At 40.0% G+C, this 72,089-nt stretch overlaps 1 protein-coding gene across 1 annotated transcript; it reads left to right on the top strand.

Annotated features, from left to right (window-relative positions):
- The first annotated feature begins 30,352 nt into the window (after nt 1–30,352).
- Nucleotides 30,353–60,207, top strand: LOC131263139 (uncharacterized). Its single transcript, XM_058265294.1, has 11 exons — nt 30,353–31,411; nt 33,644–33,793; nt 34,979–35,215; nt 39,055–40,189; nt 43,766–43,994; nt 44,155–44,251; nt 47,434–47,566; nt 48,493–48,713; nt 50,714–50,975; nt 56,772–56,847; nt 59,635–60,207. The coding sequence occupies exons 1-11, from the start codon at nt 30,353–30,355 to the stop codon at nt 59,867–59,869; spliced, it is 3,834 nt and encodes a 1,277-aa protein (XP_058121277.1). The 3' UTR covers nt 59,870–60,207.
- Nucleotides 60,208–72,089: the final 11,882 nt, after the last annotated feature.

Below are 72,089 nucleotides of genomic sequence, written 5' to 3'. Positions count from 1 at the left end.
TCTGCACACCAGTGATTAGAGCCTAAGTAAGATGATGCAAGTGCTAGCTTCTTATGTTTTTTGAGCACAAAAATATTGGTAGATTTAAGGGTCTGTTCGTTTTCCCTAGAACTTATTCCACTGAAAGAACACTATGATCTCTTGACTTTGGGCTATTCTGCAAATTATATACTTGCCTGGGCACCTCATCAGCCGGAAACGAAAAACAAAATCCATACAGATCATGAAAACGTTTATCAAACTATGACGATGTTCATCGTTGTAAATACAAACATGATGGAAAACGTTTAAACTCGTTTCATATAGAGCTCAGATCATTAAACGCACACTATAAACGGGTGGAAAAACGATTTAGGTCCTTACATTTTTCAACGCATTTCATCTCAATGATAGTAGGACTGCTTTAACGTATTGTCTGTTTTTCCATTAATGCATTTACAGACATTTGGTTCATACCTATACCATATGAGGTGAACGTTACACAATAGGGTTATCACATATCGCCATAATTTGTCCAAACTTAAAGCGCCAATATGATGCAGATCATAAAATAGCGTTATGAGTAATTTATATGAGTCATTGAAGAAATGTATGGGTGTATTTCAATGTATTATGTTACGAACCAAGGAGGAAACAAACACCTACGCCCTACTCTTCTTTGTCCATAGGTTTTTCGATCTATTTTGTGATAAAAATGTGAATGATGCATTTTACCACCTCGATTAAAATTAGATGTATCGTGCACACAAACGCCTCCTCTTATGTTTTCCTTGACCATTTAGTATAAGAGCTGTTCGTCAAAGCGACCTAGTAAGGATGATGGATAAAAGTGGGAGGAGAACGATCAATCAAACGCAGCATCAAGACTGTGAGATTCGGAAGCGTACCATGTGGTTCATATCCGTTGGGGATTGATGGTGTGAAACTCCCGGATTGAAGGCGTGAAAATGTGTGAGTGTGATGTTCGTTTACAACATGGGGGCTTTTGAAGCTAGCTTAAGTGATTGTGGCTGGTAGTTCCCATTGTTAATCGGAACAATCCGAGTGGGTTCAAGAGGTTTTAAAAGATATTTACTTAACAGTCACCGGCTTGTCCGTGTGGTTAAGTGGGACACTCCAAATCTACCGTAAAAACCTTCACAAGCATCAGTGGGAGCAGCATGGTGGTCACGTAAGCCCTGGCATTCTCGCATTCATTATACGCCTTTCTATAATCGATGTCATACTGTATGACATTGTATACTAATAAACTGTAAATTTGACCATAGAAATCAGTTGTTCTTGCTTGGTAAAAGGTATCTTCTTTCCCGATGAACTTTCATTCACCATTATTACAATTTTCAAAAGGTATTTGCCAAAATAGCATCTTAACAAAGTCAATTTCATTTGAAGTTAAATCAAGTACTAAAATCATATGAGCTCTTAAAAATTGCTAAGAGAAGAAAATAAGCTTTGTACTTTGTAAACTGATAGTCTAATATTTCTCCAACATGTTTCAACACCTTATAATCCAATCCTGTAGGTTTATCATTAATCATGCTTTCGTTTCAATCAATATCTACTCCAACAAAGTACAGACCGGAGGGAATTGCTGGCAGACATGCCCGGACAAGTCAAGAATGGACAGCTTGTTTCAAGTAACTAACGAACAGAGTTCACTTTGATAGACGAGCCGTGAGGAGTCTGATATAAAAGAGCGAGATGCTTGTCAAGATTGTTAGTGAAGAGTCCAGTCTAATTACATAGTTCATTGTTTCACAGAAAATAAGAAGATAATAACATCATATAAATTAATCCTCTTATTACAACAAAAACATCAGAAACAAGAAATGCTTTTGACGGATTACATAGTAGTTTTCCAATGAGCGAATTCTTAGAGCGGAGTTCTCTAAATGACGACAAATATTGTATTCAATACCAAAACCCGCATTACAAACCATAAACAGAAAAATTCTTCATCAGTATAAGCAATAATTATTCATTCAACAAGCATTCGACCCTTGGCTTGGCAAACCCAACGGGCAGTTTGAGTTGCAACAGGCGCGCCATGAATCATGAAATCGTTTTCCTTTCACCGTTGCCAAAACGCCAGTCAGGAAGCCAAAGGCTCAACTTTAGCTGCATGAAACTCGAATATCCTTTTTCCCTTGTCCTTGTCAGTTTCATAAGAATTTTCACAAGACAAAACGTGTTGAAAACCGAAAGCGTTGCGAAGAGCACGTCCACAATTAAAAATAGCACTTTGACCAGGGGTCCCGGTACGAATTATTTAATTCGTACAAATTTTTATATTCATATGAATGTTAAACGTAAAAATCCCTCTGATGGAGGAATATTTGTCTTTTTCCACATGGTTCACTCCTTTGAGGAAATTCGTGATAAATTGATTCTGATTTATTTATTTCGTCGTAATTTTATAGGTACTACTAGTTATTTGGGTCACTCTATTTTATTTTATTTTTCGCTTTTTTCTGCATACCCCAGAGGTATAAAAAAGTGACAAAAAATTTCAGGCTGCTAGTGAAAGCCGAACAAAAAGTCAGCCAAGTCATCTTACTGAATCGTCAAAATTGTAAGTGGGTGAAATGTTGAAAAATGACACTTCAATTTTCCTGATCCGGCTAATCCATTTTAGCAAAAGCACAGCAACGAAACATAATCGGAGAAAACCTGAATGATGATTTTAATGATAAAAAAACGACTTGCCTTGGTTTACTTACCCACATCACTGCAGTTCTTGGTAGAATTGGCGAGGCTGCGTTCCTCTGAGTTCTATGAAAGTTAGTACGATTTCTTCCTTCACTTTTGGGCCAGATGAATAATGCATGCGAGCTACGAACGTGACAGGAATGCTTTTGCAAACGTCACTATCAGTGCCTGTTTTATCGGCTCCTAGAATGGAGTAGGAGATATCTATATTTCGAGAATTATTGTTGTTCTCCGCTGGCATGATGTTCCACTAGCTTATGTCCGACGGTAAGAGTTAGATTTCGATGCGGTGTAGTACTGGTTTTGTTCACGGAACCATGAAATCCCTCTGAATAGTATTTGTTATTCGCGGTAACTGTAATTACCTCTGATTGCATTCGAAGTAGTAATTTTCCGGTGTACCGAATGTATTCGACATGTTTATTAGATTTAAGCACTGTTTACGATGGTATCCCTATTGAAGTAATTGCACCAAAACATAGAAGTATAGAGGGTGAAAGAAAGGATGAAGTTGTATAGGAAAATGATAGACATGAAAGGGAGTAGTAAGTAAGTAACATTCTATATTCTAGCAGTGATAAATTTTTCGTCAAGAATTTTATTTTCATACTTGTTTTCTTCATCTGGTCGACCTAGAGCTATTTCTAGAACTTGCAAACTTTTAAACTGATGAACAAAAGATACACATTGAGAAAACATGTTAAGAAGTTGCGAAAGTTTATAAATACGGCCACTCCAGACGGTAATTACAGTTCCAAACAAAACCATTCACGGCGATGGGAAAAGTCTTATCAAGATTAGTGTGGATAGTTCATCGCTGCTCTAAATGAGGAGAGCACTCCGTGGGTGAAAGAACTATGCAGCGGTATGGTAAAAGTAATCAGACGCAATGCATACTGGTGTCCGATGAAACCAAACAATGAAACTCACATGGTCTGATACGTTGTTTTTTTGTAACTGAAACTTTTTCCAAATGGTACGTATTTTCTTCTTTAGTCTTCCGAAACAGGAGAAGGTTGAATTCGTTACTGTCATTAGTTCAATTTGGAAAGGAAAAAAGGTTGAAGTGAAGCGCTATTATAAGGAGCGTTCGTGAAAGTTCTTTGCATTGGACACTGTCCACATTGGATGTTCTCTGTATCAATGCGGTTGAAATAGTATTGTGAATCCTGGCATCTCTTGTCCCTTTCCCTTTATCTGCTTATCTGCTGGAAAATGAAACCAAATATTTGTTCTGAGGTTTGTGGGATACCATTTATGAAATAGTAGAAATTTTATGTGAAAAATGTTTTACGTGCCAACGAGCGAGAGAGAATTGAAATTTCTTTCAACGGTAGCAGGTAGATTCATAGAATCATGCTATTGTTTGTGGTTGTTATCAACTATTAGTAGTAAATATTTGAGGTGTATTCCATACTTTAAATAATAGCATTCTTGTGATCAATGAAGCAATATCTATACAATTTAAATTAAAATGGCAGCGATGCGTAAATTTCTTGTTGCCATGGCCATTGGGATTTACATTTCAGATTCAGAAGGTGTTTGCAAGTTTAACTCGAGTTTAATATTAATATATAGTAGCGCAGTCGTTTTGTTTTTGGATTAGCAGCGAACATAATTTTTAGAAAGTTCTTAAGAAAGTATTTAATCTTTTATCGGCATGAATTTCTCAAACATTGTGCTATATAACAAATACTATTCTAAGTTCTCCCTTCCTTTATCGTGAAAAGAAAGCCAGGTTGAAGCGTGTATTTCAATGAGATATGTTTGATCAATTAAACGTAAATGATCATCACACAATGTTTGATTGAAACTCAATTGAAATACAATGTTAAACGTAATCGGAATGCGTATAGGAAAAATTCTACTTCTGTGCTGATGGTTGAGTAAAAAGAGATGCCAAAAGAGATGTACCATGCCGCAAACGCGTAAATGCTTAAAATAGAATATTTGCACTCTGCGCAATTTATATAATAAAATAAAGTCAACATATCTTTTATACACTCAATAAATATAACTGTATTTAAAGAACTAACGTTCCACTCCTCAGTCGTGAGATCAAAATGCATAAAATATTTGATATCTTCACCCTTTTCTTAGTAGGATTATTCAAAGTTCAGCTCGATGTTTACTGGCTAGCAAAGCTTCCTTTGCAGTCCTGCTGCTTAATTTCTCAACCCAAAACCAAACATTGACAAACTACCCATCGGCTGTTTTCATTCACTTGCTCCTTGCTCCATGCTACACCGCATAATAAGATTCGTATGGTTATTGGAGATAGTGTAGCACCTCCCAACGAGTTTCCTCAAGCAGTAAGCTATAATCTGCGCATCATGAGCCCTCATCAGTATTTCGTTGCCATCGTAGCCCTCGGCGTCGATTGATATTCGAGACAATCCCATCGAGAATGGTAAATATGGCAAAACTAAAACCAGCCGGGGCGGGATCGATGTAAGGATTGACCTAAAACCTTCCACCGTCAAAATATCAGCCCGTTTGTTTTGCGTCCGAGCTTGAGTTTGTAGTCGGTAAGGATGAACGTAACCCATTTCCCATCCACGTGGGTTGGTGCTTCGTACATCCTTGATGCCAGGGAGCGTCGGGATTCAGCGAGGTTTAAAGAGTGTGAAAGCGATTATTGAGAATTAGTGCGTGACTTGAAATCTGAGCCAAAAATTGGCACCCTTCGCTGAGTACCGCAAAACCTAGATTGGCTTAAATGAAATAGTGGGAGCTTACTACGCTCATACTTCAACGCCTTTTTCGCATAGATACAAAAATGTGGCGTAGACTCACTTAATAGTCTACGCTAGGTGATCTCATGTTTCAATGATGACGCCTTGATTTTGGGTATAACTTTCTAACGGCTGCTGAAGATAAGGCATAATAATCTATTTGTGGCTTTATTTTTCATCGTAAACACGTAAACAGAGAATCGTTATTTTGCGAGGAAACGTAATGAAGGTGGTTTATTGATAATAATTGAAACAATATGCTTACTTTCTACCAAAACTACATAATGGAATTCTTCAATTTACTAAAGTAGAAGGATAGGATCATAATGATGTTCAGGATAGGATTATGTTTTGTCTTCTACCAAATTTCATGTCCTTCGTCCCTGTGAATGTACTTAAAAAATATTAAAGCACAGGTTACCGAGAACAATTTTACTATACCTAGAAGTAAGCTGCCGAATATAACTTGAGTGCCGAAGTTAACCACCTTGACGGTTCAAATCCCAACCGAGACAGAACCCTCACTGGTACAAGAGGACCGACTATCCACGAACACAAACGATTGTGTTTTTTTCTGTTGTTTCTGTTGCAAGCAACACAGGGCCGAACCAAACTGTTAAGGAATAGACGAGGCTAAATAAAAAAAAATCTATTTGCAAGATCTTTAATTTTGTATAGTGTAACTTGTGTTGACTCACTTTGTCTATCCTTGACTGACATCATCGACGTCCTTCTGGAATGTTAAATAAACTTATATAAAAGAAAACATATTAAATGGGTGTTATCTGAATTATAATCTTCAACGATCAAATGATGAGCAAAAAAACATTCTTGCTGCAACACTTCATCAACTATCGTTTACAATCCTATAAAAATATATTCATTCCGGATGCTTTTGCCTTATCAGGTAGGGATTTGAAAGATTTTGAAGGCGATTCAATGGACATTTTCCTCACGGGTCTGTACTTTGCGTGTACTTCAACCTCAATCATCGAGTTCTCATGCCTAAGAACCTTCATAAAACGCTGCTACCAGATAAGATGGTAATCAAGCAGCTCTCGAGCTTAGCAGATTTTTCTCAAGTGCCTCGTTTCCCTAGGCGTTTTAATTTTTCCCTGTTCGTTTCAAGGGTTATATTTATGTTTGTATTCTTTTTCTCACCCGTGTTATTTGCCGTCACGAGAATATTTTTGGCACGTTACGTAAGTTTGCATCCGTACTAACTAAGGGAAAAGGCACTGTACTAATCCTCATTAAAAGAGGAAGATAGATTCACTAAATAGATAGCAGCTACTTACTCAATCGTTTTAAGCACCGACTTCAGCACGAGGAAGATCGAACACTTGACAAAATAACGTTATGAAATGTTAAACATTCGAAAAGGATAAATAATCTTATTTGAATCTTTTACGTAAACATTAGTGTCAGGACCTTCATGAACATTAGCGATATTGTAGGAATTTGACCTGATAATTATCAGAATTGTATCTTCACTGATTTAAATCATGTTTTTAAAACATTTCAAATGTCCAAATGAGTGAATCAGAATGTAGTTCAGGTAACAAAATGAAACAGTTTATTATTGATGTAAGCTTTTCGATTTGGATGATCTTATGAAGTACCTAATTACAGTGTAACGCCATTAAAGATAAAAACGTTATTTAGAGGACGCCTAAGTTGCTGTTAAAATCAAATTGTTATCATTATTTTGATCACTAGTGCAGGGTAGCCTTCGTGGATCAATTTTCGGCGATACGATAAAAAATAATACATTTCAATACATTGTCCTCATCTCTTCTTGAATTTTGCATTTTTGCCACATTTTTAACACCTAATGACGTGCAGTTTTTTTTCCACAAGTTTAGCTGTTAAAAAAAACAAGAAACAATAAACTGTTTCATTTAAAATGGATTTTACTTATAATGAAATCACGCCAGTATGAAAACAGCCGTTACCAGAGCTCGTTTTTCTTCCCAATAATAAATTATAAACCTTTTCAACCCCTTTTTTTCATGTCCGTTTTATAGGCCAAGTCGTGACCCACCCATTACCGTTGCTTCATCATCTATCTTGAAAAACGTCGCGAAACAGAAACCTTTCGAGTCGTTTTACAATGATCCGACGTGTTTATTTTATGTTATCTGTTTATTTTTTATCGTTTGAAAATGTCTTATCCAAAATCATAACAGATTACAGCAGTACCGACCTTTCGGGGGCGATTGGTTGGTGTGTTTTATCTAATTTTAGTAAAGGACTTTTAGTTGGTGCCACCATTGGCAGATTGTTATTTTTATTGTCGATAGTTGTGTTTTTGACTTTTCCTACAAGTTTCATGTCAAGATATTCATCCGGATCGGAGATACGATTTATTTTGTGAGCTACTACACGTATGTTTTTCGTTTGACCTTTTGGCCTTATTTGGGAAAGGACTCCTCACAGTCAAGAACACCGTTAGCAGCAACCATGAAAGATGGTCGGATTTAGCAAACTCCAGCGAAATGAAAACGGGCCTCGCACGGTACGGTAATCTTATTTTCCTAGTAATGCTAGATTGAAATTGAATTTTTCGCTTCGAGTTGTTCTTTGTTGGAAGAAAGTTGTCTCCACCAACAGCTTGCAGGGGGTTGTTCATTTTGTCATGGGAGGCTTATTTTTGCCAGGTTTGAATTCAAAATTGGTTTCATTTTAACTTTGTAAGCTACGGTACGGTGTTTCTCCACCAAATCATTTTGATGCCAAAAATATGGTATTTGGTTTATGGTGCTGTTTACACCACCTTCGTGCTTCGTGAGATCATAACTTGTTTGTAGCTGCTTCCATGTAGATTATGGTTTGCCAACTGCTTTTAATAATGATAACGGTTATGTACCCGTACGAAGATTTGAGGAACCAGTAACAGACGTATGATACGTATTTCTTGAGAATATTTTTAATCATTATTTGAATTCAATTTTTGATTTTGTTATTTATTTAAAATTACAAATTACCATAAGCTCCTTAGATTTTATAAACGACCGTCCCTATTCTGGTGTCGGTTTAAAAACTAAAACATATAGAAACTAGTTTTTCGTGTTTTGTTTGGACCTCTGAAGCACAATTGTTTTATATGTCTTAATTCTTTTTCACTCTAAATTTTACGTAACAAAATCGTGTTACTCTTGTAAAATGCTTTCATTTTTCATCACAGTCTTGTCCGAGTTCTGGTATAACGACCTAAACTGGTCTCCGAACTGACAGAATCTTCATGAAACCATCCTTTTAGACTCTGTTTAGAGTTCATTCACTTTCGTGTGGTTCATCGCACCGTTGTTTACTTCCTTGAAACTTTCTACGTTTGACCTAATTTATTAGGCAGCAAAAAGAGAAAGAAAACCAACAAACACACTCAAACACGCACACTTTAATACGCCACCGATGTACCAGTGACCTACCGTACCGGTGCCGGGTGTGGAAAACTGAATGAAAAGCTCTAGAGCTCGTCTCACGTGTTCGTGGCTTCTCCATCAGCTGGTGTTACCAACACTACCATGTATGTTACCGACATCCATTTCCCCATGGGAACTGTCCGAACAGCCGCTTTTCCCCTAAAATTAGCACGCGTTACAAACACGGAGATGCTGTCAGTTTTCGTTTGCTCGGGAAAGCAACGAGCTCGTTCGGCCCAGCATCTGACAGCATCAAACAAGCTGAGTTCGAAATCTCGAACTCTGTTGACCGGAGAGATGCCTATTTGAGGCCTACAGCTGGTCCGCGTGTTCGGAGTCGCTCCAGTTTAGCTCCAGACATCAGTGCGGATGGTGGAGCTTTGCGGTTCGGCTTTACACCCTCTCGTTTACGTACTATCAGAAAAATAGGACAAAATCTACTGAAGGTAGATTGTGTGGCAGTTCAAGGGTGTTTGTGAGTTGATTCAAAAATAAAACGTTGCGGTTTGGAGTCTGGGACACTCAAATGGTAAATTGAGCGAGAAAATCCCCTAGCTGCAGGACAGCGATAGTTGTTGCGGTACGGGAAACTATCCGGATAACATCTCGCGTGGAATGGAAACCGAATGGAACTGGAACCGGAACCGTCAGTGTAAGGTAGTGAAGATACAAGAGAGCACATTTTACGCTCTCTCGACCCTATCGCTTTGTTCGGACGATTTATTGTGGCGAAGTCAGATGGAAGTGAATAGTTGGTCGTAAAACCATGACCACACATGGCGGTACGTTAAGGAAAGGGAAGTCCCAACAGTTGCCTATCTTAACCTTGTAGGTGATATAATTTTACTCGGAACTATGGAACCTAATAGTATTCTACTATGTTCTGTAAATTGAAGAAAAACAAGTATCATTATAAGCGGGAAATGAAACACGTTTTACATAAAAATACCTGTTTCCATGCATTGTATGTTTATATCCTCGAGTTTTTCTTGCATACTGATGAAACGATCGTGCCCAAACAGGGTAGCTTAAAATATGTTTAATAGTTTGGCACAAAATTTCCATTTTCTTGGCTTCCGTGTATCCCGAGCTTAACGTGCTGACAGTGATTATGATTACACGAGCCTTTACTTCAGTCCCATTCCACTCTCCATGGTGTGATAAAGTAGCTGATAATGATTATAATGACGCAGCTGATGTTAATCTGCAGAATATTATCGTATTAATTCAGGTTACGAATTAATTCACCAACACATGTTTTTCGATAATAACGTTGTCCCGCTATTTTAAGTGCGTCGTCGTAGGCGAAGCACTTCCTCCATGAACCTCGAGGTCAATTAATTGAAACTAAAAGCAAGTATTTTGCACAGATAACGTGTAACTCATGAAATATTGGAACAAAATTTTGACTACAAACATTTAAATTTTTGACTACAAACATTGAAAATTGAGCGATATTATTTTATGTCGTTTTCCGTCTGTTTTGTTTTCTAACTATCATGGTAGTTGATGCAACTTCATTCATTCCAGTTTTTGAGGAATGAAAATCATACATATATCCACTACGAGCAGTTTCCCGAAATGGCACAAACGAAATCGTGATGAATAAAGTGTTCTATAGCTATTCTGCGAACCAAAAAAGGATGATGTCGTAAAACAGCCATCAGGAAGCTACCCTTTGCCCTTCGCGTTGGATCCTTTTAAGTGATAATAAAACAAACCAACGCTTTCGAATCCACCCAAAAGTCGGAGCGTTGCAATGCGTGTTTGGCCGATGGAAGTGTGTGTGTGTGTAATAGTGGATTGTGTGATTAAAGAGAAATAACGGTTCGCACGTCGGAAATTTAATATCTCTCGGCTTCACGGCTCGAATCTGTGTGGGAAAATTGTGTTATACCGGTTCGGTTGGAGATTGGTTGGAGAAAAAGGAAATCATTAGGTGAACGTTTGTTGTTGCTTTGATTATGTAGGCTCAAAGAATTTTCGCAAAACGAGATTTTGTTGTGTGATGAAAAGATTGGTAGATTGTTTACAAAATCAGCTGATTTTCAAACAAACGCATGTTTGAATAATAACTGGTGCCTTCATTGCGGAACTTTCCCAGAACGCACATGGTAAGTCTTAGTGAAGAAAAGCACATACACAAATAATCACATCACCACCACAACATTACCCACCTGTGACGTGGGGTCAGAAAATACATATATTTTTTTTATTTTACCTCCCTATACATTCTGTCTATCTTATTTTTTGTATTCCGTTTTCTTGCTCTCATTTGATTACGAAAAAATAAGCAACACATCTCCAACGAAAGTTCAACCGAAGCAGTGCTGTATTCCACCAAAAACAAACCTTAAACTTTTGTTGACACCTTTCTCCAGCGCAACTTTTTTTTTCCTATTATTGTAGAAAAACAACTACCAAACCTTACGGTCGTTTTCCTCCGCAGCGACTAAACTTTGCACTGCCACAGAAGGGAGTCGAAAAAACTTTTCCAATGGTGCAGGGTGGCAACAAACTGACGTTTTTGTTCAAAACAAATAATTATATTTAGCCAAGGTTGTCCACGGCCGAGTGCCGTATTGCAGTTGATCGTTGTAATCCGAGCACGGACTTTAATAACTTTCCCGCAGGCGTTACACTTGATGTTTGCTTCGTTGACTTTCCATTGATGGTCAAGTGGCCTTCAAATTCGAAAAACTTTCGTAAGCCAACCTCATTCTCGGAAAGCCTCCGGAAAGCCAACGAAAATTTGTGGCGTGAATGTTTTCCAAAGGAAATGTCGATGTGTCGCTTCCCACTTCGTTTCGTTTGCACAATGATGTCCAGCTGTTTCCTGTTACGCATTGGTTGTAGACCAGTTTATTTGTGGTTGTTTACTGTTGTTTTCTGTTTATTTTTATTGTAGTTTCTCTTGCCGACTTCACTTGTAGTATAGCTTTTAATTCAAACGGAATTATTACTTTTTCCATGACGGTAAATTATCATATTAGAAAATATGTAGCATTCTTCTAATCATTAGATATCATAACTCCAATAGGTTTAAATTTAAATTTTACAACTTTATTTTGCTGTCACAAGCAAACGAATAAAACCTGTTAATCAGTACGAAACGTTTCCTGATCACGTACATGGATACTTAATCAACTTTTATTTAGACGTTGCTAGCTGAAACGGGGCCAAAAGGGCTTTTTTTAGATGCCTGTAATCTGTACATCAACTAAACGTAGTTGTTTGTTTGTTGGTCTCTAAACAACTTTTCTTCATCCAAAAATCCCACTTCAAAGTGCATTTGAGACAAAGATTTGATTATATAAAGGCTATTGCAGCTGTTTAATCAACAAACAAGATGGCCGATTGCTGTTTCACATTGCCATAATTTAATTGGCAATGCGAACGAAAGTCATTCGTCACAGACATCCTTAATAATCACTTATAAAACAGCTTAACTACCCAATTATTAACCACAAGGCAAGGACGGACAACACCAGCAGATGTGCCGAAGGACATCCACCGAAAAGATTGTTAAGTGCTGACAAAAGACCCGGTACCGGCATCGGATGACTCGGTCGTCCTTCGTTCACGAGGCCTGTACAGACCAGTCTAGCCGAGATCTGAAGCTCATCGGCCTTCGTCTAACAGGGCGTGTTCTTTTTCTAATCATTCCCAATGAGCGTTGGCAGAAAAATGGCCTTGTTAGGGCAACCAACTGCCGGAACCATTAGGCGTTGCCCATAATGAGACCTTTCAGACTAGGCTCGCCCTCAAGCTCGCGTCCAGCGTATCTTTTCCACGTTTTACTCCGCAGTGCCTTAACCAAATGCTAAACAACATCCCGGTTCAGCTTTGCCGGCGCGAGTCATTTATCAAACTCCGAAGCATCCTGATGACCGAAGGCCGACGCAAAAGTCCTTTGACGATGCCGATGAATTGGTGAAATGTATTCACGTCACCAGCGCGTAATGCGCTAAACCAGCGACGCCGTGAGTACTCTGCTCCGTAGTTCATTCGATGTTTCGGGACAGCTCCGGACGTCCCACGCTACCTTTTCTGGTAGCTGGTGGGATCATAAATTATCCCAAGCTGGAAATAATCTACTGTTCATGAATACTAAAAACCAAACTTTTCCCGACCTAAACCCGCGTACCGGCACACTGTAGGTAGAGATAATCCGGAGGGGTTGCCGGCAACGCGATGTCGGCTAGGAAATTTGAATACTCTTCAGCAGCAAAATGCCACACCCTGCGGGCTTTTGACCCAACTAGAGACTGGTCGCTAACGGTTGAAAACAAAATGAGCAATTAAGAGACTTTATGTGAGTTGAACATGTTTCACCATTTATAACCTGATGTCATACGTTCTTGAGCTTGTTGTTATGCTCATTCTGCATACAGTTTTGGAAAAATCAAATTGGAAAGTTTATAGAGAGTCCAAGGGGGGGGGGGGGGGGGGGGGGGGAGAGGGGTCTGTTCCAGAGCCTTGTTGTATTGTAAACCTTAAACATAAACCGTATTCAAATACTTTGTGCGGTGCTCAATAAAGCATATTTTTAATCATTTAAATAAACAGTTTGACTACAAACTATTTTTTGAAATAAAAAAGCAAAAACACTATTTTTTTCGAAGTTTGTAAAAAGAAGATTTTGATTAAAATGTTTTTTTTTGTTATAAAAATAAAAATAATACCCTAATACATAATGTAGTTTGAATATAATCGTAATCACAATACAGTATTTCCCTTTCCGTAATACGAAAAAGAAAGTTAAAATTCAACTAGATGCTTGGTGGTGCGCCATCATTCAAAAAATAATAGTCATCATCATGGATCAAAAATATTTAGGAACATAAACCCACGCTAACATATGTGCGGAGCAGAGAGTAACATTAAGCACCACTACGCTGAAAATTTTAGAGAACGTTGTACGTTGCAATAAAAACTCTTAAGAGAATATTTGTCTATTTGTATCAAACACCGTCGGTCGAAGACAAATCACTTTACAGTGAAAAAGAAAAATATGAACCTCATGCAAAGTTATGGTTTAAAAGCAAAAAGCATCAGTACCGCACAAACGATAACAAGTTTTCTTCAACCTTGGCTGCTATATCATCTACCCTTGCCTCTCAATTTCTCATCCGTAAGATTTTTTCCGTTGTATACCCCTCGGTTTTGTCTGCCAAATGGCATACCATGTACTCAGTTCTTCATTTCTACGACACATGGGCTTACCTTGAGAAAACAAAACGGAGTTCTAAATTGGAAGGAAAACAGGCTTCCATGCGTTAACGAATGTGTAAAACTTTTACCTCCGATTGCGAGGGACTTCACGCTACCAGTAAACATTCGTGCCCGTTTTGGTGTTGGTTATTTATGTCAACCATAAGTAAAATTTATAACCAGTCATATAGCACCCTACGTCATCTTTTCCCTGTCTTCGCAATGACACCCCTTTTCTCTCATCGAAAGAGATAGTGACATACGCACACGCTTTTTTTCATTTTTTTGCAATACTTCCTGGATCGACCCAACATGCATTTCAAAAAGGGTGCCAATCGGAAGAAAACCGTTGCTGGAACTTTTCACAGAGTTATGAATAATATACGGATTCTGTGTATTTCAATCGATGATACTTCAATGGATTATTATTGAAGTATCATCGATTGAAATACCCAGAATCCGTCGGTTCACATAGTGTAATGGTGTGACTTCATACTGTCACCTTTCGAGGCGCAAAGAACAAAATATAAATACTAGTACCCGCACACCTGATTTTTTATGAAAAGCCATGACCTTGATGTATTGTTCAATTTATTGAGAATTTTCTTTTCTGTTTTGATAATAACAAGCTTGAGTACTAGAGTAAGCTGAATGAAGAGGTCTTCTAACTTTTCGCATAAACCTTGGTTTTTTGTTCATGGTTCTTTCCAAAGCTACGAAACTCGTATGCCGTCTCTCATGGCGGCGAGCAAGCCGTAACGATGATTCACGTCAGCGAGGGAAAATGTTGACAGCAGACTTGATTCGTGGTAGATCGCAACATTTTAACATACTGTTCTAAGTTGTGTACATAGAAATATGAGTGTACTTCGCAACATCGGACGGCAGTATCTTCCGACTCAAATTTGCAGCAATATGCTAAACTTTCTCCTATGAGCGCAGTGACGAAGTCCCAGGCAGAGCGCTATATCTACCATCATGGGACATCATCAGCAATGAGGAACATTTTCCTCAACAGCACCTTCTGGAGCGGGCTCGTTATCGAGTTTGGCTGAAGAATCTAAATAAATGAAGTGTGAGAAAGTTATGACCGTATGTTTAACGACATAATTTTACCACCTAACGACTCTTTTTCGACTAAAAATGGAGGTCTCGCGAATGAACCGCGGGACCGACTATCAGATCTGATGAACGAAACTTTTTATAACTTTTCATCATCTCGCTTCTAGCGCAGTATATCCATATTAATTTTCAGCATCAAAACTTCGTCTATCAAGGACATTCTAAAATTTTTTCGAATTGAGACAAAGTGAAAGCTCATATTTTTAACCGACATACCCATGATGCATGGATTTAAAACAGTCAACGTGAGCCTATATGGTACAAATTATCACTTTGGTAAGAACTTTAAATAAAAGCGGTCAATTTGCGTGACAAGAATGACTTTGTTGCTTTGGACGTACTAAACATAACTTGTTATTAAAAGTGAAATAATCAATTCATTCATAAAAATGGGAAAACTCAAACCTACTCGAGCTTAAAAAACGAGCTAAATTCAGTTATGGAAGATTAAACAGATTAATAGAGTTCACGTCTCAAGCAAAACAAGAAACATGGCAAGAGTTTTTCATCAACCACATATTTAAATAAATTTTTCCTTTAAATTTAAAATTATTCTCTAAACCATTAAAATCAACGAACAGAATCATTCCTGCAGCCCTTTAGTATTTCTGGATTTAAGACTCAGGGACATTTCTTTGATTACCCTGCTTTACAAAGGCTTCCATCCATGTGTTCCGAGAAACATGTCGTGTCTCAGGAGTCACGTTGTTCAAATTGATACCGAACGTCCTCGACTTTATTACTTCAACCAACAAGAGTTGCCGGTTCAAAAAGGAGTGGATGGATTTATTGAAATTTTTCCCATCTGCATTGACGACGATGAAGATGGCAAAAGGAAATTCAAGCGATGATGAAGTAGCCTCGCATGCCCATGTTCAAGGACCGACCAAAGATTTTCACAACTAGACTAACGATGGGGAAAGGTTGAACTTAAACCAGGCAGGAACTCACTGGACAAAACAGACAGTGATATTGTAGCACGTACATGTGTGCTTTGTCATCCTGGCGAACGAAACGAAAGCAACCGGAGATAAAACAACAAATCCCAAACGCACCGTTTGGGGCAAACGATGAGCCTGCTGCCAACCAAAATTGAGCTGAGACACGCAGAAACAAAGAAACCAAGCAATGTTCCATAAACGAGACATATGTCATGGGCATCAGCGGAAAAATCCAACATGTGGAAAAGACACGATTCGTTAGAGAAGCTTTGAGAACCAAGTGAGGTAGAAGTTCAGTCAAACGAAAGGTACACAATTTAGGAACCATCTGTGAAGGTAATGTAAACCAACATGGTAAGAATCCTCAATGGGTCGAGGGAATATTTTAATGTACCTAAGATGGACGGGAAATCTTAGGCATGTGTTGAGGAATAAATCCAAGATGCTAAAAAGGCAGCAACTCACAGCAAAGCAACTCCTTTTAACTATGCTTTGAACGGTGGAGCAATCTGACATACGTGTGACTTTTATCTTGTCAGTGATTTCAGCACCTCCTTTGTTATCATTACCCCACCAAGCTAAATACTCGAACGCTGGGCTATAAAGTAAAAAAAAAAATAACAAGGCACGGTTTCAAGGCGACTATAGATGATGAACCATATCTTCTCTAGAAAAGCTTTCTTTATGTACAGTCTTACGCCTAGGGTGATCGCATATTTTCCTAGTGACCAAGCATTACTCTTTAAACAGAATAAAATACATTTGCTTAGAAAATAGTACGACGACACACTCGGAATAGTTCAACATGATGTTTTTATCAACCACATTGGTTGTAGAGGTTTGAGTTTCAAATATTTTGAATTTTGATTCCTAAGCATATATCAAGTGTGATTTTATTTGAATATATGCATAGGAATAAAGGAAACAGAAAAAAACAAGCATTTAATCTCCTTAAGATGATACAAAAATAAAAGGAAAATTTTATATCCTCAAGAACGAATCAATGTTATTGAGAATTAGTTTAACAAACAGGAAGAGAAAAAACAAATACAAGGAATAGTCAATGGAGTACTACAAAGATCCTGGTTCCAAAATCAAATATAAATGGGTATAAACAAGCCTCTTGATGATTAGATAAATTATGACCGGAAAAAAAAGAGCATGAGTGGCCAGAAATCATCAAAACACAGCACCTCCAAAGAAAACAACGAAAAAGATTAATTTAATTTCACTAGCCTTTTCATGTAGTGTTAATAGATAAAGATGTTTTCATCCCGGTGGTCTCATGGAAAACTTCTTTGTTGCAAAGGGTCAACATATTCAAAGTTAACATGAGGATTAGGAATCGAAAGGCTTCTCGTTTATTCAAGCCCCATTCGTCTATGCCTATCAGTTCAAATTCAATTTGACTTGGTTCCTTGGCTGACCGTATCTCGTTTTCCAACTCGTTGCGTATCACTCGTGCATCTGAATTCGAGCCGATCGAGCCCCGGTCGCCGCCCTTTTTGTCATCGCACGTTTTGCACCGACCTTTTGAACGTTTGCCAATCACTTCAGAGTTTGACAGTTTGACAGTGAAAAGCTGAAAAGAATACGCACACCGATGCCTGTGGTCTATTTGTACTGTTGGTATTTTTTTTTCAGCTGTAAAAAATACATGTCTCGTAAACCATTCATGCAGAAACGACTTATCGGATCAAAGAATCAATCCGTGTGCCGTTGCCCCATGGAAGCCGTTTCTCGTTGGGCTGATCGGTCTTGACATGGGAATCATACATTTCATCTCTCAATTCTTTTCTACGCCACAGAAGTAACGCAAAAGAAAAATAAAAATCAAGTGTCAAATCAGCGGAAGGAAACATGTCGGATCGATAAGAATCCAACCAAATCAGCCACGAGCCTATAATAAAGACAACGCAAAAACGTTGTTATGGTATAAAGCAACACAATTGTGTGGGAAGGGCTGAAGTGAACAGTAATGTTAACCAAACCAGGTTGATGTTTTATTAATAGTGTGCGATTACTCGAACATACAGGTTTATCTAGACTATGAAGGTCCATTTAAGGTTAAAACTCTTAAGGTAAAGTCATGTGGTTTTCATTTCATAAGAAACAGATTAGGTTTAAGTTTAAATCGTTGATACGAGCTCAGTCTGTTGATGACTGCTGTGATGACTTCATTTATTGACCGACTAATCACGACTGCCCTCATATCCTTAACCCTATCACTAATCACTAATACAAAGACTAATACAAACCTAGAACTAATACTTATGCTTAATGCTTATCACTAATATTACAATAATACTTATACACTATGCTTATCACTAATAGTACTAATATTTATACACTACAATTCTCCCCCCCTATAAATGTTGTTCTTAAATTCATCTGGGATACTTAAAAGGTGGCTGACCTTTGAGCCGTTCTGAACGTCTTATGGGTGGTGGCGTTGTTTCGCTTCTGGGTCGCTTGCGAGAGCGTACTACCTGTGTAGTTTTGTCTACACTTTCTTTTTCATATTCCATTGGCTCAGTCTTCCCTTCCCTTAATTGGTTTATATGTACCATGCGTACATTCCCTCCTATGTCAATCACATACCTTAACGGACTTAATTTTTTAATCACCGTAGCGGGTATCCAGCGCATGAGTTCTTTAAAGTGATTCCGATACCAAACTTTTTCTCCCCTTTTGAATTCTCTACTTAGGGATTTCTGGATATTTGGCTCCTTATCTTTGCTCCGGATATGTACTCTATGCATAACTTGGTCTATTTGTTTTAATGGATTAACCGCTCGTAACGCAGTATGCGGTGTATAACCAAAAATGAGCGAGGCCGGAGTGACTTTAGTTACGGTGCATGGTTCATTCCTGTACTGCAGCAAAAAACGATTTATTTTTCTTATTAAACTTAACGATCGAACCTTTTCATCCAACATAAATTTCTTTAACACATCCTTGACAGTTCTAACCGCGCGTTCGGCCAGTCCATTAGATTGCGGATGATACGGCGGTGTCTTAGAAACTTTTATCCCCTGGGCCTTCAGGAAACTTACAAAGGACTCTGAAGTAAAAGGTGGTCCATTATCCGTAACTATTTCTTTTGGTAGCCCAAAACATGCGAAAAAGGATTCTATGTTTTCTATTATGTCGATGGCTCGTGACATGTTGACTACTTTTACCTCGATATATTTTGTGTACGCATCCACAATTACCAGTAATGTGCGGTTTTCAAAATAACACAAATCCAAATGTATCCTTTCGAAGGGTTCAACCGCTTCCTTCCACGTGGTGGTTACTGTTTCTCGTTGCACGGTCTGCCGAGCTTGGCATACCATGCATGTGTTCACCAAATCTGCGATGTCCCGATCCATGTTTCTCCACCACACAAACATCCTGGCATTTAATTTCATTTTAACCACTCCTGGGTGATTTGCATGTAGCAGTTCCAAGATTTTGCTCTGTACAGTATGCGGAATTACGACTCTATCGTCAAAATATAAAATCCCGTTATCTAAACCGAAATGCGTATTTAGTTTTTCATAATATTTGAGACTGTTTTCGATATTCGCCGGCCATCCATTAAGCACATTCTGATATATCCTATTCAATATTTCGTCCTTCTGCTGTTCTTTACGTATGTTATCCGTTTCCAATAGTTTGTGTATACTGCTATCCTGAACACAGTTGATCCCCAATTTCTCACAATCTATGTTCGCTTCTTCTGATGCAAGGGGTAATCTGGACAGACCATCGACATGTCCCATCATTTTTCCTGGTCTATGCTCTATTTCATAGTCATAGCTTGCGAGCTTTAGTGCCCACCTTTGTAGTCTAGCCATTGCTATCGACGAAGTTCCGCGGTGCGGGTTAAAAATCTCTTTAATCCCGCTGTTGTCCGTTATCAATTTAAAATGATGACCATAAATGTATTTGTGAAATTTATCTACCCCAAACATAACAGCTAAAGCTTCCTTATGAACTTGGGCATAGTTTTTTTTGTGCTGGCGTAAGCGTAGCCGACGCGAAAGCCACTGGTTTTTCTATTCCGTTCACTCTGTGTGCCAATACGGCTCCTATTCCATACGGGCTAGCATCCACTGCCAAAATTAATGGTTTAGCCGGATCGTATGGTTCTAAAACTATATTGCTCAATAATAAAATTTTTGATGCTTCAAAGGACGCCTGACATTTTGCATTCCATTCATATTTCACATGCTTTCGTAGTAACATGTATAGAGGATGTAGTTCGTTTGACAGGTTAGGTAAAAAACGATGATAAAAATTTAATAACCCTAGATACGCTTGCAGTTCCGCAACGTTTCGTGGTGGTTGGATTTTGTCGACTGCTGTCAATGCATCGGTTTTAGGCTTTATACCCTTCGCAGTCAGTGTATACCCTAAATACTCGACACTTGGTTTTAGGAACTCTGATTTATTAACGTTTAATTTTACATTATGCTGATGTAAACGCTCGAGTACCGTGAATAGGTTAGCTTTACATGACTCTTCGGATTCTCCTCCCACCAAAATATCATCAATATAAGCGATTCCAGCAGTATTAATTAAAATTTGATCTATGATACTCTGGAATATTGCTGGCGCTGAACAAATACCGAAAGGCATTCGTGTGTATCTATAGAGTCCTTTATGTGTGTTGATAGTGCACACTTCCTGAGAGGCTTCCGACAATGAAACTTGCAAATAAGCACCTGTCAAATCCAATTTGCAGAAAACCTTCCAATTCGCTATTTTTGCCAATATGTCATCTATTCGTGGTAAAGGATAGTGCTCAACAGACAATCTCCTATTAAGGGCAGCTTTGCCATCTAAACATATTCTCACATTGCCATCCTTTTTTTCCACTACTACTATCGGACTAGCCCATTCAGATGTTCTACATGGAATTAATATTCCTTCTTTAACTAATTTTTCAATATTCTCCTCTACTGGTTTGAGTAAGGCGTAAGGAACGGTGTAAGCCTTATGAAACACTGGACAAACATCCGGCTTTAGAATTAAATTCGCTTGGTAACCTTCAATTAGGTTTTCCTTTTCCATATTTGGTAAAACGTTCCTAAATTTTTCACCGATTTCCTGCATTATCTCCGATTTTACTGTGCATAGACTGAAAGCTTTTCTCCATTCCGGGAATATCCAGTCAAGAGCATCTCTTCCCAACAAACAACTTACTGGCTGCTTAGTTGGAATTACTGCCACGTTAATTGTTCCTTTTGCTCCCGATGGCGTGCATACTTCCATACCTAATCTCCCTAACGGCACAATTCTCTCCCCTGACGCCGATATGAAGTTCGTGTTGGTCGTCTTTAATCCAGTTTCCCCCAATTTCTCCTTATATATATATTCCGGAATAACACTTGTGACCGCTCCGCAATCGACCTCGAATTCTAGTTCGACTCCACTACAAATTAAACAAATTTTTTTAGGTAAATTTGACGATCGTGCTTCTATTACGGAACGTAAAAATTCGACCTCACCCTGACCGGTATTGCTTTGTTCGGTATCACTCTCCACAGCTTCCATACTTCGTACTCCTTTCACTCGATTGCATTGTGTAGAGATATGGCCTCTTCTGCCGCATACGAAACATAGCCAATTTTTTGCTGGACAATTTGCTGGATTGTGCGATCGTCCACACCGAAAGCATCGATCGCTGCTTCTCAATCTTCCATAGGCGCCTGCATTGTTCGTCGTTGCCCCGTTCGACACCTGGTTGCGCCGTACAGCCTCCGATGTTCTTCTCACGGCTGCCAATTCTCTCTCCGGCTGTATCGTTGCGCTCATTTCCTCATTTTGTCGTCTAGCAGCATCCCATGACAGTGCGATATTACAAGCTTGAGCAAAGGTCAAACTAGGCTCGGACAAAAGCTGCTTTCTAAGGTGAACATCCTGTACACCTGCCACCAGTTGGTCCCGTAGCGCTGCTTGCAGAAATTCTCCAAACTGGCACGACTGGGCAGCCGCTTTTAACTCGATGATATACTCCGCCATCGGTAGATCTTTTTGTTGCACTAATCTGAACTTATACCGTTCTGCCACTTCGTTCACTCGCGGTTTTAAATGTTCCTTCAACGTTTGCACCAGTTTTTCAAACGTTAACACAGTTGGAGCGTCCGGCGCACACACTTTCACTGCCAATTCGAATATGGCTGATCCTCCAATTGTCAGGAGATACTTTGCTTTTTTGTCCTCGGGCACTTCATTAATCTCCATGAAAATTTGCACTCTTTGCAAATAAATCTCTATGTTTTCACCCATAATATAAGGTTCCACATTTCCTATCACTTTAGACATTTCTACTACGGACTTTTTTTCCTCGTCGCCAAATTGTGATGACTTCATTTATTGACCGACTAATCACGACTGCCCTCATATCCTTAACCCTATCACTAATCACTAATACAAAGACTAATACAAACCTAGAACTAATACTTATGCTTAATGCTTATCACTAATATTACAATAATACTTATACACTATGCTTATCACTAATAGTACTAATATTTATACACTACAACTGCTTAAAGCAGATTTAAAACTAACACAAGGTAAAGCCGGCAATGGTTGACAAATTGCTCACGAACTTGAAACACAAACAATTAATCAACTCTTTAAACATTCGGAACACATACAACCGTTCCAAGCTTCTGGTAGGACGAGATGCAATCTTTCGTTTTCCGTTGTTTTCTCTCTCATCCTACATTTTTCACGCCCCGTCCATCTGTTAACAAGTGTGTAACGAGGGCTCCCCCGTTTCCTCGGGCGAAGAGTTTCGATCGATGTTCAATTCCCTGGCCGGATGCTGCCAACGGGACCATATCCTTATCGTAACGGCCTGTGGGGACATGTTCCCTTGGCATGGGAAAAATCTTCCATCGTCTCCCGTTTTCCAATGTGCCCTTCTCATGCTTCCTGAATGATTGTATAACATGTGACACAGTGGTTGTCACGGAAAGACGTTTTGGGTGGAAAAAACAAGTACGGGAAGCTGGCGGAGTATGGTAACACACGGGACTCTCCGAGTTTGATCATTTATCCTGCAAACTGACATCGGTCTCCGATGGCCGTTACGATAACACTTGGGGCCATTGCTATCCCCGTGGCTGCTGCTCACGAGTATCCCACAAACAGCCATACAAAAACTAACAAAACCCAACATCCATCCCAGATGTCGATTAGAACGAACCGGTCTGCTCTCTATGTATGCCACTAGATTAGGTCCTCCCAGAGCACCGGATAAGGCATGGGAAAAGATATATGGTCAAAAATTCATTATTGATGGGAATCGATGTTTTGCCATGAAGTTTGTTTCGTTTTTCCAATGCCTCGTTTTTGCATAGCTCAACAGAAAAAAACGGCATAAAACGCTGACTGTCCACATTGTAGATTCGTCAGGAAATTTGCAGTCCGAGGAATACAACTACAACCTTGCAGATTCCCGTGCCGAGACCATCGTTCCATGGGACTACCAAAAACTATGTATTCGTAAGAAATCAGGTAGTGAACATTCAACTATATGAGTTTCACTGCCATAACGAGAAGGAACAAGAAAAAAGTTTCATCAAATAACATGGCATTCGTTGCAGAAAAGAGTTTACTCTGTGATGTCTGATGATGTTCAAGCATTGATGTATGTAAAAAACACCGTGTACAGAACCTTGTGGGAGTTCAAACTTTTCGTGTTTTCGATGACATAGTCATACAAAAACTTTCACATGAACGATAAAAAATACACAAGTTGAATTTTTTTTAGACTTGAAAGTTTAAATTTAAATTCAAGAAATCCTGGAAATAATGGAAAATAAAAATATTTCCAATTTAATACGAATTTATCACAGACAAACAAACCTGCACATGATTTACTAACTTTATTGCTTAACATAAAATCGTAAAAACTCATCAACACTTCCTGATAAATACCTCAACATACACTTGAACTGTCTATCCCATTGTAAATGCATTAGAATCATTAGTTTTACTGTAAAAGTAACAAGTATAGGCTTAAACGTCCTATGTAAAGCTTCCATAGCACTTTGAAACAAGTACAAAACTCGAAAGCAAATTGAAGCTTCGCCATAAAATGCTACCTATCACCTGTTAATCCGCGTTACAAATAATATTCTACCTTTTAAGCCGGAGCTCAATGAACTCCCTACCGCATTTCAATTTGTTCGTTGAAAACCGATTTGGCGCAATGAAGGGCAATTAAATAAATCGTTAAACAGCTCTTCTATGTTTCCTTCCACTGAAAACAAGCCCTCTAAACATATACCGTTCGAACGGGATTATAAATTGAGGGAAGATTGAGGCCCACTTTCGAGCAGAAAATTAACAGTTTAGCAGAAAGGAACGAATATTAATAGGGTGTGATTGGCCTATTCAAGCGAATATAATCATCATCCATAAATTCACTTTTAAAATGCATATCAACAAAAAAATAGGTATGAACTTTTTTTACATCATACACTTTAACACCATAGTTTCACCATATGATACAAAGAATTGCAGAAATTTGTTTTTTTAGGTTTTGCAAACATTGGAGTCTATCAAAATGCTTCTCATTTCATCTCTGAAAACATCTAAAACAATGTATTTTTCATTTTTTCATTCAATATTGCATGATCTGACATTGCATTGTCAGAGTTGTAGTTTTTAAACAATGATATGAAATAACGTGAAACTGTATTTTAACATATTTTCCAATAAGCAAGAATGTATGATAAATTTTCATAGTAACTGGATGTATCAAAATATTGAATTATTTAGTCATATCTGTTCAAATAACATATACTCAGTTAGACAAAATCAGAAAATAAAAAGGTATCCAGTTTGTATGGATGACAAATTCTGAAACAAAGGAAAAAGTATTCGATTAAAACCATACTCATGGATCGAACACTAGGATTTTCGAGCGATTTTTGCTATCCATGCAATTCCTGCAATCCTACAGTTAAGATAGTTTCGATGCCTGTGGTTTAGTTTATAGATAATCCAGGAACCATCTGTGTCGTTGGATCTGTGTTTTGAATACGTCTAACTCATGGACCGCACCCGGTAGGAGCAGGTTGTAGCAAATAGCACTTTGCTTGATCCTGAGCTCGATGAGCAAATCATAAATCAATTTACCCTTTTATTGCCCCCTCCAGAATCGTTTGCCATACATATGCAATTTATCTTTACTTTTTTTGATTTGTGAAACATTTTCCATATTTCTTGTATAGACTAGGCTAGTTCATAAGTGTCACATATTATTTACCATTCGTTAATTCTTCTATTTTGCAACTTGCTCTATCCTATTGTAAGAGGACCTTTTATGTAAAAGTACACCAACACACAGATGTGCAGATACTCAATTGAATGATTACTTCCTGTAAAAAGGAGTTAACTTAACATAAAAGACTGTTGAACGAAATTGAAAATTTGGGTAAAAAATGAAAAGAACGTCCATGTCGTCTACACGTAATAAGAACACCTGAGATGTTGTTGACCGATGTGTGTGAATTGGTCCCTTTTTTAATTTAGGCGAGTAATTGTCACTTTCGAATATAGTCGCTTTCCTGATTGGACCAAAATGTGCTTAACTTGGGAGGTTGAAAATTAAAAAACAACCTGCAAATGGTTATCTGCCTTTCGTTGTATTTGACACCGTGTTGGTGTATCGATCTCGTTAAATTCCGGGTCTCCGTGACAGCAACTGTATCAATTTTTCCCCATCAATTTTTCCTCACCAACCTTATGTCCTCCTTTAGAGCAAGAGGCGGCAAGCAGAATGGTTTCAATAAAGGTCTTGCCCTTCCCTTGCTGCTTCGCTGGTTGTTTCGTTATTAATGAATTCCGGCCCGTTCCACATCCGGGTGATAATGACAAAGTCCGGATCAGCCGGTGATGATGCGACAGTTTCTAATCTCTCCTGGGTTTAATTACTCGACCAGAACTCGGGTTAAACATTCCGCTCCATTTTCAACCGGCCGTGGTTCAATGAACCGTGAATAGAGTGAACTTTGGTTATAGCGCACATTTTTGTTTTGAGAGACACACGTAAAGCTAGCGTGTGTTGATTATTAAAATAAGTTTTTCATTTTTCTGATGTGAATCGTGAAGATTTTCGGGAAAACATATTGTACGTTTATGTAACCATCTCAGGATTTAAGCGTTGCACTGTAATAAACGTCGTTCTATATATTTCACAAAGAATTTATTTGCATTCCATAAAAATTTTATTTGTACCTCGTTCTTCTTTAACCGTCACCCATCGTTTCAAACTACCATAGCCATAAGATTTTCGGCTGGCAGTCTGCAAAAAATATGAACCAATAAACGAACCGATTCCGTTTTATCGCCGACGGCGGAAAGTGAAATGTTCGCAAACATATTAATCTTTTTCGACTTCGGCCGCAATGCCAGGTAAGCCAATATTATTGCCCTTTATTCGCAACGCCAAGGGAGAGAAGGAAATGCTGAATGATTTGTTCGCTAAGCGAATGAAATCTGCTTCATCCTATTTGATCCTTTCTGGCATCGTCAATAGTCCGTATATTTCCGCGTGCAAATCACACCAAGTTTTGGGGTAGAATGCGGGTGCGTGATGCGTTGTGAAATAAATTCGTTAAAACCCGAAAGTCGTATGTTCCATTCCAGGCACGTCCACCATACTTAACATGCCGCACCATCAGTGAGGCAAAATACTATTGATTTAGACCGGTTTCATAGGATTCTTCATAACAGCGTACTGGTGTTCGCGAGCTATGTGCCGGGGAAATGGATAAAGCTTCGTATGTTTTCGATTTCGTTCGAAATATCCAGGCAGATAAATTAAATTATTGGGCATGATATGGAAAAATATAGGAACGGACCATGTTGCATTGAATTATTTGAACTTTAACTATTATTAACCACATTTAGCTTAACCGGATAAACCATTAAGTTATTATATTATTTTTTCACATATAAAATTTCTTATGCCAAACGTTTTGTAATTCAAGTGGATTTTTAAAATGCTTAAAATTCTGGCTACCCATAGCAGAAGCAAACATTTACTCGTTTTATTTCGTTTAAAAAGCATTTCTTTCATACATAACATGTATACAATTCATGGTCCCAAATTCTGCTAAAGTGTAGGATTGAAGGGAATGAATAGGAAATAAACGAAATTCCATGCGTACTCGTTAAATTAATTGCCACGCAATTTACGAGTGTTAGAAAGGAAAACATTGGTGTTATGAAAAGCTCCACACCCATAAAAAACATCATGGCTGAGGTACGTGACATACGTGTGGAATCATATGTTCACATGTAACACTCACCTTCGCGTAAACGTTAAGTAACAGACATTACTGATGCTATCAGTGAAATTTACTTCACTTACCAAACACCAGGCGTCTCCACCTAACCCGAAATGGCTGTAACACACCTCCACGTTATGAAGGGCCTAGAAGAACGAGACCAGTAACCTTTTATTTCATTCATTCTCCTAATGAACTTATTCAATGATAATATTTATTGGTAAAATATGCCTCACCATTAATTGACCGAACCCACGCTTCAACGTTGCCCCTCGTCAAGTGGACGCATTATTCCATCCGATGGCGTTGCTATGTAGTTATCACGCTACAAAAACAGCGTAAATCATACTGCTAATTAATAGCCAAATCCTTTCCGCGGCAAATGAGAACAAATTTCATGAGGATCAAAATAGCACAACCAATCGAATTTATTTGAGATGTCAGTACAGAAATCTTTAAAAAAACATTTTGAACTGACAATTTAACGTACTTTGAACATGCCAATAAGGGGATTTGATTGCATAGGGAACAAGATGCGGGTTTATCAGGCTATTTGCTGGAAATATAATGCTAGTACTTCAACGTTCCCATTCACCCAGCAAAGTCATCATCTTCCTGCGATCTGTTTTAAGCCCTTGTTTCATTTGAAGATGTCGATATTAACTTGGTCCAGTTGGCATAATTAGATGAATCATTTCACAGAATGTTGTCCAAACATCTGGAACCATCATTAACACTGGCTTATATTAACAGCAGGACTTCTGAATACATTTTTGGCTGCTGGTAAAGAAGCTTTTGAAATGGGTATTGAAACGAAGCACTCTTTTTAGCTCGTCAGTATAGAACTTAAAGTTTATTCTCAGGAATTGGTAATCTTTATCTTTCAAACTTAATTAGCAACAAGCACAATCCTGAAGTATCAAGCACAGTCATTTACAAGACAGAGAATAAAACGGTCTTGAAAAGGATAAAATCTTGCTTGACACCTTATGGCCTCAATTAACACATTTTCATTTTATCATTTCTGTTTTCATTACTAAGAAGGAATGTAAACATGCTACAATGAGAATTTTCTGAATCAATTTTAACTTAATAAACAACAAAATGCAATTTTTCAACAAATAAAATTTGTTTGTGCAATATCACAATGAAGTATTTCATATATTCGTAAATTTTAATGTACTTTACTTGGTGATTTCTAACCCAACAACTCATTAACTTTATTACGATGCTGATGCCTGTAACTAAATGAATAACTACACAAGTGAATAACATAGGAATAAACACACCAGCTTTTGTTTTTTAAGCACACTTTCTCACAATTATGCTACCTTGCTTGATTTGACACACATTTCCACCGCGCTTTTGCTCATTGCACTTTCATTTCTCATTTTTCTTCCTAGATTTCGCAAAACTATTTCCGATGACATCAAGGAAAGGTAACAGGGTGTATGTTCACAAAGGAGAACAAAATTGTCCAGCCCTAGCATCCAATGAACACCCGAAAAGTTCTACTGAACTAACATCCACGGAGCATGAAACGTAAACTATCCTGAACTTTCTGCGGGCCTTTCGAAATGTACACGACGAAACGAATGTTAATCCACATCCCTCAGCGGAACATAAACATTGCGAATATGTGATACTGAAGCAAATGAAACTTCCAAGTACACTCTCATAGGCTATGAGATTCCCAGGTATATGCCAGTTGTGATCCAGACCGGCGCACATGGAAGAAGATTGAAGTAATCCAGTGATACATGCATGGATGTAAGGAAGGAAAGGGATTCTTTCCCTCGACAGAGAATGGGAGGAATCAGACCGAAACATTCGATTGGGGCAATCGCTAGCATACACGTTGTCATCGTTGGTTGATCATCACTGGGATGAGAAAACCCGTCTTACCAGCATCGTTACCCGTCTTCTGGAAAGACATCACCGTAAAAGTGCGGTCCAGTGCCGTGTACAGGAAATTGAAGGTTCCGGGACGTCCTTCTCCCGTTCAAACTTTCCGTTCCTGTTTGTTGATCCCTTGTTAAGGTGCATGAATTTTACACGAGCCAATGCACGTCAGTGCGTTCTGGGTTTCCCTTATTCCACTGCTTTTTAGCACGGAACGATGTTTTCTTACTCATTTTAAGTGCTACGAGCACAAACGACTTAGAACAGGATCAGCAAAATCATGTTGGTTTTTTCAATTCATTTGTCTAGTGACTGGAGAGAAAAATTATCTTTTCGTTTGGTTATGAATAGACTTTTAAATGTAGAATGTGTATTTCATTCCAGTGATTAAGCTCCAGCTCGTTCTGTTCATGTGGCAATTTTTATTGAGAAAACATCATTTTTTCACACATGGTATAAAACAAGCAGCCGTATATCTTAGTAGACAATGTTGAAGCAAAAAAGTGGTCTATAGTTTCACAATACTGACTTATAATTGGATGAAGGTGGTCAACTGGTAGATTCGATTCAACACGTGAAGAAAAGTGTATGCTTATTTAATCCAAATTTCCGAAACGTGCACTACATATCAACAGTGAGCACAGTATCCCAGAATTTAGAATTACCAAAATGTTCTTTGAGGTGCACCTCCGTTCTACCATCGCTCCCAGTGCAATCCGCGAAAGGTGCTAAAGTGCAAACAGTGAGTGTTAAGTGTGTGATAGAGGAAGGAAAATGTTTAGTGTGTAGCCTGAGGGCAAAATAATATTCAAGTTTCACACGACGTACTGCCGTTCCAGCAAAGTGTGACCCCATAAAGTTTATAGGACTTCGTGACGTACATGGAGCGTTTGCAGCACGTCGTGCAACAGTGATAGTGTCGCTGCATTTCATAGTTTCACGCTGCCTGCAGTAGGGTGACCACCGGTTGACCACCCACGGTCGCTCCAGTCGGGCTCAAAATGACCGACATTAATCGCAGCACCAAACAGCAAAACTTTCAGCACAAGCACAACGGGCAAATCGACGCACAATCGGAGCAATTCACGCCGGGTCTAGTGCTATCGTCGCGAGGCCCAAACGAGCATAACAACACTGCCAACAACGGCACCGGAAGCACCTCGAGGGGTGGCTCGTTGAAACGCAACAATAGCCATCATCAGCGGACGAAAAAATCCCAGCATGCCAATACGATCGAACGAGGGACCAACATCGGTGGCCACAGAAATCCCGACCGGAGCGGGGGCACCGCGGACGGCCATTACCATCTCCACCAGGGCGGAACGGGCGGCACGAGATCCGGCGCCGGTTCCGGTCTGGCGCAGAGCTGGAGCTCCCAGGCGCAATCGACGTCGGCTGGAGGTGTCGGTACGCCAACGCAGACGCCGGCCGGACCGGACGCTGGCAGCACTGGTCGGCCGCCCGGGAGTACGAGCTCAGGAACGAAATTAATATCGACCATCAAAACGGAAGAAACGCTCGGGGAGGATTTTAAACGCTTCCACACGCTCCGCAACAGCTACGGTGGGAAATCCAATTTAAATGTAAATAACACCGATCAGACGATAAAGACGCAGGTCCTGCTACACCAGCAGAAGCTCCGCGAGTATAGTCGGCAGCAGCAGCAGCAGCACGTGGACAACGACAGCTACTCGACCTGCTCGTCCTCGCAATCCGATTACCAGCATCCCCAGCACAGCCAGTCCCATCGCCACAAGCACCATACCCACCATCGCCAGCATCATCATCAACACCACCATCAGCACACACAACAACAACACACTCAACAACAACAGCCGCAACCGCCTCAAAGCACCTATCCTATCTCAGCGACGGTCGCGGCGACGGCCACACTCACTCGAAGCGGCGGCGTCGGTGGTGGCTCGATATTGAAAAATGCCACCAACACCATCGGCCACGGGGAAGCCTCGGCGGGGGTCGGCGGGAACCGGAACAGCCTCCGGTGTGGCCCCGGCGGATTAAGCACTCTCTCGCTGTGCAGCTGTGATGCGGAAACGGAGGTGAGTAAGTCATTATTACCAAGCATTTCCTTTTTCCATCACATTCCTTTTTCGTTTTCATCTGGCTTCCGCATCATTTTTCGTCCCATCCATTTTTCATGCAACGTAAAACTCCGGGTTACGAGAAGCATGAAATGACCGATATGGTTTGTTAATCACTGGCACTGACTTTAATGGCGGCTTTATGTAGGCAGTGGATGACCCATAGAGATATCCTCGCTTTCAAGCTCTTTACCAAGTGAATGAGGTCTTTGTCTGCTTTCGGTTTCTATAAATCAAATCGCTTTTTTTTCTACAATTTGTCACTAATTGAATTTATTGCATGCTAGGTACGTTTGATATACGAAGGACATAAAAGACAAACGCAAAGGAAATTTAATATTAATGTGACAATTTTGTTCACCTAAACGAATTCATGTAAGTTTGTTTTGAAGCTCGCTTTTCGTATAAGTCGTGTAAAGAGGCTTCTACGAAGTTCCATACCCTGCACAACTGTTAAAATGCCACAAAAATCTCTACCCGAAATTTCGCCTCAAACTTTCTGGCCCAACCTAATTCTTAAGGGGTTTGAAATAAACTGGTGACTTTGTGATCCGAAACATCGAACAGCCAATGGCGCTTGGAGTTTGTAATTAATTTTCTTAATCACATTATCCAGACGCCGTGCCCAGGAAAGGGCGTATGAAGGAAGTTCGAACGAACGGAAAGCCTTGCTGGGTATTTTTCGATGGCCAGAAGTAAAATGTAAAGTCGAAAATTGTACCACCCACAGCTGTTATTACAAGGACATCTCAAAAACAGACATTCCGTAAGCGTAACTCAATAAGGAAAACACAAAACATAAGCGGACGAGCAACTACCACCAACAGAGCGTTCTCCTCGAGGCATTCCCGGGATTCTTTGGGAAGCAATTTCGATTTGAGAAAACAAAAGCGAAAAGTGCTGGAAAACCAAACTAAACATCACTCAGCGGGAAAATGATTAATTTAAATTTCGTTTTGAAACGACCTCATTAAATTTTCTTGAGCAGAAAGTGGGCGTATTTTGATACACATTTCCTTGTTCTTGAAATTACCAGTATCTCTAGTAAAAAACTATTGATAAGTTAAAAAAAACTGTAGAACGAGCTCATACTGTTGAAAAATAAACTAATTTAATTATATAATTTTTAATTTATGTATGATGTATTTGTTAGATATCAACAGACAATACAGAACAGAACAAAACAAATAAATGTAAGAAATGCCAGAATTCGTCAAATAGTAAAAAGGATTTGTATTGGAAAATTCATAAGACAGATATTAAAAATAGTTGACCGAAAAGTGATAGTAAAATGCACAAACACTTTTATTTTCCATTCACCAATTGTGTTCCAATGCTTCTCAGAAATGCAATTTACCAGATGCATATATATTGAGGCTATACTGTAGAAATGCCACCTTATGCTCTGGCTTGGATAATTGGGATTAACCTATCGTCTCTAGAGCTTCAATTAGAGCCACTCGATAAATCAATATACCGGAAGCTCACAGAAGCCATCCTGCCCCGGCAAACACAAGTGGCTATCTATTGCATCGCTTGCCACACTTGGACGATGGTGTCTTTTTAGATGTTGGAGATCGTTCGGAATAGAGCACGCAATTACACAAATTGACCAATAATCATACGTAACGTCATTCGAGCATGTTGCTTCCTTGAAGGGGGGTTCTGCACGCCAAAGGATACGACTTTCAACAGACCTTCCACTGTTTGATTGCCTCAAATGTGCTAATGTGTGAAAGTGTCACTAATATAGCCTAATCTATCATTCCATCTCCTGTATTGGGTTACTGGCTAGTTTAGCTAGTTCCAATTAGACTTCCCGTTTGACAATTTGTGAAGGCTCTTTCCGACACCAACAGCTGGACACAAATTTTCCCTTCGAAAACTACAACCGGTAGACGGATTCTGGCTTTGTTGAACCACATTTGAAGCCTGCGTTCGGTTTCGTGTGTCGAAATGGACCAACGTGAATGCCATACCATTACGAGAACCATTTTATCGGCCTGATCGGTCTATTCCGTTACCAATTTTGGCCTCAGCTCAAATGTCATGCCCCTATCTATCCCATCCACGTCCGATATTTATCACTCACTCATTCGCATCCACGTCCCTTATGCGTTCTTTTTCCCTCACTCACGTTGCGTTCCGTTGCAATCTCTTCATTTCGGTCTCCGGATCAAATATTTACAGATAATACCGAATCCATTAAGGCCATTATATCAGTACAGCCTGGACAGGAAAAATCCTCGCCAGCACACGTACACGTGCGAGCAGAACGCACAAATACTGCTAAGACTGGAGAAGGACCGCCAGAGGAAGTTCGGCTCCATGGGAAAGTTGGTGAGTGTCGATTCCGTTCCGTTTGTGACTGTGATTTTATTTCCCCCCAATGATTACGGTTGTGTCGTGGAGTCGCAGCGATGTGACCTGTTCTGAAGCGAGCGTGGCGTAATAGGGGGCCATTTTTGTTGCCTCGTATGTTCTTCCGGTTGTTTGCTGCGTGTTTGAATTATGGTTTTTTAGATGACAACTCCCCTAGCGCTAGTTTTAGACTACTCAAGAGCCATCCAGAATGAGGCTGAATGAAGCAAATGGTAAACACTTTGCTGTGATTCATTTTTCGACTGAAAATACGAAACTCGAGCACGACTTCGATCGAGAATCAATGAATTGTGAGGACGTTTTCTTTCCGAATTTAAACTCGTTTTGACAAAATCAGATCTTTAAATTCCTTTGTGCTTAGCATCTCGCTTGCAGCTTCTTTTGTCGCAAGGAGAAGCCATTGGTAAATCAGCGCCTCGGTTGTATCATTTTTCAACTTCACAGAACTCTACGTAGTCAATGTTTTCCTGAGGGCCTCCAAACTGTCAGCTCCAGCTCTATGGAATAAAAATTAAACAACGATAGAAACAATTAATTTTCTCCTTTATGGTCCATGGTCTTGCAACAACAATCGCCCGCCAAATACCAAAAGGACAGAAAGCTTGAGAAAACTAATTTGCTAATGAAAACTCTCCCAACTCTTGGCAGGAGTTTGCCGTTGCCTGCTACGGTTTAAGCTTCCTAAGGTCCCTGTATTTCCCGCTTCCCGTCTCATATTGCCCTTCCAGTCAACCGGCTCGAGGTTGCTTGCAGTTACCGGCCTTTGTTCTTGTTAGCTTCGTGAATGTATGTTCATACGCTCGAACGACTAGGGCATGCGTTTTGTCATCAATTTGCAGTGAAGTACTGTACCGTTACTTCCTACAGCCCTTGGGCACTTTAGTTGCTAGGAGTGACCGTTGTTAAACTTTCACTCGAACTGCTGTAGAGTAGTATCACCACAACAAAGCGTGTCATCGCCAACAGCTACAACGGGAAGGCAACTTCTCTACTTCACCAAACCGGCTGGCTCCACACGCTCCGTTTCGTCACTTTGTGCACGCTGTGGAAAACCGACACTAATGCACTACTACCGCTTCATTTTCCTCTGACGAAATTCTCGACTCACGGAACACATCGACAACGCTCACACTGCCGGCGCAGCATCTCGCCACGTCGACCGGCGACCTCAGCATGGCGGCTTCGGCAACGCAACGCCACCCGAGCATTACCGGTGCATCCGTTCCGGTCTCTTCCGTTTCCACGCCAACGCCGACACGGTCCGGAAACGGTCCGAAGGGAAACACGTGTAAGGTGGCGGCGACGGTAGCGGCCAACGTGCTCACGTTCGACTGCCAGCACGGACCACAGTCCCCACGGGGAGGTGATAATTATGCGGAGGTAAGTTGGGTGTGCGATACAGAATATCTTTTGATGTCATTTTGGTCGGAACCGCCACAAAACATCCGCCGCCAAGAGAGCCGTAAATTTATTTGATCACATTATTAATATCTCGCACTACGCGGAAGCTGAAAAAAGGTGGCAAATTTAAATTCTTTCTAGTCATCTAGTTAGTGTTCATAGTCCAAAATGAGGTAGGATTTGCGAGCGAGAAATGAAAATGAAAATACAATTGTACGAATTCAAGCCATGTTAACTTACGGATTATAAACAAAAATTAAAACTGATTCTGTTATAATACTTATAGCTCAATTTCTGGAGGAAGATGAGATAAAATTCAAATCGAATGATAAATGGAAGAGCTGAATCAAGCAACGAATTAGTTTTTGAAAAGGAAAAAAGCAATTTATCCTTCCTCAAGCTAGCTTTGTAAATGCCTGGCGTTGGCATTTCCTGTCATAAATCGCATTGAATCCTTCCACATGATCTCGATTTATAGTACTCTGGTATTCCATAGATCTGGCTTGTATGGCAAAAACAAAATTATGAACCTTTTTTTTTTAAAAGTTCAATAGCACGGTAGCCGATTTGTGAAACATATCAAAATGTTAGGAAGTTTGAGATATGGAAAATTATAAATTCGCTTGAAAAAGTATTGGCCCCGAGGGAAAGCGGTTTGAGCAACTAGGTCAAGTTCACTATTTTAAGAATCAAACGAAAGCGAAAGCGAAAGTTGTTTGGGTCATGATCGTTTCTATAATGACAAATACTTTCATTTGATTAAAACAAATGATTAATTAAATAAGATCTTCTTCAATTGCATTATTATGTTATGGGATTTGCATAGAGTACCATCATACCAATACAGATCATGGTATTTGGATAGGAACGTATAGTATTAGAACCACTTTATACAGTCAATCGTGAATCAATAATACAATTGTACCCTTCTCCACATCTAAATGTGAAGATCGCTGCCTCACGTTAAATCAATTCCAAATCCCAACTGTTTTCGTCAATCAAAACATCGAAAATACCCAGGCCCGTTCCGCTTGAAGAATTGTTTTCCATTCGCAATCCGAACGAAGGATGAAACGATTGCCTTCACGGTTCGGTCAGGCCGATTGATTTCGTCAGCAAACAATCAGAGCTCACGTCGGACACCTAATCGGGCAAACGGAAAAGGACTGTCCTCTTCCGGATCGCAAACATTTCGAGGTCCGCTAAGCTCGATGTTTCCGGCAAGCTCTTCCGGGCGACGTTGATTATTTCACATGATCAGCACTCTATTCCGCGTAATACGTACTTCCGTTTCGCTGTCCGCTTTTCACGCGAGCTGTTCAAAACACTTTCCCGGTACATGCGAATAAACTTGCTCTGGATACATCGGAACACAACATAGCAACGCCAAACCGATAGACCATGGTTTCGTTGGCGAGTGTTCCGGAATGTTGTGAAGCACAATATTCGTTTTATGAGATTTTTATCGAGTGCCGTAAAATGCAGCCACTTCTAGCTTCCGGTCGGAAGATGTCGATCGTTGCACTCGCACTGTTTGCGGAATCCGCCAGTAAGTAGCATTTCCTTGTACCGTTTGCAATCGTAAAAGTAATGAAACACAAGTAGATCGCGTGAAAAAATAGCAAACGGAAAAACCTCGAGCTGCTGCTACACACAATTTGTGAACCGATGGCGTTCTCTTCCCGTGTCAAGTGCCAGCCTTTTCCATGCGACATAAACGTGTTGACAGGAGCTAAGAAGACGAAAAACATCAACCGAACGACGCCGTTCGATAATTTTATTGATTTGACGACTCGGCGTTCGGCACTAAAATTGATTTTGGTAGTGAACGAACGAAATTCGAACGTGACCTTGGTCCGTTGTCAGCAAACAGCTTGCAAAACATGATGGAAATGGAATGGGATATTTTTTGGATTGTCATTTAAAAACATAGAAGATCACGAAACAAAACCGCTAGCTAGTAAAGTAGAATAATTAACATTTACTTACAATGTTTAAATCCAGTTTAAAGGATTTGTTCAGAAAAATATCAGATGGATATTAACATTTTTGCTGAATGCATTAATCCCCCCTCCAACGGTTTTAATTATCAACAAAGAAATATGTATTGAAATAAAACATTAGACGAGAGAATTCGACTCATTACGTTTCCTCACAAGCGAACATTTTTCTTTTTCCCGTGTTGTGAATGAACAACTGAACGCGTTTCTTTTTTCCATGAAGTTTTTTGAATTATTTTTCTTCGCTATGCACCCGCTACTGCCGAGTTTGCTGGTCGAATTTCCATGCTTCCATGTCTAAGCTAAATTTGCCGTCTTTTCGTTTTGCCCTTGTTCGTGCGTCGTGATTTGTACGATTTCTTCATCAGCAATCAAGTAATCATTATTCAAAAGGAGTAGTTCAGGGAAAAGGAAACAAAAATCCTTCCCTGATTATTCCGCAGGCTTGAATTAAAGAGGAAACTTCATGTGAACTTGTGCCCTGTAAGGCTGACCCGTAGAATTTGGAATGACAGAAACTGGTCTGTAATCTGAAACCCAGGAACGGAACTGCAAGACATTAAAATAAAATGGAAAAAAGCCTCAGCAGATGGGAAAGCTATGGAAACCAAACCATCGGGAATGAGGGCCAAAGGGAACAGAACGCAGGGGGACGCTTCAAGAATGACATGAGAAATGGCAAATGGATGGAATGTAAAAAAAGGCAAGGATAAAATGGCAAGCACAATGGATACCCGTACAACGAGAACACGGTCAGCCCGCAACCGTCGCAATCGCCTCGAAGGGCATTGTGCATTTCACTTCCATCAACCTCGGGAAACATTTATTCTGCTCATTTCCATCGCGAGACAATGTCATAAATATCCGCTCCATCTGTCGCTGTTGGGGCCGCATTTTTCTGCTACCATTTTCCAGCTGTCCCGATCCGCACCGTGCCGTGTCGCCCTTGGCTATGTCTGTTTTGCGTTTTCCCATGATTACGCTGCGGTTTTCCAGGACGCGAAGCATTCCGACGCTCTGCGGCGCTCGTTAGCTTCCGAGCGAATCGGGTGCATTTGGCTAGATCAGATACAGCTGCCGAAATGCTGCCCGCGGCTACCGGGCCATCTAACGCTCCGGGTGTTTCCAAAGACGCAACAGCTGTGTGTCGTTTGCTCGGGGTGAGAAGAATAGGTTTTCCTTCACACCAGCCGCCGTTTATTACGTGATTATGGATGAGCTCTATTGCTTTCCGCGTGGCCCGGATCAACTGCGAAGCCGATGGACATGTGCCCGGAGGCAACTGGGAAATGTGTGGGAAATTTGGAAGCATGCCTGCGATGCGAAACGATGTATCGTATGATGGCAGCAGGGTAGCAATTTATTTCACAGCATTTTAGTTGCAAACGAGCTGTGACGAAGAAGAGGATAATAAACGATGAGAACTCAAGCAGACGGAACCAGGGCTGGATAACCAATATCTAAACATACAGCTTAGTAACAGCAGTTGTGCTATAAGACTACCTAGGGCTACGACTTTATTGGGCCCTGTTAAATAAGTTTATGCTGGAAGTAAAGGATATGTTTACGTTTGCAGGAAATACGCTGTTTTTCCGTTAGAATATATGTTACTCATCTTACGGCTCCTGGCCGACAAATCGATTAAGACAATCAAATAACACGTCTTTGTTAATCCTACTCCCTGCAGATGCATTTATATTCGATGCTCCGTAGCATGTTTGCCAAGTCTCTACGGTGGTGCATTGTTTATCAAAAGTCTCACGTATCGAAAATCAACATATCATCAATCGATTCTTCCCTTGTGTGCTTCATTTCCAGGACGATTCGTACAGTGAAGACATGATACCTCCACCACCTCCCCCACTCAACCGAAGGCCTTCGTATGGATATGGCTGTGGTGTTGTGCAGCAACCTGTTGCGCCGGAACCGGGGCACGGCGAGCATCGGCAGCCAACGATGCACGAGCTCAGCTCGTCACTAGGCAACCGGGAAGGCCTAATCGGAAACGGAAGTTACCAGCCCGCCATGAATCAGCCGGATCTTTTCAACTTTACCTCGTCGCACGACGCTTCCCGAGGTGGGACGCTAAAATCAACACTGAAATCTGGCAAACCGTTGGCAAACAGTAAGGGATCTTCCACCGTCGCCGGAACCGGTGCTAATGCCAATGGAAAGTCAAAGCTGAATACCGAGCCGCTTCCGGTGATGATGGTGGACCTGATGAATGGTAACGTCACCGGTGCACCCTCCGGCGCGAATGGAAACGACCATGACGCACTTGGAGGTGAGCCAACGAAACCGTATCCGCCTTACTACTTCGACGACAACTATCTGCACCACCACTACTACGCCGGCGAGCCGACCGAGCTGCCGCTTAAGGACGCGATGGACGGTGGGCATTTGTACCAGCTTTACCAGCACCACCATGGTCACCACCATCCGGTGGAACCGGTCAGCGGCGGAGGTGGAATGTACATCCCGAGATACGAAGGCCTCGGAGGTTTGCCCACGAAGTACAACACAATTGGAGCGAACGGACACCTACCGGTGGGCGCCACGGATTTCCCATTGGGCGGCCACTTCACGGGTCTCGGAAGTGACGGTCCGTTTCACCACCAAGGACCCGGTATGGGGCACCACGCCAGCACCTGTAACGTGAACCAGACGTACCAGGCGGGCTCGGCCAAGAGCAACCTTATCGCGTCCCACCACTTCTCGAACTCACTCAGCAACTTCAACTTCAACCCGTCGCAATACTTCGGATCGGCGCTGGATCCTCCCCCGGGTACCACCATTATCCCCGGTGGTCTCGGAGGAGTTATGGGTGCTGGCGATGGATTTCCTTCCTCGTGCAGCCTCAACGGAACGCCCAATAAGCTTCAGCCAGCTCATCCTTGGAAGCATCGCCAGTGTCCCAGTCGGGGTTCCAGCAGCACCGGCTCGGGATCATCAAGTAAGTATTGGGATACATAACATATTCCATCTATTCATCACGTTTCCAATTAAGAGTAAATTTGTGCAATTCGTCAAAAGACAATATCGTTTTCGTATAGTTTCGATGCGCTTCCATTCCAAGTTAAAGTAAAAAATTTCCAGAAGTATACATTTTTTTATGCATTCAAGAAACAAATATTTCACGTTCGATTGTCTTTTGTGTTTGAAAAATTCACGAAGTGTATTAACCAACAACTCAAAAGAACTATAATGAGCATTTAATGCCAAACAAAAATACGACGATGTTGACACGAGATATACAATTTAAATTCGTACAAAATATTCCTACCACAAGGAAAACCAAGAAGCAGCAAATAAATCCGGGTGATATTCTGAAGTGCAGTCGGTTGTTTTCAAATAAACAATCTAGTTTGATAAGGTCGAAACTACTTCCATGCTCAACAGATGCATGCTTCTGGGTTGCACCTTCCACATAGTTTAAACAGTACCTTCTCTGAATGTCTGCTTATACAACATCTGGTCATATCGGTTCGCACTTTGAGTAGACGCATCTGTTGCTATTCATATCCGGTCAATCTCTTTGTTCAACCTCAACCATGTTTGTGCAGACTCCACATACCATAAGACAAAAGAAGAAAGCGTTTTCAGGAGTCGGAGCAAAACGTGGCATGGTAAAATCTATGCCCAGAAAGTTTGCAGGGAAAGAAGGGAAGGTAGAAAGGGCATACACCAAAGGTAGTGAATAGGAGTGGCCAGTTAAGCAACAAGCTTTCGTATAAGAGGTAACTTGTCGGTTGGAAGCATGACGTCAAAAGAAGCACTCATAAACATTGTGGCAATTTAGTTTTGACGTTGCCTCCCTGCTGATTTCCCTTGATGTAGATGAAACACCGCTCACACCATGAAACAAATGGATGCTAATAAGGACTTTTGGGCAGGGAACCTCCCGCATTGTTGACAGGGAGCCAAACTCCGACACTCACAGCGGGGAGCAAAAAGTCGATGGATAAACTTTCTCCATTGTTTTGTTTCTTTGAATATTGGCATCCTCGCTGTTAACTTAAAGGATAATTGGACCCTCCTGGAGGACGCAAGTTGGGATTATTGGAACATGCAAAAACATTATTTTTTAACAAAGTTCTGTGGACGAAACATAATAAAACACCGCAGACAATCCCTTGTCCCAATCTTATATGAAATCTGCTTAAACGGACCGTTTAAGTGTATAACACTCTTTTCCTCATCATAGATTTATACTATTCGAGTATTATTCAAACCATGTTTTCCATGATACAGTTTATTGAAACTGGTCTTCAAGTTATGAATAATGTTTTATATGTAGCTGATAGCTCGGGGTGCCCATGGCGCAGCGGTAGCGCGAGGAAACACCACACCACAGGTGTGGGATCGAATCTCGAGTCTGGCACCCTCCGGTATTACGAACGGCTGACCACCGATCTATAATGTACCGTCTTTCGGTCACACAAAACTCTCTTCGGAGAGAGGCCTTGTCCCACTAGGGGATGTCGTGCCACATAAAAAAAAATATCTATATATATAAAAGTCACCGTTGTCTGTATATATATATGTATGCACTCGCATCACGCAAAATCTACCGGGCCGATTTACACCAAACTTGGCAGGAAGGTAGCTGATTTTCCAGGATTGAATGATCTGAACTTCGTTTGTTGATATCTTCAATCCTCCCTACCCCTCCCGAGCACCTACCCTCGAAAATTAATGAAAAACAATTATAGCTCAACCATTACTGATTGGATTTACATAAAAATTGATACACATGCTTTCGTAAGGACATAGCATGGTTTAAAATTTCATCGATCTAGGGGAAGGGGAAAGGGGGGCTCTCATACTACCCCCTACCTCAAAAATGGTAAAAATGCAATATGGATATCAATTTCGCAAGATTTATGATCTCTAAATCGAATGGCCTTACTCTTAATGTTCAATCTTAGCCCAGACTCCCTCTATCCTCCTCTTCTTCAGCATAACAATAGCAATTCTCAAAACGAAGAGCGTTATTTCTTATCATGTATTCAACAGCATTACGCAAACTCTAACGGACCGATTTGTGCCAAACTTGACTGGATATTAGCTAATTTTACAAGGATGAATTATTTGGACTTCGTTTGTTGATATCCCCATACCTCCCTACCCCTCCCGGATAACAACCGTTCAAAAATAAGGAAAACCAATTAAAGCTCTACGATTATTGAACAGATTGTCACAAACTTGGTACACATACTGCTTACAAAGAGACATAGCTTTGATTAAAATTTCAACCTCCTAAGGCAAGGGAAAAAGGGGGCTCTCAAATTACACCCTACCCTAAAAATAGTAAAAATGCAATATGGGTACCAATTTCGCAGTATTTGTGGTCTCTAAATCGAATGGCCTCACTCTTAATGTTCAATCTTAGCTAAGACTCCCACTACCGTCCTCCTCTACAGCAAAACAATAGCAATTCTCAGAACAAAAAACGTCAATTCTGATCACATGTATTCAACGCAAAATCTAATAAGTCAACCTTAACCAAACTAGGCTGGAGTGTAGCTAATTTTTTATGATTTCGAATATCCTCCGTCCCTTTCCCGAACCGAAAACTTTTCCCTATCCCCAAACACCGAACACCTAAAATGAAGAAAAATAATAATAATTCAACAATTATGGGATGGGAGTTTTACAAAATTTGGTACACGTACTTCTTAAATATGTAGCCATCATCTAATAAAATTTCATCCATGTACAGGAAAGGATAAGAGGGGCTACCATCTTACCTCTATATCTCTACAATGGTTTAAAAGCAAAATGGGTATCATTTTCGTAGTTTTTTTGGGGTCACTAAATCGAATGGAATCGAATTTGAGTGGTCAATCTCATCTCAGACTTCTTTTATCTTCTGCTACAAATATTCTCAATCACACAAAATCGATTTTCTTAACCGATAACTTTTTTCAAAATCGAACATTCTTAACATTGTAAAACTCAAGACACTGAATGAAAACACTCTTTCGTTTGGAATTGTTTTTCTACCCGGATGAAATCGGGTTAATCAGCTAGTAGCTGATAAAAAACAGTTGGTATTAAATTGTATCGGTTCATGTTATCTTTTGAAGTGAGATAAGAATTACCCTAAATCGTGATCAGAACAATGAAACTTGGTGTGAAAAAATAGATTTAAAATATTAGTTGCCTAACTTTATTCTATGTATTCTTTACTCACCAAACACCACATCTGCAAGACACAGACTGCAAAGCAGAGCAATGCGTATTAACAAGCTAGAGGAATCTTATTTCTCTTTTTGCACCCAATTTGAACCTGCAAATCAATTGATTAGGTGCACTCCCACTCATTTCGCGAGGAACATAAATAGCGCCGGGAATATCATGGTAGTGAAAATAAGAAAAAATAAAACCAATGTACGAATCATAGTATGAAACACCAGACGGTTGTCCGAAGCTTTGTTCAAAGTACAGTTTCAATGGGAGCTGGCGGAAAACTAATCAAAAGCCCGTTTCCTTTTCCCTTGCGCTTTCTTTCTTGTGCCTCCCGTAGAGTGGGATCTACCCTCAAGGCAGTGGCTTGCGGTGACCTCCATCCTGCTGATAGCGGGGGCGGCCGGGGTGGCCGTCCCATTCGCCCTCAAGGTGTCCTCCAGCGCCCCCCTGGAGGAGCGGCTTCAGGTTGCCACCCAGCTGCTCGATACAGTGCCTTTAATCGATGGCCACAACGATCTGCCCTGGAACATACGGAAATTCCTGCACAATCAGCTAAACGATTTTCGGTGAGTGGAAACTTCATACTTTTCCTACCTTGTTGGTTTGTTGGTGTGTGTGTCCGTGTGTGACGGAATTGCGAACTGCTACGTCACGAAGTCCAATTAGTATAACTTTTTCAATCTAGCTTTATCTTCAACGCTGGTCTTGGTTATTTCCTCGTTGCAGGTTTGACGATGACCTTAAGTCGATATCACCCTGGTCGAAGAGTGCCTGGAGCCATACGGACCTGCAGCGGCTTAAGCGGGGTCGAATTAGTTCTCAGGTAAATTATATCGATTACTTTAACGTCAGCTACTTTAACGAAGTAAAGTTATACCATTTTCGTTTTTATATTAATTTAAAATGCTTCTAGATCGCGTCGAAAAGGAAGAGACTTTTAGGTTCCATAAATATTTCACGATATCACGATACCTTTGCTTACTTTTTTTACAACACGGGGCATGCAACACATTCCATTCATTCCATTCCTCTAATAATCACCTACTTCAACTATGAATTGAGGTTCAATTAAAGTAATCAATTACAACCCATGGTTTTTTAACCTTAACCAAAATATTGCTTTCTTCCACAAACGATGGTGTTTGGTGTTTGGTGTTAAAGTTCTGAAAGCATACGGTAATATCGGGCAATGTTTCCCACGTTGAGATTGACATGAGTTTAACTGTCAACTTCTTCCAACGACAAGTAAAAGATCGTTTTCTGTGATGGTCAAAATTTACATTACTCATTCATTCCTTCAATGCATTTGTGGTACAACAATCACACGTTTTCCATAGAATTTCTATTTATATTGTATTACCGATACAAGTTCATCTGAATTAATATTTGTTGAACCAGGTATAAATGACTTAGTAATCGTTTTTTATTTCACTTGTTAAAGTTGTGGTAGAAATTATGTTAATATTCCAATCACTTGCGCATGGAGTTTTCAGATGAAAACGGTTCTTAACGATATCACCTAACCTGTTATCGATTGAAATCAAAAACTCAACAACCCTATTAGTACCATTCGATTGATTTTGTAAATCGTTCCGGAGGACGAGCCCAAAGTCTACCGAAACCGAAGTCGTTCTCCATGGATAGGGTAGCGTTAGGAGGACCTTAATTCATCGTTCCATTAGACGACGCTCCCAAAGCTTTCTGCTGCGAAGCAACCTTTTTTAAAGTTCGCTTTCATCTGAATTTCTTCAACGTTTTCAGTAGATATAACGTATCTATACCTTATCGTATCGTAGCAAAAAAGAAACAGCACACATTAGCATGCTTGAAGAACATGATGAAAATACTGGCAAAAAAAGTGGTTCAAGAAGTGCTCAAAAGCAAACACAGGCCACTTTCCTTGCAACATCCGAGTCTTCCTGGTTGGCTTGTAACAGCGGGTCGATGTGAATGTTGTTTATTGAAAAATAATGCAAATTAATCTCGATCTTGCTTGTGCTAAGAAGCTTATCGGCCACATGGTGTAGAGTTAGGCTACACGCTAGCGAATGAGCTGGCCCTTTCATCTTCCTTGCTGCGTGCTCACCCTCCGGGCCCTTTACACTCTTCCCGCGCAGCAGCTAAAAGCAACTCAAATTACTTACTTTCTTTTCAACCTTGCGTTCTCACGACAGGCAATAGTCCGTGAATGCTGGCGAACCGGTTTGATAGGAAGTAATTTTCCATTCTCATTCTCCATTTACATCAAACGGAGGACCAGGCGTCTCCACCAAGCTTATCGATTTACCTTTTTTTTTGAAGACTTAAGGCTATGGTTGACCCATATTAGCTGAAGGAGCTAAGATCGCGAAGTAACACAAAAGAATTAAAATAATAATTTTCGCACGGCACTTTACGCCTCGGCACGGGCGTAAAATAATTAAAATTAAAGCGATTCGTGTGTACTCGGGCCGTGTTCAATTAATTTAATAATGTTATCCATCGCTGGGAATGAGATGGCCGAAGTAATGTCTATATCTGCTCAAGAAAACTGCTGAAATCGTCTTTTATATCTTTCCGGAATAGAGCCACCGTAGGTACACCATTTCCGTATTACTTTTATTTTTACATCCGTTTCCTACTTTCACTTGGCAGCCAATGAATAGGTTCGAAAAGAGCATTCTTTAAACACTTCCAAAAGACTAGATTAGACGCGGCTGAGGAATGAGGTGGAAGCCGTTTTATGCCAAGTAATTTAGGTGAACTGTTCGGAATACATAATCGCAGCAGGCAAACAATGGAATTATATGATACGCAGTAAGATGGGTGTAATAACATCAAATCAAGATATGTGAGCCCCACTTTTTGCTTAGCCACTGGATGCTTATGACGTTATTTAAAAATGGTTCGGATGAATCGTTGAAGTTAATTTATCATAAGTTGAAAGAACAAATGTTTGTCTTAAAAACTATATTTTTAAAAACTTTTTATATTTATCTGATCAATGTGTGGCTGTCATACTAAAGGCAAGTTTGGCATATTTTTTGTCATTATTTTGAAGGTAATAAAAGCAATAAATGATACAAATAAACTTTTTACTCCACTGAGTGAACTCAAGTTTCCTACCGCGTATGAATTTGATCGTTTTCCTGCTATTATCCATAATCCAAAGAGAGTCTTAAGTTTCGTTTGATATGCAGCTTACAATACAATCTAAAATTTCCAACTCACATTTCCATCTAAGCTGAAGTTACAACACTTTGTAATCATTAACGCTTTCATGCAAGTGAATGATAGTGATGAGCATGTGCAGAAAAAAATGGCAAAACTGGAATATCGTGCAGCTTTCAAACCCATTTTCCTGATCATTCCGGCCGGCCTAAATGATCATTTTCAATGACCCAAGTACCGATAACGAATTAATATGACTGGAAGGACAAGCACATGCTACACTCGTACACCACAGTTGTAGGAACGAGCCGAGCGCCAACTATTACACCATTCGAGGCAAACGTGCACGAGTTTAATGAAATGACAACTATCGGAAGCAGCTCCACTAATGAGCTTAAAACGCATTTAATTATCATTTCCGTCGAAACTGGGCCAAAATGTCCACTTTACCATCGCTATGTTTCCACTTCTCTCGGGGTGTAATTTAATTTTAAACTTGATTCAAACTTCCAACGATTGCCGGTGGTATCATGTTCGTTCGTTCGATAATGGAAAATTGCCTGAAGCATTTTAGTTAAAATTAAGTGCATGGTGAAACGGCCTAAGGATCGACAAATGATGAAATAAGATAATTTATTCCTTTCCTTCCATCTCTGCACTTCCATGTGGAACTTTTTTCATTGTTTTCTTCATGTTACTCATAACAAATAAAACTCAGCATCTTGTAGCAAATACAATCAAGCCACATCAACAACAACGTAATGGATTTGAGACTAGTCTCCAATCCATCAACCATTGTTCACGCTAATTGGTGCTGTTGTGTTTCAACTATTCTCTATATGTTCTCTTCAACAGTTTTGGGCTGCGTACGTACCATGTGAAGCTCAACATAAGGATGCAGTGCAGATCACGCTGGAGCAGATAGACGTAATTAAAAGACTGACAGAGCGTTACTCACCGCAACTGACGTCTTGTACATCGGTTTATGGTATGTATTTGATAATTCGCTGTCTTTTTTCTAGTTTAAGATTTACTTCTATTTTCTGTTCTAATTTAAACAACTTATAAAATATGTCTATGTATATGCGGGGTCCGCGACAGCCGAGCGGTAGTGCCGGTTAGAAAATCGGCCCATGAGCGCCGGGGCTCACCATCTCGACGGCGTGGGTTCGAATCCCAACCGAGACCGGACCTTCCCCTGTACGAGAGGACTGACTATCCACGTACAACAGGGAAACAAGTCTCGTAAGCCCTTACGGGCAGGCATGACCAACAAGCTCGTTACGCCAAGAAGAAGAAGAAGAAAATATGTCTCGTTTTGGTGGGTTGAGACAATCCATCAATTTTGTCTGATTTTGATGGCAAATATTCCATGTTTTACATAGTAGAAGGTTGTGGCAATGTTAATGTTTAAACGTTGTACTTTTCCACCGAATACATATAATATTATCCACCAATTTCTTACACCATTTTCAGGTACAAGTAAATTTAAAATACTTTCTTTAAGACTGTTTAAAAAAACTATGACTGATTTTGAAGTTTTAATAAAATGGTTAACAACAGTACTTATCGCATGAAAACTACGGACTCCTTCTTACGAATGTTTAGTAAACATAAATCTTTTCATTTAGTTTTGTTTAACTATGGAAAACATAAATTTACTTATAAACATTTCTCAGTATCCAAACCAGCTCAGCATCATATGAATCTTTACATAGAAGCGTTCAATGGCAATACTATTAATCGGCGGTGCCAGCAAATAGATGTGGTTTACCGAAACCACTGATTTCACAATCGGTTCAATCGTACCCAAAACACTTCGAGTTCCATTTCCAATCCACCGTGTCTATCGAAAACCACTACAACTGAGGTTGGCACTAATTAGAACGTCTTCTTCGTCCCATGTTCCCACAGATATCGTGCAGGCGCACAAAAACCGTCAAATGTGTTCCTTAATCGGCGTAGAGGGTGGCCACTCGTTGGGCGGATCCCTTGGCGTGCTACGCATCTACTATGCACTGGGCGTCCGCTATATGACCCTCACCTCGACCTGTCACACGACGTGGGCCGACTCGAGCAGCGCGGATGCACCGAAATATGACGTCCGGCACGGTGGCCTCACGGCCTATGGCAAGGTAGAGTATTAGCTTCTCATACCGATCCGTAAAAGCTTCTCATTCCGATTCGTTACCTTTGAAGAGCGTTTAAAATGAAAACCCATTCCGAGCCAAACATGGAGTCCTATGGTATTCTGGCAATGGATTGTGGAGCTTCTTTGTCGATCGGAGTTGTCTAAAACGGTCGAACTGGGCAAGTTCTGACCATGAAGATAATTAAGAGATTATTCACACGACTGACTAAAAGTGTGTTTCGCTATCGGGCAAAACGTACGTAGCGGCCACTTCCACTAGAAAATACCCCAAACATTATCAGCGTACCCAGCGTTCGGTACGGCAGTAAACCACCATGGCTCAGTTTCGGTAGCGACACAAACAAAGACTCTCTGAAATTCACTTATGCACTATGTGCTCTCGATAGGTCCTGGCATAGTAGCTATCTTAGCTAGTCACCTTCGAGTTCACCGCAAAATATTGGTTTATTTCACATGCATATTTCCCATTCTGTTAGATAACTCCAAGGTTTTGCACCGAGAAGCCTGTGCTAGACCATTCTGGTGGTTAGTAGAAAAGTTTCCAGGATAAATTTCCAATTTCAATTGCACTTTCTAAGCTATAGCAATTGTTTATAGCAGTAGGATGGAATGGCCAGAACTAAATTCCGCTTTTGCCCACGGAAGGGAGAATAAATGGGTAACAGAATATTTTCCCGCTAATCCTAATGGCACTCCAGGGCGCCAAAGGTGTCCAACACAGCTGCTCTACTGTGCACCTCGATGGACAATTGAAAATTACGTTGCACGTGAAGGGAAATGGAAAGATTTACAGTGTGCTCCACTGTTTATGAGAAGCTTTATAAAATTTCCTAAACATTGAAACTCTATTCTGTTTTGGACAGTACGTTTCAAATGGACGATCTTCGATATAGGGTACCAATCAAAAAGTAATCGTACATTGCACTAAGGAAACAAATCACTTTCAAGCAGAAACACGACCGCAACAGACTTGAAATTGATTAAACAAGTTTATGTAAGTAAGTAAGTGATCAATTTCATATTTGGATTGGAGCTTGTTTTGATTGATAGCACAAAGATTCAGTTTTGTAGGAGCCACAATTTTTTAAGTTCTAACATATAAATAATTAAATTGTGTCTCAACTTTTGTTGTGCTTTTGAAACTAATTTATTTAAATTATTGTATCTTCTTTAATCGTAAATCAGTACGGGGTGTAACGAAATAGACGTTGGGTAAAAAAAAACAATTTTTCTCAGCCTTCCTGAAACCAATTTGGGAGGTCGCTTTCATTTCGAGTAAGAGTAATTCTTCGAACCGATATCAGACGGTTTATCTAACGCCTCTTTGTTTTAAGACGCAAACAGCATGTCTGAATAAACAAGATTCTATTACCATCATCGATTTTCTCGTCCCGGGGGTTTGAGGTTAAGCAAACTTAAATTAATTATGTGTCATCGGCCACCGCAAATAATTGTGAACATGAAATTGAGTTGCCACTGAAGAAGCCTAATAAGTTGAACCAAAAATAATAAGGTTGCCTATAGATGTTTGGAATCCATTTCCTTAAAACAATTTATCAAAGAAAGTAAAAATGGCTAACCGTTGCAAGATGCCTTGAAGCTCTTTTGATCATAGCGTTTCCGTCGTTGGTCTGTCTCAAACCAGGAAAATTGCTTATACAAATAATCGGTAGAAAAAAGATAGTATCAAGAAAAAAGTGTAGTAAGACCTAATATATGAAACAGTACACAAACAGTATGAAAATGTTTAATACGTCCAAGCAATTAGTTTGTTACTATTAAGAAAGTAACAAAGTCATTATTATTGCATAAAATGAGCGGAAGTTTCGAAGAAAACAGAAAAAAAACAATTCATAAGGAAATTATACCTGATACAATAAACGGTAAAATGTGATCATTTTTATCATTTACCAATCATTTACATACTAGTAATCCTGTATGTGTCGCCTTGTTTTTGTTTTTCCTCTTCCCTGCTTCCCACAGACTATCATACGGGAAATGAACCGGCTGGGCATGATAGTGGACCTGTCCAAGTCATCCGTCGGGACGATGAAGGATGTCCTAGCGACCTCACAAGCTCCGGTCATCTTTTCCCACTCGTCCGCCTACGCGCTATGCAACTCGAGCCGGAACGTGCAGGACGAGGTGCTCGAGCTGGTGACGCGGAACCGCGGCCTGGTGATGGTGAACTTTTACAACAAGTTCCTTCGGTGTAGCGAGAATGCATCGGTTCTGGATGCCGCAGGTAGGTTTCACTTTTTTAATAGTTTTGCGCCATTTTTTGATTCTGTGAGATTCGCGATTCGAATCCCAATTCTACTCGACATCCCAAGACCTGACTAGGAAACGCTTCCGATTTGTGTACTTCGCCACCTGTATGTATTTCGCCACGGGCTCAGTTACATGGCATCATTAAATAGGCAGGATAATCATCATTTCAAAACCTGCATGTTAAAAGAGGCGAAGGTTTCGATAATTCACATTAGGATTGGGGTGTCAACCACAAGGATCAATGCCGTATTGAAGGACTATTTTTTCACATCCAATGTTTCCGTTTTCCGATGTCCGTGTCTTAGACCATCTCCATAGGACGGGCTACCTTTAAAATTTGACCATAAGAAATTTTACAGAAAAAAACCTATTCAAGTAACGACAGGTATTAATCGGACCATACACGCTTACCAAACCCTATCGGAAATAAATATTTTACTTACCCCGTAGGCAGCCTGCTGTACATTCGGCCGGCAAAATCATCATGCTTTGTCGTTTTGACTAATTGACAATCTATACCAACCTTTTGAAAATTTAAACTCACTATTTATTCAACCTTCGTTCTTCGAAACTGGTCAGAACCAATAGTGAAATCTAAAAGGACGCATCGTGTACTATAGCTGGAAGAAACAAGTGTATTGCAAAGGAAGCAAAGTGCATAATAACAATTGACTAAACCGCAATCACATAGTTCATTTGTGTTTAAACAGTGAATCCCTGTTCGGTAACAGAGTGGCATAGGTTTTCCAATACAAACAAAAGTGACAGATAGAAATGGATTTGCTTATGATTAAGCTTGACACTCTGCAGCAAAAGTTAAGCCATTTGGATCAGAATCAAGGCAAGCATGAGCATTTTCGACTGAAAAGTCTCGAGATCGCAGAACCTTGTACCAAGACGATCGAGTATTTTAATCGAGGTAAACTTGGTGAAATGGAATGCACCATGAGGGCTCGAATAGATTATCTCCAAGGAAAGCTAGATGAAATGAAACGATGGCTAGAGAGAACAGCTTGCGCAGTAAGTTGGAGCAAATGGAGCGCGCGATCAACGCTCGCGACGACAGGCTGAACTGTTTGGAAAAGAATCTACAAGACATCGAGCACAATAAGACCACGAAAGAGGTTTGTCATCAGATCAACTTGGTCGCAACCGACTTCAGTACCGATGAGGCTGAGGATTACCTGCGCAGTCAGTTGTGGTGTATTGAGCAGGCCGGAAATGGGCCGGTTGTTGGAAGAAAGAGATTCTAAATTACATTAAAAGTTAGGCAATTTCGGCAGAACACTACCAAAAATGACTCCCGCAGTAAAAAGCTCGACGAGATGGATCGGTCGTTTCAAAAGAGTGATTCATAATTACACGAAAAGCTAGTTGCTTTCGAAATTATAATAAGGGCGAGGGTCGTTTTGCTGGAAATGGGACGTAAATTAAAAAAGATAGATAAAATCCTACAGAATACTTCAAAAGATGACTATGGATTACTCAAACTGTTCAAAATCAGACCAGTCAATGTTGAAGCCGGAAGCATGAAGGGTTAACAGGTACTGTCATTTTTCAGTGCGATCCTCCGGTAGGTTAGTTCTTGTTATGTTTAACGGCCTCAATGCCTTACCGTACGGGTTCGGCTACGTGGGATCAGAAACAAAAAGCAAAATATTGCTATTTTCAAAATTTGCATATGTCACCGAGCACAATTATTTAAATGGTAAAAAAGCCTTCCCTACTGTAGTGACCGTCGGAAGGGAACGGCGATTTTCAGATCAATTGTAAACGTAGCACTCTCACTCTATATGCGTTCCAGCTCACAGTTCTAACTCAACTGGCCCATTTATTTTTATTCAACGCTTATTCATTCGTTAGTACATGATACTTCCCTCTCTTTTCCTTTCTATCTACCTGTGTCTCTCTACATATCCCTCCTAATCCCTACACCTACAACAAAATATACCAGGTACGGATAGACAAAACAAAACACAAAGGGTTATGTAAGGCACTTTTGCTCTGGATTCATTGACTTGGGCCAACCAACGAAGGTAGGCCATATCCTATGATCACATTGCAATCCGTACCTCTACGATTTCACCATAAAGAGTTGGATTGCAGAAAGAAGTTCAGGTAACGATCCGTCGATAAAGGGCAAAGCACGCCTTTTGAAAAGCATCGTTTGGGATATTACAAACCTCGTAGGTAGCAAAAGTGTCTCATTACCTCATTACCTTTACTCATACCTGCCACATTTTCAACACACATACAACTACAGCAGATACATACTTATACTGAAAAAAAATTCGGTAAAAGTCAGTACCAATTGGGAGCTCTTACAGCATTGACCGTGGACAGCAGGCGGTACACACAAGTAGAAACAAATTACAAGTAGTTCTTTACTGATTTAGTGAAGTTCTGGTCCAGCAAGTGGTTACAAGCGAGCAGTTTTTAAAGGTATTGCACAGCAAGGCCCGGTTCACTCGACTTCCTCTGAGTTCTAGATGGATTTGCTGATAAATAAGCTCGACATCCTGCAGAAAAAGTTAAGCAAATTAGAACAGAATCAAGGAAACAGTGAAAACGTTCGTCTAGAAAGCCTGCCAGCACTGCAACCTAGTACAAACATCGAGGATTCTGTTATGGCCAGTGACTTCGGCCATAAGCAAGACGAAATGGAACACTCTACGATGGCAAGCTTGCGCAGTAAGCTGGACGAAATGGAGCGCGGGATCAAGGCGCGTGACGAAAAGCTGATCTGTTTGGAGAAACAACTCGAGGACATCGAGCGGAGCCAAAGTACGAAAGAGAATATTCAGCAAGACTACTTGCAAGGAACGAGTTCTACAGCCAAGATGACCAAACACTACCTGCGTAGAAAGGTGGAAAGAATGGAACAAGCATTAATTGCAAAAGAAGAAAGAGATTTGAAACTTCAACAAAAATTTGTCGAATTCGAAAAAACTATGAAAGCTAGAGACGATAGTTTGCTGGAAATGGAAAGTGGAATAAAGACGAGGGGCAACATTCTGCTGGGTAAGCTGGTTGAATTCGAAAACAGCATGAAATCAAAAGCTTCACTGCCAAGAGAGGCGAAAATTATCTTTCTCCCGAAAAAAACGGTTTTTTTTCGCTTCAACACCGTTTTCAGGACGCTTACCATGACCGGGCTCTTTATGGTAGAGTACTCACACTGTCTCCTATCTAAATCACCTGCTAAAGGTTTTGGAATAAAAAAACAAGATTCTTAAATTAATATACAAAATAAACCCTCCTCCTATGTTCTGTTTGGTACACACATGTTTGGGGCGACATTCTGTTTGGTAAGCTGGTTGAGTTCGTAAACAGCATGAAAGCAAACGAAAATGCATTACAATAAGTGGTAAAGTCTATTAAAACAATAGAGACCCCTGCGAAAATCCGTGTGTCGGACGGTCCCTACAAATCATGCAAAAAAATGCCTCTGATGAAGTCCGGTGTATATGAAATCGAAATAGGTCCCAATGAAAATATATCTGTGAACAAATTACTGTGAACAAATTTATTTTGGAGGTGGTTGGATAGTGATTCAACAGCGATTCAACGGAGAGGTAGACTTTGACAGAGATTGTGCCGACTACCGTAAGGGATTCGGAAATCTCAGAGGGGAATTTTGGTTAGGACTAGAGTACATTTATAGGCTGACCTCAACCAAGAAATATGAATTATTAGTATAATGCGAGGATTTCAGTGGAAAACTTTACCATGCAAGATCAAAAATGTTCAAGATTGGTCAAGAAAAAGATTTGTACACACTGTGTCTCCGTGAAAACCACATGTAAAACCAGGAATACTACAACTTTTTAACATCCCCTATTAGGAATAATCAATTCCAAAAAGATTGATCGAATCACACAGCAGTCGTTTCTGTGTTCCTGATAAATAAAAAAAGCAAGCCAGGGGGGGTAATCTTTTGACCGGAGGCTGGTGATACTCTCGCAAGGAAAATGTTAATCTTAATGGTGCGTATAGAAAGGAGGGGATGCGTTGATCAGATTACGCTTTAGCTCATTTAAGAATACTTATACGTGAACTGAAATAATGAGTAATTAAAATTTGTTTAGTTCTCCAGTTAAAGAAACAGAACACTGGCAGATCGAATATTGTTCCCCCACTGTGTGCATATTCAAAAATAAAAATAAAGGCTCTTCATTGCAAAGTTTTGTAATTTGTTTCGTGTACTTACATAAGTGCATATACACATACACAGTGTACTTACATATAATACCAATGACAGGTCAGACCTAAAGAATTCGCGATATTATCACTATTTACCAATAAACGACCAGCACCAATAAAATAACAGCAAAAAAGTAAGTGGTTTCCACATTATATTGCGAAAAGTTGGACATTTTGGGCGGGACTTGGCAAATTCTTTTTAATTATTATTATATCGCAATACATAAACCTTTTCAAAGCAAATTGACTTTCTAGTTTGTGTTTATTATTTTAATATTAATGTTTAGATGTGCTTGTGATTTTACGATTTCTTTCAAAGCATTTTATGCATTAAAACCGTTTATCGACATCGTCAGATCAATACTCAATTTGAGCCTTTTTTTCGTTTTTTTCCAAAGTGTACAATCTTTTGCATAGAATAGCATCGAGAAAACTGACAGGTAAAGTCATTTTTGTCTCAGCAATCATGGTGACCTCAAATTGTTTATTTATTATCGCTCTCTGACCTACTGATTCATATTTCTTCGATCAGATTTATAATTCGGATGTATTGGAAACAACTTAGAAATTATTTGTCGATCTTTCATATTCCAAGTCTCCTAAACTCTTTATAATGAACCCTTTCAATCGTCACTCTGGTTTTGTCAGCTATGTCACAGAGAAAATTGGTATTCTGGATTCGACTAAAACCAATAGTCTGTTATCGTAAACCTTTTATTTTTGGAAACATGGTGGTTGAATTGATGAACTGGTTTCAAAATGGCAGGAGCACAAACGAGCATAGGATGACATTTTTCTGGTAGCGGGCATATTTAAACACACTTCGCTTATTTCTTTCAAGTATATGCTTTTATTTGCTTTTAATTGCCACGAAGCGACCGTAAACATAGTAAGCGGCATAGTTTACTAGAAGAATTCATAATTCAATTCGTTGTGAGTATGTAGTTTTACATTCCAATTCTATAAATCCACCAAACAACGAACGGTATGAATCTAAATTATTTTCATGGTGGTCGAACAGAACTTGAGTGATTGTAAATACAGAGATGAAAACTAGCGCATGCCAGAAATAGTTTTGCACGTTCAATTGAATTACACACGAAACGTACGATGGTGTGCCGAATAAACCCCAACTGATTCAGTTCCTTTATGACCCTTGTTTCATCCGAATATTTCGCCTCCGAACATTCGCCTAGCGCACCAGGCTATGAAATTTCTAGTGATGATGACCTATCGAATTCGTAAGAGATTGCTTTATCAGCATCCAACATGATTGTGCTTTGCGAAGCTAGACAAGGCAAGTGCCGGCACTTCTTTACTTTTGGTAACAAAAACAAAAACACAGTGACATTGCAATCAAACTGAAAGTCAGAAAACGGTGAAAATCATAGTAGAAAGAAGAAACAAAAAATCATAACCTTCGATTATAAAGTCATCAAGAGCAACGTCCATTGAACATACGTCTATCTGGTTTCATAAATATGTAGGAACCCGTTTTAAGGCTTCTGATGATGATGATGATTTCCATCGATAATTTATGTGTATTTTTACGATTTCTTCCACAAAGCACACATCAACCACATTCGCCGAGTTGCCGGAGTTGATCACGTAGGGCTGGGAGCCGGCTATGATGGTATAAATTTGTAAGTATTTCCAATTATGATCAATGTTTTAACGCTTCAGTTTCACATAAATCAAAAAAATCTATTAGTAACAAACACTAGTTTTATAAATTCATGAAATTAATTATAGAGTATGAAAGATAATTTTATTATTTCGAATGATAACAATATAGTCATGTGCACTAACACATCAAATCACATTTTTAAGATTGTGTTTTGACTTCTTACTTCAAACAATCACAACCCGGAGATGGTAGATACTAGCAATATTTTTAACTGATTTTTGTATTCGAATGTTAATTTACTGCGCGAAACATCATTCTGGAAAAAATCATTGCACGACCATCATCTTTCAAGGAACGCCAATGGAGTGACTTCCAATCATCGGTAGTATTTGCATACGGCCCATTGAGATTAGATTCACTACAAGCATTGTACCACCAAGCCCCACCAGTTGCCTCGGCACAATTTCGCTTAACTGAAGCATCGTTATCACTATCCTTGGTGCTGAACTTCATGCCTTGATGGTAAAACAACGAATCTCCTGCTGTTCCTTTATAGCCTCCAATCTTGAGGCTATACTTGTCGCTTTCACTTCCGATCTTAAATTCCTTATACCTTTCGTAGCCGTAATTTCCCTTGTAGTCTCGTACTTCTATCATCAGCTCATTCCTCCGGACCGAAGTCAGCTCATGCAGATTCTCCAAGCCTAACCAAAACTCGCCGTCAAGGTCTCCAAAACCCTCGCGGTATTCACTCCAATTCCGGAAGAAATCAACTTCGCCATTGAAGCGATGCTGAAAAACTGTCCAACCACCGCCGAAAGCCTTCTGTTCACAATAAACCTGCACAGTTAAAGATGAATCCGGGATTTTGATTTGGTATTTTGCGGACACATTAGTTGGTACTTCCTTGCAAGACCTGTAGGCAAGAATTCTTCTAGGTCTTGTCGCAGGAATCGAAGGTGTAGATACAAGAATTTCAGGTTCATTTTTGATCAACTTTGTTTGAATGCCGATGGTCTGCTCGGCTTCGGCTTGCAGTCCGTTAAAGCTTATATTCTGAATGCTATTGTTAAATCCGACCAGAACCGGAAGATCGTTCTTCTTCTCAATAGTTTTGTTTCTCAATACACCTATTTGATCGTGAAAACTGGCTTTCATTCCCTTCAAAGTCTGTAAAATTTCCTGCAAAGTATCATTCTTTGACTGCACGGTTTCCTCCAAAGCCGTCAGCTTAGCTTGTAGAGTTTGTTCTGTCATTTTTACGACGTGCTGCAATTTCTACGAAAAAGTGTTGACGCATTAGTACTTTACTACCAGAATACCCACATCACAAGTAGATATATTACCTTCATCGAGCCCGTTGCCTCCATCATCGTATTATTTGCCTTCATGTTGGATTCAAGCTGAGTCAGCTTTCGTTGTAAAGAATCCTCTCTTTCCTTCATATTTCGTTTGACTTCCTGCAAAAAACATGCGGAAGGTGTTATTCTTCGATTTAGAAACATTTCGCACTGAATAATTTCATACAGCTAAAGCGCGTTCCAATGCGTCCAATTGGTGGTCCTGCAACTTTACATGTTGTTCGATATTCTGTAAGCTGGCTAGCAGAATGTCGACTTTAGTCATGACTGATCCTAACCCTAATTCATCTGCTGCAGAAGAGTGAAAAGCTAAGGCTATGCTGTAATACAGTAACAGGTCAAACACACGGCACTTCATTGTCTAGCAAGGGAACGACAAAATGCCTTCACTGTTAGAACACCCAACGATCGATCACTACGAACACCTAATGTTCGTGTCTGGGACTCGGTACTATTCCGAGCGTTTTGAAGAACAGTTGAATAGCTCAGGAGATGATAACAAGCGTTTAACTCCGGTAGTGTTGGTGCGAACTGTGAATTAACCCTTAAGACAACATGATCAGATAGTAAGGCAATTTATTTGGTTAGTTATGTTTCGAAAATCGATCCCACCAATCGTTGATTAATATTGCTTTAAGGCTCTCCATGTTTTGTATGAATTTTAATGGGTATTCAATAGATGACCGTTACAAAAATGCCCCGCTCTTCCATTATCAGTTGACGTTGGGTTCTTTAAAGCTGACATCTTCATTTTTAACGACTGTATTTACAAATTCTCTGATAAACTTATTATCATCAGCAAAGAACTAAAATAATACCAATAAATAATTGTGGGTAGAATATTTAAACTGTTTGCGAGATTGTAACGGCAATTCCCTGATCAGTGTGTTGGTGCGTGTTTCTCGCGCCGTATGGTCAAACATTGAGGCTAATGAGACGAAAAACCTGTATTTTATTGATAAGCACCAAGCAATCATGCAACAAAATCGACCCGCATTCAAAAAACTAAACTTAGTGTCTTTAGTTCAATCCAGAAAAGTAGAAAAAAGAAAATAATTTCTTTAATTAATTAAAAAAGGATTTGAGATTATTATACGTGAGTATTATTTTTACGTTACGCGTGATCATTTTTCATAAAATATTTGTTCTAAAAGATTGCTAATTTACAATTTGTAAAAGCTTCCTTAGGATTTATGAGTCATGGGTTACAAGATCCAAAACGTCACCGAATTTTGAACTGCTGGTGAAAAATATTTTTGACCACTGCAAAACAACTCAAAAACTAAAATTATACAATTATGAAAGTATTAATTATGTTTAATACTTTCTTTTTCTTTTCTCTTTAAAACCGTGAACGGCCATCTAAAGACGATCCATAAATCTTATTTCATTCTCGTTTCATTCTCAAACTCATCCAACCCATCCCCCGGCGACCGGAGCAGCACCCCGAAAGACCTGGAGGACGTCTCGAGCTATCCGCGCCTGTTTGCCGAACTGCTCGGCGACGGCTGGACGATCGATGAGCTGGAAAAGCTGGCCGGCCGCAATCTGCTGCGGGTGTTCGAGGACGTCGAGAAGGTGCGGGACAAGCAGCGACTTGCGGGGGTGCGACCGTACGAGGACATTCCACCGGTCGTTCGACCCGAGGAGCACATGAACTGCACGACGAATAGTTAATGGACCACCGAGGAGGTCAAAGTGGCATCACTCGACAGCGAGGGTAACAGCGAGACGCTCGAGGCTTGATTGGCTCCATCTGGTTTCCCTTTGACCGAAAAGAGGGGGTTTTGACAATGGAACGGTGAAACAACTTGCCACAAGAACCACGAATGTGGAAAATGATCGGTGCTAACGCATGCTGCCAAAAAAAGCACCATTCGAGGGCACAAAAAACCTCATAACCTGATAGTATTAAGCGAAAATGAAATGCCTTTTGGAAGTCGAACGATTTTTGTCACACAATCATCAATCGCATGTCGAAAGAAAAAAAAGAAAGAAATAAAGTAAAATTATATTCGAAGAGCAGAAAAATTTTTTCCCTCTTAGAGAGTAATAGTGTGATAGTTATTACTTTTTAGTTGATTGTAAACTGTTGTAAATTTTATATAGTTTTCACACACAGGTACACACATCTATTGAAAAGCTCTTGGCGTAAAGTATAAGTGAATGTAGATACAATACTTTCGTGACCTCTGTTCATATTAACCGTTGTTTGGACTACATAAAGCTGATGCCAGACTCGAGATTTCTAGCGCGTGTTTGTTCTGTCTCCTTAAGTAACACCATTGTGGCATGAGTAAACCATATTTTCTCCTATCCGGTACCAAAACTGTTTGTTTGTTAAATATTGTTATTACGAATCTAAATTTCCATTTCAATACTTACCGTATACCGTATTACAACAACATTGAGAAACCATTATTAAGCTGCTAATTGTATTCAAATATTCAACAACTTCACGAAACATCATTCTTATAAATGCCATTGAGCGCCGATCAGTTTTTAAGTAATGCCAATTAAGTGATTTCCAATCAACGGTTATGTTTGCATACGGACCGTTGAAATTCGCTTCGCTACAATCCAGGTACCACCAGGCCCCACGCATTACCTCCGCACAATGATACTTGTCAGTCAGATCATTATCGCTATCCTTGGTGCTGAATTTCATGTCTTTGTGAAGCACCATTGTATCACCAACCGTTCCATTATACTCGCCTAATGCAATACTATATTTGTCACTTTCACTGCGGATCGAAAATTGATCGTAGTAAGCAAAGCCATGGTTGCCTTCGTAATCTCGTAGTTCTATAATCAGCTCATTCCTCCGGACCGAAGTCAGCTCATGCAGATACTCCAAGCCTAACCAAAACTCGCCGTCGAGGTCTCCGAAACCCTCGCGGTATTCACTCCAATTCCGGAAGAAATCAATCTTGCCATTGAAGCGATACTGAAAAACTGTCCAACCACCGCCGAAAGCCTCCTGTTCACAATAAACCTGAATTATTTGACCTGAATTTGGGAGTTTAATTTGGTATTTTCCGGGCTTGGTTGGTACTTCCCTGCATGACCTATAAGGTAGAATAATGTCAGCCGTTGTAGCAGGTCTCAAAGGGTGCAATGCAATATTAGTTTCGTTTTTGATAAATGCTGTTTGGGTGTTGTTGATCTGTTCGGCTATGGCTTGAATCTCCTTGAGGGTTATATGTTGAGCACTATCACGAGGTTCGATCTTCATTGCAAACTCATTTATCTTTTCAATGGGTTTGTTCATCCATTCATCTTGTTGATCTCGATTCATCTGGAACACCTCCTGCAAGATACTATCGTTTGTTTGCACTGTTTTCTCCAACGACGTCAATTTATCCTGTTGAGATTCGTCTTTGACTTTCAAGATCCGTTTTGCTTCCTACAAACAAAATTATCTTACATTAATTCCATTCTTCAAGTATAGCACCATCTATTTGCTGATCCCTACATCTCACCTTAATCGAAAGTTGCACTTCCTGCAAAGTGTAATCTTTTGCCGTCATGTTGTTTTCAAGCTCAATCAGCTTTCGTTCCAGCGCGTCTTCTCTTTCCTCAACATCGCGTTGCAGTTTCTGTAAGAAACATACGAAAGCTCGAGGTTTGTTTAAACAAGCATTGAATAATGTCTTACAGTTAAAGCGCGTTCCAATGTGTCCAGTCTGCGGTCCTGGCCACAACCATCTTGTAACTTCATATTTTGCTCGATGTTCTGTAAGCTGGCTTGCATAGTTTCAAGTTTACCCACGATCGCCTCTAAACCTAATCCATCTGCAGCAGAAAAAGGTTGAGCTAAGCAAAGCACACTGATATACAACAACACGGTAAACACACGATATTCCATCGTGAAGCCAGGGAACAACTAAACGCTTTCACTGGCACATTTACTCATAACGTCTAATCAACGTGTGATGGGATCGATCAAGAACTGCATGAGCATATTTTTCAATACACTTATGGTCATAAGAGCAGAACTGAGGTGTACTTATGGCTAGGTTTATTGGCTTGTTAAAACTACCTTCTTGGAAGATGCCATTGTTGGTCGAGGGGCAAGCTTCCCCAGTCATACTTTACGAGCTATGTTGTGATCCAATGCTAACTGATCATCAGTAACTGAGTATCATTTGAAGCTCAAGTTTGTTACTGTACTGTTTGGAAATTATTTATTAACAGGTGGTTCTAAACTGTACACCAGCCGTGTGCAGCTGTGGTCGATCCAGAAGCATAGCAAAGTAAAACACCGAAACCAAGCTGATAAGCACAATTACATAATCAGTGTACTGCTTCGCGATTCTTACGAAGTACGGTAAAATCTTGTCGAATGTGTCCGGAGCGGGCCAATGTGGCAATAACTATGCGTTGTCGTGTTTGAGATAAGAAACAAAGCCAGCGGACAGGGGAACAAATTGGATTGCAGCGGGCAATTTCTTAGTCATAGAAGTCAATGTAATCAATTCTCCCATTCCTTTCAATTGCGTATTTTTTTCTATTAATTTAAAAACTATCCGTTTTGTAATCCATTTCTGTCCTTGATATTCACTAAGAAAAGTAAAATATCTGACAAAACATAGCTTCTCGAAAGCTGATAGTTGAAGGTTCGAAGGTTCAAATTGAAATTTGTTAAACATATCGTTACATTCAGTCAATTTAAGTTGCTTCGGAACTGGAAAATGAGAAGCCGTACTTAGAAGCAAATATAGTATAAAATAACATGTGCATGGATTCCTTGCTTTCGAGTGCAGCTTGGATGATTTTCGTCGAAAAACCAAAAACCTCTTGGTTCAAATACCATAAACTAAATGCTCCGAACTGGCGGACTCATGCACGTTCCTTTTTTCATTTGAATCTACTCTTGCTCGGTGTTCATGCATTTACAAATGGTATGGTTCTTATTCTCCCACCGACCTTCTGTAAACCATTGCACGGTGGTTTCACCAATTCCTTTCGAGTCAATTTATTTAACCTACAACAGCTCTTCTTGCCTTTAGGACACTCGCCTCCTCAAACTGCCAGATTCCGCAAAACAAGAACCTGAAGCCGAAGCCAACCTCACATTGCTGCACAAAACTAAAACAGTGTGTTGCATTCCATGACTGATACCTAAACCAAAATTGAAAGGGGATGAAACAACTGTGGAAAGAAAGAAGAACGAATCTTTCCACATAAGAGTTAACCATTTTCTTCTCGATTAAATTTAGCCTCCATCTCCACACTTTTGCTCCACAATTTGTGTATAGGAATGCTCTATTCTACCACCCCGGGGTATCCGAGATTATAAGACCACCCGACTCACGGGGAGTCAGTTAGATAAATGTGTGCTGTGACCTCCTTCAGCATTGTAAACCGCGTACAACTTCCGTTTAATGTTACCGCTCGTTAGCTCAAATGTAATTTTAATTAGTTTTATTGCTTATAAGCCCGAATGTTTTACGACTGGCAATGAACTGGTACGTTGACATTGGTCCAGCATTTGTACTACGCTGAAAACAGGATGAAGAATATGGAATAGATTTCGTTTATGGTCAAAATTATTTACCTCTCACTGCAGAGGCGGATCAATCTATTCCGGGGCCCCAAGCGGTAGGGTAATCGGGGCACTGCAGATATTTCCATTGCCCTACATGTTTCTATACCATTGAACAAAGTTGAACTTGTTTGATTGTGGTTTGTAATCAATTGTATATATTTGCAGTATTGTCATGTCTGCGGTTGTTATGTTTTTCCATAGATATCAATTGATCGATATAGGAAATATCAGGAGAAAAATTTAAATTATTACTAAAATATAAAGCCGCGTTAGTGTTTTTATTCCTTTTCCTTTATTTGCTTGTTGATATGTAACTCTTCATATTCAACTAAGGAATCTTAAATTTTTTTGAATAGTTTTCTAAGATCTGAATCTTTCTGTTCAATGTGGTCGGCATCCAAGTCCCTAACCGAGACGTCATGATAATTTTCTATTGATAACTACTCTTTATAATACTTTTCTCAATATAATTTCATTCTTTTCTTCCCTTTTTTATCAAACTAGGTAAAACGGCCCGGTTACACGGCCCAGTTACGGGACCCAGTTACAAGAGCCGGTAACAGTGCCCGTTTACAGGGCCCGTTTACAGGGCCAGGTTACAGTGCCCGGTTACAGGGCCCTTTTACAGCGCCCGTTTACAGGACCCGTTGACTGGCCCTGGTTAAAGGGCCCGATAACACGGCCAATTTACATGGCCCGGTTATAGTGCCCGTTTTTTCTTTTTCTTCTTCTTGGCATAACGACCTCTTGGTCATGCCTGGATGTCATGTCATGATCATGTGGATAGTCAGTCCTCTCGTACAGGGGAGGGTCCGGCCTCGGTTGGGATTCGAACCCACGCCGTCGAGGTGGTGAGCCCCGGCGCTCATGGGCCGATTTTCTAACCGGCGCTACCGCTCGGCTGTCGCGGACCCCCTTTGGTCGTATTCATTCTTTGCAAAATTCTATTTAACCTGGAATATCATTAAATAAATTGTCATTATCGGTCATTAAATAAATTTCAAATTTAGGCATTTTATTAACAATGATTTTGCTTCCTGAATTGTCCCTTTTCCCTGTTTTTCATTTTCAGCAGTAACTATTTTATTTAACGCTTCCTTGATTTGCTGAAATCCAGCTTTGAATGCTGCTATTATTTTTGTGATCCACATTGCCCTTGGGGCCCCCAGGCAGCGCGAGCCCCCCCCCCTCGCGGCCGCTTAGTCCGCTTACCGTTAGACCCACTGCTGCCTCAGTGCTAAGCCTGCCTGGACGCTGTTCTTACGAGGCTTATAGAAACCCGACGGTTTAAAAGGGTTTCGGTTCCATACTGAACCCTTAAAGATGTATCAGTGTAGATACTGAGCCCAACCGTATGGACATAGCTGTGCCATTCGGACAGTTTTTTTAATGTTCCGTGTAGCAAGTCACTCAGTTTCTAATGCAAAGTATGTAATTACGGTCGACTGTTTTCAAATAAACTCCTGAGTGGATTCCGCTTTCCATAATCTAACATGCGGTTTAATGTTGCTCAGTGTGTTACTATTGCATCGATGCTCTCCATTGAATTCTTATTGAGCAAAACCTGTACAGAATGCAATCCATTAATGCGAACCTAATCGTCTTTTGACTACAAGTAAAATATCGTTCTTCTCAAGCTTTACTCACACAAGTAGTACCAAAAAGAAAATTCATTTAACCTTGTCGTTGACTGTTCGTTCGACTACGTCTTTAAATTGCCCCATCAAGACATGGTTTTAAGGAAAAACTCCCAGCACACATCCGGCCGCAGGAAACGTGTTTCATTGAACGAGGTGAAAAATTCAAGCAAGTACATACAAACTTAGAAACAAATGGTGCGAAAGATGGAGCTCGAAATCCATTTACGTTCCACAGCATAAATTCTTCTCGAGTCTGTCGTCGCCCAAACCACGACTGAATGCCAAGCTAAGCTGATGGACACGAAAACACCTGCAGCGAGAACCAATGAAGAAATGGAGGCAGAAAAATATTCAAATAACTTTTCGCCATCCCTATCGTCACCATCATTTGTACGGAGCTGTTTGGGAGTTTCGGGCGGTCTTTATACGGTTGTCAGTGGTCCGTCTTATGTTGTCGTCGAGATTGAGAGAGGTTTTGTCAATAGTCATCGCCAGCTGGATTCTTTCCGCATCCGGCTCTGGTCGATTTTTGAAATCGGAAACGATTTATTCACTCAGGCCTTCGTCGCTTCCAAATCTTAATCCAATTGAATCTGTGAAAGGAAGCTGTCAGCATGTTCTTGTAGGGAGAAAGAGGATGTTCTTCGTACAGGCAAAGTATTACACTGAAATTTAATTTAAAAATTCAAATGAGACCACCAACGTGGAATGAAATCCCTTTCAGGCGTGATTCGGAAGCTAAAGTATGTTGCTTTATAGAAATATTTCTAGTTTTCATATTCCTCAGCTTTATAAAATGTAATATTTCTATCCCGATTACATTACTGGTCAACAATTTATCATCAAAATGGGAAATAAAATAGATGATTTCAATGGTATTTCAAATCGTATTGAATATTTTCAATTAAAATACATTTTGCTTCTCTTCTGAGAACATTATTGTATTGTTTTAAATTTATTTTCTTTTAATGTGATGTAAGTATGATGAACTATGTTTTTCATAATGTAACTGTATTTTAAAAAGAAATCGAAAAGATTATAAACTGAATAAATTGGTAAAAACCTTTTTTGCTCGACCAACGGCATTGTCTTCTTAATGTTCAAATTATTGTAAGTTGCTTCGAGGAAACGAACGTCGTGAGCATTGAAAATAAACTGTAAATATTGCAACAGCTTAAGTTGGCCAACACCATTTCAGCAAAACCCAATTTCATTAAACCAAATGACACTCGATGATCGCTCTTGGTAGTTCCGAGTCGTGCTCGGAAAAACTTACCTAATGCTCACTTTACGCTGCTAATCACGATTATGTCCGTGGGGAAAAGTGTGGATCAATTTTCCACCCGGGTCCCGCTAGGGGACAGTTTTAACGGTTTCAGAAGGCAAAGTTTCTCCTCACAAAACCTCACGTTGGACCGGCTGAGGCGAAGCCAGAGCAGAAGAGTGTTTACAGAAATAATTAACATACGAATCCAATAAAGCTTCCCGTTGGTAGCGCTCTTACCGATTTCCCTGGGCCACCGTAGTCTCCGCCTTGACTGCGTGCTAGAGTGGGCACTATCTTTTGTGACATTAGTTCTTATCTTTCCTTGGAAAGAGTCAGTGTGGACCAGAGTCTGCGGCAAACAAAACACAATAATCCCAATCAGGTGCACTTACGACCCACTTGCCAACTTTGTCACCAGGAAAGATAGAAACATAACATGGAGGGTTGTTTTACATTCCCTTCGTGTCCATAGACCTTCCTCCAAACGAAGGGAGCTGTCGTAAAGTCAACCATCTTAGACAAAATTTTGAGCTGAAAGCAGATTAAATTGGTCCCCAACAATAATATTGCATGGGAATGTTTGGTATTTCGACTAAGAGTTTTGAAAACCAAAATCTATTGCCAACTCATAGACTGAGTTGTTCGTTGTTAGTCAGGTCTAAGCCCCTACAAAAGATTAGAAGCCCAAGTAGCTAAAAAAATTATAATCTAAAATCTTGATATATAGTTCTAAAATTATAATGTTCCAAAATCTTGAACCATTTCCAACGTATAACAAAAATTACATTGAACACATTTTTATTATTTTTCATTATTATTATTATTTGCGTAAATAATCTACCGAAGAAGCGTAAATGTTTTGTGAATTATCTAAAACTGTTGTTAGAATAAGAACGCTGTTTGTCGCACAGCGGAAAATGGACATAACATGCACTCGCAAGCTTTAGACTCTCGTTGGAATACAAACATGAAACGCTAATGTCAAACGACTAGTAATTGAGATGATAAATTTATCACCTTTGTCGATCGTCTTCCGTTCGGGAAGCACGGCATATTTCAAAGCCCAGAAACAATGAGAACATATGTTCATCCAACCTACCGTGACGATCTAGTTTGCTTGTTTTCGGTGGAAGGATTGCGTGCGTTTGTATTATGTTTGAAACCTGTAAACATTGGAATGGTACAACCAATCACAAAAGCATTTCGCTGTCCGTTTGATTAAATCATCAAAGATATGTTCCAGTACTGCTTAGCCACTACAAGCTTTTCTATTCCATTTCAGCATCATTGTGCTCTATTTGAATCCATTTGAATCCATTGTACGCTGGTGCTGTGCCTTTTGAACAATAAGAACCATTGAACCTAACTGATTAAAAAATTAATTGATTTCATCAGCGGCAAGTACCGCTCTTAGCAACACGGACATTTACCCTGCATTAAATGTCCGAAAAAATTTATACTGTAGACCTGCTGGTAATTTCAAAGCTATTCATTCTTGGAAAGAAGATCTTTAGCAGAAAACTTGACAAATTAAGTGCGTACTTTAGTGTCATTAAAATACTGTTCAAACATACGTAACATTGTACGTTACGTATTATCAGAATAAATTACAATTATAGACTTCTTGCAATCGTTCAGAATTATCCATATTTAATTAGAATTTGATATACCACAATGTTTGTGGGAATTTTGACAGACTTCTATGCTTTCATAATCAGAAAATTCAAACTCTTCAGTGGGAGTTAAGTCTTTCTATAATTGTTATTGATAGCCTTTGCTATGAGGTATTCTACATCTTCTAATCATAGAGAGTTGAAAACAAATATTGAACAATCGAATAATATACATGTCACTGGAGCTCGATAATTCTCTAGGGCTTTGTGCGGCTTAGCACTTTTCTGATTCTGATATTTTAAATGGGCAGTTCAACAGAACTAAAACCGGCTTCTTAAATCAAGCTGTTTTGTGAAAGCGAATCACTAATTACGCCATTAATCCTGTTCATTCCGGTCATAAATCTGCTTCTCGTAGCACGGAATTGTTTCCGAGCAAGAATGAGTGAATAATAAACTTACTGGCTGAATGACTTAGATGCCTCTAATAAGTTTTCACCATTTCAATTCTGAGGCACTTTAAAGACTATCGATCTGATGAGTTGCCTAATGCCATCTTTAGGTAGTTGTTTGATCCGATGGATGGTATGCTTGAATTATTTCCTAGTTTATGAATATGGAGTGCACTAGTGGCGTCATTTCTTTACACTGTCATAAACATCAACACCCGTCAAACGCTCGCTCTTCAATATGTAGCGCATACATCTCGATGCATCGGTTTAAGGATAGCTGCACTGGTCTAGATTTCACTGCTTTTGATAACCCACTATGGTCAAGACTCACTGTGAAGGGGCACACGTTTCTAGGACGTTGCCGAAAATCGATGATGATTGCGGACCGTGAGGTTTATCGGACCACTCCATTTCCAAGCGCAATGACGATTATTTATTATTCATCTGGCCTGTCAGAATTGCAGATGCGCTCCATTATACGGTCTGAGCAGGCACTCGGATGTGACCAGGTTGGCGGCTACCTCACAGTTGTCGTCGACGAGCAGGAAAGCTTTTCTGCCTCGTATGGTCAACTCGTCCATCTTTTCCGCACGCTGAGATTCCATCTAGCGGGATGAACAATACTGCGGCTAATTTTAAGCTTACCGGTGCCATTCCCATTCCAACGATGGTTCTCTTTGCTCCATTTTCACTGATCCATTATCCAATTCGATTGCTACTTTTCAGCATAAGCAGCGTTTGAAGCGGAAACGATTGGAATGAATACTTTGTTGACCATACGCCAGAAAGCTTTATCCGGTAATTGTGCTCACTTGCGTAGTGTTTAAGACCATTAGTGTGCCGTTGGCAAAGTCGTTTGGTTCGCTTGGAATGTTAAATTAATTTTCTCCGGTGTACTTTCTTTTGAATTTTTCTAATATTAATAGGGTTTAAAATGATTGTATTGTTTTAGTTTCAGAAGCTTTAATAGCTTAAACTGTAAAACAAATGAACTTTAAAACAAATGGATGAACCGTAAAACAAATAGTTTAGTTTTACTGTAAGGGACCATTGTTTTATTGAGTAACTTTTTTTGTGAAAGTTTTCCTGCTTTTGTAAACATTTTTAAAATTTCTTCGTTCCTTTTTTGACATAGCACAAATAATGTTAATACAAAACGTATCCTAATAACCAACAATCGATTATGCAAAACGGTGCAAACGAATAATTTGCACATCTGTCGTCTACAGTCCAACGTCTGACAAACATTCGCCAATGAAGTAAACGATCGCCATGAGAGTTTTTAGCTAAGCAGCCAAAGCCATGAAAAAGTAAACGAAAAGAGGAACTTAATCGTGTCGTGTGTATTGCTTTCGGAGACTAAACTCTCTCAACGCAAAACGATTATAACAGACACCGGTCCTGCGATGGTTGTTGATGGTGATTTACTGCCGAACGCGAAGGTGATAGAGCCAGCCAGTACCATAAAGGAAGAACGGACTCGTAAACAAGCTTCTTATCATTCGGAAGGATTTTGCTTTTCCTTGGTGTGTTGTTCATACATCTTTCGGAGCGTAAAAGCGGCCTATGCTACCCCAGGCAAGCACGACACCCCTGGGGGTGTTATCTTAATTATGCGGTTGTTTGTCTGCTGCGGTCCGGACCCGGAGTACTCGCTGCTGAGGTTGAGCTACTTGGGAATTGACGTTGATTGCTAATGCATCAAAAGTGGATCAACACCGGGATACCCTATCCCTTACACAAGCAATACGGCAGCGTTTAAAATAGCGGTGAAGGTCGGTGAGGAACCACTCCGTGGATGGGAAACTTTCGTCTGCTTTTACAACGCAAACAATCAAACCAGCGTGCGCACCAAATCGGAAGCAACTACTCTGGCTTTGCTTGATCAGGCTAAAGTGGTCGATCAGGCTCGGGTACACACTTTGAACCGGGATTGTTGACACATGCTGAGTGCTGATGCTGCCCTCCCGAATGCTCTCCTTGTGGTGGGCGGGGGATGATTTATCGTTTGAATATTCATGAGCATAAATTAAGCGTTTCGGCTGTTTTACGGGTGGGAAAGTTTAGTTTCAATAATTGCAACTTTTGTCGCCCAACGTCGTTCAGATCCCTTTTCGGGTAGTTTCCCCAATCAACCGTGGCCTTTTAACAGCGGAAAACAATGACGTTCAGCCGGAACTCTCCGGCCGACAAAGGGTTCGAAGTCGTGAGGATGGTAAGTTTGAGAGGTGGCCTTGCCGGCGGAAATGGTGGTTTGATTTGCAGCAACAGGGTCGGTATATTTATGGGCAATGGCACAACTCTTGGGTACAAGTTGCTCGTTTTTGCTGGCCAACGCTGAACGCGCTGGTGCATGATCAGCACTTACAGTGGACCGTGTTTGGGGTAACTTTATTAATTACTGTCGGCAGCAAAATTCACTTAATGGAAGTTATGCGATAGACCAACACTGCTACATTGGGCTCGGATTATACCAAAGAAATTTATTGCATGAATTCCGAAAGGAGTATTCATAAAACATATGCAATGAGTTTGTAAATTACTATTCAAACATATTCGAAACCATTTGAAATAATTCAAAATGTTTAAGCACTGAGATATGTACCGCAAGTTTAATCGTCCTGTAAAAGAAATTTTCATAATAAGTAAAATCAAAAACAAATTTAAAATTGATTTGAAAACCTAATTAAATTGAAATAATCCATCTTTCTTATTCTTCTATCCATTTTGCACTACAAGAAGTTTAACATTTACGGATCATAACTCTCTCTCATTCGTGCGCTCTACTCAACTAGAAACGCAACCATTGTATGCGCTTGTCTCTTCACTTTATAATAAAATTGAAGATGGTATAGCACATTCCAATGAAAGATGGTGTAGCATTTACCTCGCCCTTCGCTAGATAAAGCCCTTCGCAAGTTTATGCAATCTAAACTGTTTCCTGCAAACACTGCGTCCCAAAACTTACCTAGTGGGTTGATCTACGGTAGGAAGAGTGAAGCTGCAACCGTTGCATAAATGGTTAATTGAAGATGAAAAACTGTCAATGTTGCCTGCGTCAATGTTGGCTTGTTGTGTAGACGATTTTCGCGGACATCACCGAAGTGCATCCGAGGTTGGCCCAGAGGGGAATTGTACTGCCGCATTGTAAAACATGTTTGCCGACGAGTTCTGTGAGATTATTTTGGACCCGCTTACAAACCCCGATGGATCGCGGCTTGCAGAAAATTTCATACCAGGATGAAACGAAGCGCTGAATTTAATCGGTCTCTATTATGCAAGCCGAATTTCCCATTGGATTTGTATCAGTTGTAGAGTCGAAACCACTCAACGCACAGTTGCTTGCCTGCATCTACTTTTGTTATCGCTGGGCT

The sequence above is a fragment of the Anopheles coustani genome, chromosome 2 (genome assembly GCF_943734705.1).
Source record: "Anopheles coustani chromosome 2, idAnoCousDA_361_x.2, whole genome shotgun sequence".
NCBI lineage: Eukaryota > Metazoa > Arthropoda > Insecta > Diptera > Culicidae > Anopheles > Anopheles coustani.
This window is presented reverse-complemented; position numbering and strand designations above follow the sequence as displayed.

Coding starts and splice junctions, on each gene's coding strand:
- LOC131263139 (XM_058265294.1), top strand. CDS start 30,353: ATGACCGACATTAATCGCAGCACCAAACAGCAAAACTTTCAGCACAAG. Junction 33,794..34,978: donor TCGGCTCCATGGGAAAGTTG/GTGAGTGTCGAT, acceptor CTGCCGGCGCAG/CATCTCGCCACGTCGACCGG. Junction 40,190..43,765: donor CACCGGCTCGGGATCATCAA/GTAAGTATTGGG, acceptor TGCCTCCCGTAG/AGTGGGATCTACCCTCAAGG.